Below are 56,292 nucleotides of genomic sequence, written 5' to 3' on the forward strand. Positions count from 1 at the left end.
TAAGATCTTCCTCATGAGGTATTGTCTGGCATCTTCCGAATTGTCTCAAAACTCGGCAGGGTGCGTAAGGTTGAATGCTCTTAAGCCCCATCAGTAAGAAATGAGTTTTAGCCGCCGACATATATAGGATCTCATCAACGGGCAACCATCCCAACGTCCATTGTATTTGGCTGGCAGTAAGAGCTTGAAAGAACGAGGTCCACGCCAGGACTCCTTTGGGAAAAATGATCTCTTTGGTTCTCGTGTAAGATTCTTCTATGCGGGTCTTTTCCGGGGAACCATGGCTCAAAATCTCGGAATGATGGCAGAGGTGCTCGGTCATCCATATCTGTAGGAGCAAGTTACAACCTTCGAAGAAATTTCCCCCAGCTTTACAAGCTGTGAGAGCTCGAAAGATGTCGGATACCACCATAGGCGCGAGAGTACTGTCACTTTGTGTGAGTAAAGTGCTGACGACCCCAGATATCTTCAAATCAATGTTTCCATCTTTCCTTGGAAATACCAGAAGGCCCAGGAATATTATCATGAACGCTACCCGTCTGTGCTCGTCCCACTTCTGACGAACTCCTTTGCTGCACAGTTTGTTGATTGGATTATTGAATCCCCCCTCGTGACCGTACCTATCATATATGAAGCATGAAGTACAGAATCCGGCTGCTAGATCCGGGTTGTGGACTGTTCTAGGTATTTTCAATGAATCCAGGAACCGATGTACCGTGACGACTCTCGGGGCGACCAAGTATTTTTCCCTCAATGGAAGTTCAGTATTCCCGATGTATCCGGCCATTTCTTCCAAAGTCGGAGTGAGTTCAAAATCAGAGAAATGGAAAACATTGTGCGCTGGGTCCCAATAGGTAACCAAAGCTCTTATGATATCTCCCCGAGGCTGGATTTCCAATAAACCCACAAGACCTTTCAGATATTTCTTAACCTCTTTTTGTCCTTCAACACCTAGATCATTCCACCATAACCGTAACTTGACAGGGATTTTGGTCATTATTGAAAAATGTTCATTTCGCATCGTACTCATCCTGCACATTTATTAAGGTGATTTTAACAAAACGAACTGACTCAATTTTTTTTTTTTTTTTTTTTACAGAGGGGATCGAGTTTTAAACACGGCCTTTAAACATTTCGGGGGCGAAGATTTTAAGGCTGTGTGGGTCTACTGGATAAAAATGCTAAACAAGACCCAAATGTGGCTATTTATGCAAAGTCAGCCTTCCGGCGTCCCTTTCGGGAACATTCGGCTATTTATGACAAAACAGCGTCACCCGATTTATTTACGACTCTTTAAAAATTTGACACATTTTTTTTATTTATTTATTGATTTTTGGCTATTTAGAAAAATGGGGTTGAACCCGACGAGGGTTGCCTACGTATCTCACATCCGGTGAGAATCAAACCGGCGTAGTTCGGGCATATCATGAATAGAGAAAATCAAATAAACCTAGAAATCAAGAATAAGTATTTTTTTTATTTTTGAAAAAAAGATAAAGACTAAAGAAAATATTTTTTTTTAGGCAATATTTGGACTATTAGTTTGAATTTATAAAAGGGGTACTACAAAAGAAACAACACATTTTTGAATTATGATTTTTTTTTTACTTTTAAATAAATACCTTCTTTTTTTTGATTTTGGATATGAAAAAAAATAAAAAAAATTTGTATATATTTTTTTTTAATAATTCAAACTAAGAAGACAAATTTTTGTTTTTATTCTTTTTTTTTTAGAAAAATTCCGGCGAGGTTTTGACAATACTTGAACATTGGTTTTATTTTTCCAAAATAAGTAATTATCTCCCTACGCTGCTATTTTCCCTTTTTAGAAACCGGTCAGCATGCGGAACCGAAACAAATAAATGCACAAAACAAATAGGATGCAGCAGGGTGGTCTTTTTCATTTCAGGTTGCTTGTCCTAGACGGGCCCAACCCCTGTGTTGAGCCCCCTAAGTCAGATGCAACATGATGCAAATAAGCGTTCCTACTAGGGATCCGGCATGAAGTCAAGTTATTCTAGGTTCGTAACCTGGGTATTTGTTCTAGACTGTGTACCCGAGCGGACAACTCGAGTCGAGGAGGGGGCTACGTACTGGGGACCCGCGAGATCGTCCGGCTTTGTAACTTGTCCGACCTCTTTCTTATTTCAGGTATTGACACTAACAGAATAGGGAGTCTCGACCAGCGAGCTTCTCCCCGGAGGTAAGAAGAGAAGGGTTTCAGCAGAGTTTATATACAGTTCAGATAATATCAAAGCGGTAAAAACAACATTTGGCACATTATGCAAAAACATGTAATAAAGATCAGATAATAAAGCCAAATATAACAATTATTCTAAGCTCGAATTCTTGAACCCTGAACCAGTGGTTCTGGGTTAATTTTCCCCAACAGAGTCGCCAGAGCTGTCACACCTCCTTTTTGCGCGCCCGCCCCGAAGGGTTAAATGCGCGTGTGGAGTTTTTCCAATTTAAGTGACAATATTTGAAATGGGATTATTTATTTAATTCAGAGTCGCCACTTGGGAAAGGTTTGGCTTTTGGTGTCCCAAGTCACCGGTTTATCTTGAATCCCAAATCGAGGAAATTTTCGACTTTTCCAAATGAAGTCTGCGAACCAGAAATTCTAAGTAAGGAATTCTGTTGACCCGAGGGAAGGTGTTAGGCACCCTCGAATCCCGTGGTTCTAGCACGGTCGCTTAAATTGTTATAATGGCTAAATATCTGATTTAAATACATGTTATGACTTACGTGCTTTTATTAAGTTTAAACCGCTTTTATCATTATCACTTATTTTTATAGAATTGCAACATCGTGAAAATGCATCTCGAACCACGTCACAATCAATGCGCCCGTGATCGTCAACACATTTGGACTTCGTTGAGATTTGGATTTGGGTCACATCAATGTGCACCCGAATTTAAAAATATGGTTTAATTAAGCCGCGCCTAAAGAGTCTAACGTGTTATTATTTTTGTGGAAGGCCATGAAATTCGCTAAACAGCCTATCCTGGACTCTAAATAATTATTATGGTTATTTATTGAGGGCCACGCAATTTTGCATTTTTGTTTGGCGAGGCTCGCCTCTATTTTAGAAAAGGATATCCTAAAGTGGCTACATTTCTAACTATGTTCAATCTAAAATAGAAGAAAGAAGATACATGTCAATTCAAGTATATGCTTTGGGCCTAAATCTTATCAATTTCTGATTAGTTATTTGTAAAGTAAAAGACGTCCTACTTTTATGAGAAATGTTCTACTTTGATAAAGAAATTACGTGACAAATGCTATGCTCATATCCAAAACATCTCTTGAATTGAATTCAAACTAGACTCATTTAGGCTAGGTTAAGGGAATTAACCCACTAAGCATTATTATCACTGGGGGTTCGAACGCGCTCCTATATACTGCCTAGCGGGTTTTGACGAAAGAAACTAAAATAAAACAGAACATCATTGTGTAAGGTGGAAGTATCCTATCCTATGCATATCATTATAGCTAAAACAAGAATCTGATCAGTCACTGTGTCAAATATTTGTACATCCTACGTACCACACCATTACTTAACCCATATCAACAAACAACTATAAACTAAGATACAAGAGGCTAAAACTCAGCTTAAGCATTAACTAACTGGCATTTTTACTATTGAATTATACACTGATCAATTCATACGAAAGGAGCAATAGACCACGAGCATTACAGACAAACATTTAAACTTCTTGGAATTCCTTTCATTTCATGCTTTCGAACGGTTACAGTTTACACCCACATAGGATTTGAAATGTGTACCTGGAATGCTGAAATGCAAAGAGGAAGAAGAGAATGACAGGGAAAGGTCAGCAGCAGCAGGAAACCAAATAACAGCAGCAGCAGCAGGTAACCAAATAGAAACAAAATCCCAGTGCAAGATGCAGTTATAGCCAATGGGCAGAGGCAACAAAAATGACAGCAACAAGCAGAGAAGTGGGCTCAGGATTCAAACGGTCCAACTCCAAAAGAAGGCAAACCAATAAGAACCAAAACAAAAGAAACCTAGCTGATACTTGAGGGGAAATCAGCACTTATTTGAAACAGGTTAAACAAACTGGGAATCGAACAATTAGCAGGAAGAAAAGACAGTTTCTGCTTTCTGTATATCCACCCTCTATCTCCTTTCTTTCCAAAATCTAAAACCAATCTTCAGTTTTGAAATTATACTGAAGTTATTAAAAGAAATCTTTTCCAGTTCCTGTTTTCAGAATTTGAACTCTCAGATGTTCCCTCTCAGTGTCTCTCTCTATCTTTGTATGCTCTGTCTGTATGTATATATATCTGTATGTATTTCAACTCTCTCTTTCAAAAATTCCTCACAGTGTGTGTATTTTTCTTCTCTCCAATCTTCCCAGTTCTCTGACCTCTAATCCTCTCTTTATAAGCCTTCACATTACCCCTTTTAACAGCCTGTTTAGACTATCACCATACCCCTCCCATGTGCCTTCCATTTTCAGTTCCACTTTAGCTAATTAAGTATTAACCCCATCATTCCCCTGGCAGGCTTAAGCTTTCCCATTTTATTAACTAAAAGCAAGCATGGGCAGCAGGATGTAGTCTGACAGCACATGCTGCCAAAACATTTTTAAATCCAAAGCCCTTTTATGCAGGAAACAGGCTGTGCACAATGCACATGCTGTGCACAAGTGCACATGCCATCAACTCAGATTTCAATTAACAATCTACCCTCAGATTCAAATATAGCAACTATAAGTGAACCTACTTGATCCTTACTTTGATTCAAACAAAGTTGCAGCAAGCAACAGGTGCAATCGTTAACATTTGAACTACTGAAATTAATTGACGACATTTGTCGACTCGACTATACTAGTTATAACTCATACAGTCGTAACCAAAAATCAAACATTTAACAGTATCGACAAGGTTCGCATTACACTGACTGAGCAGAATTGTGCTTCGAGGAATCAGTTAATCAGTACAAATTTGGAATTCAACTAATTGCTCAACAAATACATACATACACACTATCAGGACAAGTAGAAAAGGACACTTAATCAAACAACAAGGGTTCAGGCAAAGTAGACAGGACACAATTAATAGAAACTCAAAACAAAACAGACTTCAACAATCACGAACAACTTTTAAAACAAATCACACGGACTAAAACAAGTAAAGGAAAGAAAACAAACTCACCTTAAAACTCGAAAAATCAAAAGTTTTGAACTCGGATTTGGACAGACCTTTCTTATGGCTGAACGGACTTTAATCGAAGTGTTTCTCAGATGAGAAACACCTCGATTAAGGTCCATTAGGCCTTAATTTCTTTGGCTCGAACAAAACACGGACCAGTGATGAAGAATCACAAAGTTCCAAAACTCAGATCTGGGATTCATGCTTCCCTGATCAGATTCGGACCAAACCAAGTATGGTTTGGTCACGAGGGGGGTCTGGGGAGTGTCTGGTGTGAAGCTGGGGTTAAACGGTGTAGATCGAGTTTTGACTCGAATCTTCAAATGAAGATTCGAGGACCTAGAGGATGATTCGAACTAAACGGTCAACAGGTCTATGTTCAGGGTGGTGAGGGGGTTCTATGGTGTTCAGGGCGAGGTCACCGGCGTTCATGCCGCCGGTTTTCATGGTGGAGGATACAGGGGCGGCTCTAGGGTTTGATGGTGATGAGGTTGAAGACGGGAGCTGGGGTATCAGATGGGGGGGGGGGCAGGGTAAGGTTATAGGCTTATATATGGAATAGGTGGGTTGATCTCGGCCGTCGGATCAACTGAAATCAATGGCTTGGATCTAAAGGCCTAGGGGAAACAGTGTCGTTTCAACTAAAGGGGGTTTGGGTTGGTCCGGGTGGAAACGGGTCGGGTTCTGTTCGTGGGTATGGGAAATGTGATCTTGGCCGTTGATCAATCTGAGATCAACGGCCTGGATCACACTGGATTAAAACGGCGTCGTTTGGACACCCTGGGTATCAGGTTGGACTGGACCGGGCAGGCCTGGTTTGGGCATTGTTTGTTTGGGCCAATTTTAATAAATTGGCCCAATCCGGAAGAAGAAGAGAGATTTCTTTTTTCTTTTATTATTTTTATTTCTTTTTCTTATTTATTTTAAAAACAAAACTAAGCAAAAAAAATCAAATTAAAATTAAATACACACTCAATACAATTATTTGCACACACACTAAAATATTTCAAAATAGGTAAAATCAAACAAAAATAAAATCACGGACGAGGATGCCTATTTATGATTTTCTGTTTAACGACCGGATTACGGTTCGAATTATGCATGACACACACATTTTTTGTATTTTGTTTTAATAAAGTAAAAATGGGCAAAAATCGTAAATAACCAACAAAGTGCCAGGTAAAAATCCCAAACTTGTACAGCAGGGCCAATTATTATTATTTTTTATTTCTCTTGGAGCGATTGTCGTGCGAAACAAAAATCACGTGCTCACATATATTTAAAATGGTAAACAGTCCACATGGCAGGTGACTGGGCCCATATATTTATCACCTTTTATTTGTTCCAGAAATCAAGAGATACAATCCCAACCTTAACTGGTATATCATGAGAATAAGCAGCACAAGAGAATTCTTGAAGAATCTTATGTTCTTCAATATATGCCAATGTAATTCTCAATTAATTTTTTTCGCATCATAATTGAACCGGGATGGTCAACCGGTTATGCCAACTATTACTTGTTTTAGTAAACCTGTAGTTTACTTGTGGCATACGATTCAAGCATCATGCTTATATTTGTGTAGTACAAATAGAAATAAAATCGGGTAACCTTTCATATTTACCCGGTATGATTATAGGGAAGATATTCAATCTTCCTTTCATTTAATGTCGCAATATGACTACCACTTTGACTTATACATTTGAAACTCAAAAAGTTTCTTTTGAGACTTTACATATCAATGTCATGAATAATTTTATTCATCCGAATAGTAACAAATTAGTTTTTCCGGAGCTCTTAACAACTTTTGTACTATAAGATCTTTTATCATACTATTCATATGGTAAATTTCCCCTTCACTGAGAAAATTATATCATAATAAATTGTCATGGTCAAAATTATCATAAGCAAAATCATTTCTCAAATGGCAATTGATTTGATAGTGTTACGTTGAAAATGTGATCGTCGAAATGTGTATGGTTGAGGTCTTTAATACATCTTATTAACGTGTTATGAAATATAACTCAAAATAACAATATGGAACAAGAAAATAAAAGCAATTTAGTAAAACATGAACAAGAAATGGAGATAGAGAGAAGGAAGAGATTTTCTTCTTCAATTGTGTGTTTGGTAGTGTATGTCTTATATTTAAGAAAAAACCGACAAATAACCGAAAAAACCGAAAAACCGGCATAAATCGAATCGAGAAAAAACCGACATAATTGGTTTGGTTTGGTTCTAATATTTGAAAAACCGACTTACTTAGTTTGGTTTCTTCTTAGGGAAAAACCGAACCATGAACACCCCTACTAATTAGTATGACCATTTTTTTATGCAAGTGCAAAGACCCAAAAGGAAAAAATATTCATCCAAGTAAAAAATATTAAACGCGGCAAGACAAATTGAAGATAGTTAGCATACAAATAAGCATAAGACAACTTATATAACATATCTTTGGTTACCATGACATGCATCATATCAACAATTAACTACTACTATGATTTTCACATATAGAACTTCAAAAATTTCATTCCATTCATGTGATATAAAAGATGTAATATTGATATGTGCTTATGCAATACATGTGTAGTACAAAGATGTGTGCATACGAGATATTAGAGGAATGACAAGTATAAGACAATCATATCTTCTTACGTTTCATTATTTACCATATGTAGTTTCTCGTTATACCTAACCATGTGATGATATGTATGACTTCTAATTGTAATCTTTTCGGATGTAGGAAATTTTTTGTAGATATATATATACAATTGGTTAGAGACTCGTGCTGATAACGTGTTATGAAATATAATTCAAAGTAGCAATATGGAACAAGGAAATAAAAGCAATTCAGTAAAACATGAATAAGAAATGGAGATAGAGAGAAGGAAGAGATTTTTTTCTTTAATTGTATGCATTTTTCTATCTATTACAAGGCCTTTATATATGTATAAAAAGTGAAGAAAATATGTCATTGAACATACAAAATATGTCATTAAGCATTTGAGATGAAGATCATGGAAGAAGAGTAGACATCTACCATAATGTGATATTTATCATAACACAGAAAGAAATGTGGAGTTTTAGTGGGTGTTTGACATGAGAATTGTAAAAAAAGTGAAATCTTTTTTCAAGTGAAAATAGTATTTTAAAATTAGAGTTGTGTTTGGACATGAATATGATTTTGGGTTGTTTTTAAATTTTTGTGAGTGATCTGAGTAAAAATTTTGAAAAACAGTTTTTTGAGTTTTTAAAATTTTCGAAAAATTCCGAAATTCATCTTCCAAGTGAAAACTAACAAAATTATGGCCAAACACTGATTTCAAAAAAGTGAAAAAAATTCGAAAAAAAAAGTAAATTCCAAACAGACTCTTAGTTAAGACAATTCAAAATTTCAGAAAAATATTCTAGCAGTTCAAACTTCAGGGAAAAAGCAAGCAAAGGGATGAAGAAGGGATCTTTACGCATATAGCCGCCCGATTTTATTATTTACTTTCTCTAGCCGGTAACATAGATTATATCTGATTATACACATATTATATATAGATTATATATAAATTATAGTATTTTACGGTTATTTTTAGTTTAATTAATGCTGCAATTTAGACTAACTAATAAAATTGGTTATTCTTCAACTACATTAAAACAGGTGGTTAATATTTAAAACAGACCAAAAAGTGGCCAATTAGCCCAATTATCTCTAAAATTCGCACGTTCTGGCCCAATTTGGACTTTCTACTTAATGCTGGTTCAGTAGTCGGGGGGAATTTCCTCCGCTACATGCTGCTTCAGTAGTGAGTCAGCCTAAAAAAAAATCTGTGAAGTTACCTGGGCTCGGACTCAAGTAAAAATATGAAAACTCACATTTCTTGCTCTCTTTTAACACAAATTGCATAATGTTTGGTAAAAGGTTCTATTCTCTTGTGCCAATCTTTTAACAGTGTTTTTTGATGTTTAAATGTCAATAAATTGTGAATTTGACTTGTTAAGTCGGATCAAGTGTTCAAAACACCACTACAAATGTTAAAAAGGAAGAAGAAAATGCTACAACATCACCTTTATTGCTACTACTTGAAAAGATTTTCATCAATTTTGTAGGAAGTAGACCAAGAGTCCTAAACCTAAATTGTTTAGGATTTGGTCCAAATCATTTGGAAACAAGTTTTCTAGTTTCTGGTTAAATCAAGTTGGGTACTACTATTATAATATGAAAGCTATTATCTATTTTCTTCTTTTTGAGATTATGGGATTATGAGCAAATGAAATCAAATTCGCAAGAGGAAATTAGGAAAGATGTTCATCTTTTTTTGCGGCGAAATACCGCTGTAACTGTAAGCTCACTTCTTACTTTCGTATGCACTCTCTTTTGTATTTCTCTTTGTAATGAGTCAAAAAATTGAAGTATTTTGTTGTTGATAACCTGTAAAGAAGAAATATTATTGTGCAGTTATAAATTTCTAGTCTTTTTCTGAAGAAAAAAGAGCTTCTAATCATTTTACCAAAACTCTCTGTTTAGGGAACTTTAACCTTTATTTTGTAATGTACTTTTTTTAACCATTTTGATATGAGGAGAGTTGCAACTAATAATTGAGTTCTTTTTGAAAAATAAATTCATCTTGTCCTGTTTAGCGCAGAAAATTAATTAATTTGGCTCTCGATAAGCAAAAGTGCCAAATAAATTGGGTCTGTGAGAGTAATTGTTAGTGAGTGCAGTGTAATACTCTCCCCACCCAATTTCCCTTTTCTCAATGTGATACTAGTTGATTAATTGATACTATTTGTTAACTGATTTTGTGTTTAAAACTATATTTGTGTGGCCTTTTTGAGATTACATTTCAACGATGTTTAACTTGAGGAGTTGGATTAATTACATTTCCATGATGTTCTATGATGTCATTATCATTGGATATAAGTGGGATAAGTAGGGTATTTAGATAACTTTTTTTTTGTTTGGTTAAACCTTAGTTTGACATAAAAGACAAACTTTAGTATTGCAATAAAATAAGTCCAAATAAAGGAGAATGGATATATAGGATTTGAGCCGAGGGTCTTCAGAAACAGCCTTTGTACCTCCACAGGGTAGATGTAAGGTCTGTGTACACATTACCCTCCCCAGATTCCAGTTGTGGGATTATACTGGGTATGTTGTTGTTGTTGTTGAATATATAGGATTTATGTAGCTGACTGCTACTAGTTTGAAATTGAGGTGCGGTGGATTGATTAATTTATCAAGTGGATACGAGTCACTTGTAGGGTAAACAATGGAACTAGAAATAGTTGCTTTGTACCAACAATCTTAAAAATATTGTATTGGTATTTCCATGTCTTTGTTATCAAAGGTGCGTTTAAACCTTGAAGCGAGGCTCAAAACATGTTGAGCGCTTCGCTTTGCTTAGCGAGCGCTTTAGTGGTGTCATCGTGGCTCTAAGGCATACAATATCATTTTATCGTAAATTTTCTTCAATTTCTTTGTCCATATATTTGGTATTCATGCTTATAGATATTAATCATGGACTACATATACATATTTGTAGTTTTTATCCATTTGCGCCTTTCTTAATTAAATCTCACATTTTTTTGTGCTTTGCATTAAAAGCCCCAATAGACCTTAGAGCTTTTTTGCGCTTTTCTCCTTTGATAACATTGTTCTAGACTTATCTGCTCTTACCACATAGCTGATCAATGTTGTGGACATCCTTTAGATGTTGTATTGCTCATTTTCTTTCTTGGCCTTGGTTTCGGAAACTAATAACATTGTTGTATACTCTTTTAGGGGGAAGATATGCTAATGAATTTGAATCAAATAGTGCTGTAGAAATCACAACATTCATTAAACTGAGCATGAGATCTTACAAGACAAATTATTTAGTATTGGAATGATATAAGTCCAAATAGAGTAGATTGGATCCACAGGTTTCGTGTAGCTAATTGAGGTATAATCGATTAATTGATTTATTAAGTGGATACAAGTCACTTGTAATGTGAGCAAGGGAATCATAAGTGAATATTTTTGTTTCTGACAGTTTCAAGAGATTATTTTGGTATATCCATGTTCAAGTTGTTGCTGGACGTGAACTTATCTGCTATGCGCACATCGCTTATTGGTGTTGTGCCTTTAGCTGCTGTATTGGTCATTTTTTCTGTTTTGGCCATTGATCTCTGACACTTTTACCATTGCCAGATACTCTTCTGCCGCTGCTTCATGTTCTCTTATATCTTTTTGTCATTCATCATTTTTATGCTATCATATGGTTTAATCCTCTACTTTTTTTTAAAATGCTGCTAATTGTAGGTGTAGAGTAAAAGAAAGTTCATTAGAGTGATTTAATGTCTTTGATTGCACGGTATGAATGGATATTTCGGCTGAAGTTTCATTATTTTCTCTACAGGTCATTGGGATTAGCAGGATAAAACTATTTTTTGTTGACTTGAATAACTTAGTAACACCTGGCACTATTTTGAAACGGGTACATAAGCATTATGAGAACAACATTATTGAGAAATAAGAGTATTAACATTTATTGGAAATATTACAGCAGTCTCTGCTCTCCCAAGGTGAATGTAAATGAGACATTTTCCTCATAATATTACGCTCGTTTAGCAGCTCTAACCAATACTTTGATGAATCCACTCAGTCCGACTACCCTCCTCCTCCTGATCCTATACCGAATAGACCCTTAAGAGCTGATTCCCGAAGGCCCTTCAATCCATCCCAAAGACAACGCCCCAGCAGCAGTAACCCCACCCATTCTACAGCTTTTAGAAGACCTGGTGAGAATAATGAAAATCAAATCAAGTCCCAGGATAGCCAAGATTTTCTGAAAAGGTTTCAGCTTGGATTTGATCATAAAGATGAAAATCCAAACACCAATCCTGCGCTCCAACCCAAAGGTGAAAGGGGTGACACTCCTGCTTCCGAGTCAGCTCCAGCTCCACCAGAAGATGTAGATGAGATATTCAAGAAAATGAAAGAAACTGGCCTAATACCCAACGTTGTAGCTATGCTTGATAGGCTTTGCAAGGACGGCTTGGTCCAGGAGGCCATGAAGCTCTTTGGCCTGATGCGTGAAAAAGGTACCATACCTGAAGTTGTTATCTACACTGCTGTTGTAGAAGGATTTTGTAAAGCCCACAAATATGATGATGCTGTGAGAATTTTTCGGAAGATGCAAGGCAATGGCATTATTCCGAATGCTTTTAGTTACAGTATCTTAATCCGGGGGCTCTGTCAGGGCAGGAGATTAGAGGACGCCCTCGAGTTTTGCTTGGAGATGTTGGAGGCTGGACATTCCCCCAACCTGATGACCTTTGTAGGTTTGGTCGATGGGTATTGCAAAGAGAAGGGTCTAGAAGATGCCCAAAGCGTGATTAAAGCGGTGAGGCAAAAGGGTTTTATCCTTGATGAGAAAGCTGGTTTGGGAGGCAATACTGGGGAAGAAAGCTTCACAGAGGCAATCTCTCTTTTAAGGTGTTTTCTGTTTTTTCAATCGATATATGTAGTAGTTCAATGAACATTGTCATGTTGGCCTAGGGAAGATTGTTGCAGCTTTCTTCTGCATAGCTGGAGTTGTAGAAACAAAAGAGGTCAGGAAATGTAAGTATACTAGAGCCAAAGCTTAATTTGAGACTTGAAGCCATCCAACAAATGGAAACTCACCAATGCGTCTCCTTGTTTTTCGAGCAGGTTGGTTAAACCATGTCCTTACATAGTTTTGCCAATGCTTCTTAAAGTGCCCGTTGGGGATAACATTTTTATGCTTCATGGTTTACCTGTGTACGCCGATGATATGGAATGAAGTTACTAACAATTGAAAAGTCTAGGAAATTTATCATGAGAACAAATAAACACTAATGTAACATGAAAAAGAAACATAATTTTGGCAATTAAAGAAGTAGGTCTATGTGATTCAAAAATATTAGAGGCTGCCCTAGGGGACGAGAAAGCATATGAGAAGATTATTATCCAAACAACAAGAAATAACTGAGGAAAAATAGGGTAAGCATTTTAAGAATTTAGATTTGAACATGTAAAGGCTCAGGGGACTAGTTTAACATTATCTAAAGTAATATTTAAGAAGCAATATCAATAGTTATAATTCAAACATGAAATATCTCAATAAGTTTAAGAGTTATGTGATCTCATAACATAAATATGGAAACGTTCAGGGAAACATAAATTGCTGAGCATTTCTTGTCTTACATTTTATCCATACAGAGCTTACGCACATACAACAGCGGTAGACATGTAATTTTTTAGCCTCCCCGAGATTTTATATTTTTTAGCATTTAAATATTTAGTTTAGGTCTAATATCGAAATTTTAACTAGTTTTGACTCTTTTACTTTATTTTATCACAAAAATTGAAAAAATACAAAAATTATTTTATTTTTTTCTATTTAATTAAGGTATTAAGTATTTTTAGAAAAATATTATTTTTAACCCACTTTTATTTTTAGTATAATCTTCGAAAATATCAATATATATAACTTCATGTCATAATGTAGTTTGTTTTAATTAATTAAGAATAATTTCATAATTTTATAATTATTATTTTAGGAATTAATATTCTTAGTTTAGTAGAGTTAAAAGGTCACTTTTTAAAGGTAAATTTGGCCCAATTCAAACCCAGCCCCGTAATCCAAGCCCACCCTAATAACCATGTCTAACCTAAGGAACAAAGGGGTTTTCTTCTTCAGACCTCTCCTCTTCAAAGCAGCATCCAGAGACGACCCTTTACCAACCAAAGATCCCATTCCAGCCGCTGCTGCTTCTTCACCTCACACCAAACGACCACAGCCACCACCAGCCCTCAACCAGCGACTTTTCTTCTTCTTCTTCAACCCGTTTCCACCCTCTCCATTTCGAACCTAGACCAGCCGTCCACCACCCAAACGAAGCTCCTCTCTTAAGCGATTTCCGACCGTTACTGCTGCTGCCGGATTTCATCACCGGCGGCAAGCTACTCTTGAATCTCCTAAGACAAGAAATGAATCCCTCCTCTCATTTTCGGAACCTTCAGCCGCAACACACACCCATATAAACAGATACACACACAAAGAACGCCGGAAATCAGCCGCGCACCAGATTTTCAAGCTTCGTCGATCCTTTCACTCATCCGAGCTTCTACTGGCTTCTCCTTTTCTCTCGATACCTACTGCTGCTACTGCCTTAGCACACGTTGGTGGTGCATCAGCAGCTGCAACGTTGGGCCAACAGAGTTGAGATCGTAGTCTGAGGTATTTGATATTAAAAATTCATTCGCATTTGATATTTGTTAAGTTTGAATGAGACATCACTGTTTTCCTTGCCACTATGCTTGTTTTCGAATCTGCTGAATTAGTTCATTTGTTGAATTCTCTAATGAGACATGACTGTTCATTTGTTCGAAGCTGCTTGTTTCGTAATGTTGCTTGAAAACGGTTCTTTGAATTTTAAGGAACAAAAACACAAGTAAATATGAACTGCGTACTCAACCGTATCTAACATTTCCCTTTATCTCCACCCATATATGACATTGTACAGCACCATAGAAAAGAAACAATATCAATAAAAGATGGCATTCCTGGAGCAAAATGAACCAAGAATGCACAGAACTTTGGTGGATTTACTGAGAGAACCTAAAAGAGCAGATCTTTAAAGGCTTACGAGATGGGGCAGTTCAACTAGATTAGCTTTAGAATGACTACTGACTAGTAGGCCAAACGAAACCAACCAACTACATAGGTCAACCAAAATGCTCTTGTACAAGTGTATATACATTCCAACATGTTCTATTTTCACCTATGGTATCTTCTAGGTGTTCTAGCACAAATTTCTTAATGGTCTTTTTTATGTAGTTTTGCTTCTAGATAGGCTTATCATTATAATTCACATACCGAGGCATTTGCTTGCATTCAAGAATTATTCTTGAGATATCCCTTGGTATTCATTATAAACAAGTTGCTATTCACAATCCAAGTTTCAATAGTCGCAAAGCTACATAAATTCAGCTTTCAAAAACTTGTAATTAGATATGCAAAACGTATAGTCCTGCTTTGAGTTCTACATATGCCTGATTAAAATCCCAAAATAAAAAATCATCCTCCAACTGAACTCAAATTTTCATAAATACCTAATTTGAACACTTACTATGATTCACAAGCTCATCGGTCTGCTAACTGAGCTTATATCTAACTAGGCAGGTGACCACTTAAATTAAAATATCATCTTGCATAAATATGTACCTCAGAAATAACAAACAGATAAATAATTGTATATCAATATTCCATACTTTCAATTTATTGAATAATATTAATATCTACTCAATATGTAAGATGGAACAAAGTTTATTCAAGCATTTGATGCAATGATTTCATATAAAACTCAGTTGAAAGCTAACTTCATTTACACTTCACTGAAAGATTTGCACAAACAATTTAATAACGAGAAATAAAATGAAGAAATATACGTATAATTAAATATTTGGGACTTTGAAGGCAAAAATTGAAACTAACTTGAAACGAGCTGAGCTAGGGTTTTTCTTTGAGGCTTTGGAACCAGAAGGTAGGAATAGAGGTTTGTTTTTAAGTGGAACCCTAGATGAAAGACTTTTCTTGAGCTTCAATAGGCCCAGTATTCTTTAGGACGATTGGAGAATCTAGGCTGGCTCATAAAAGATTGGAAGGATTAATTCGGAAGATATTAGAAAATAGACACTTTTGGAACTGCTAATCAAGCTTTAATCAGCATTTCAAAACCATTCAACTTTTATTATTTTTTAACACGGAAAAAAAATTTTGGCTGCTAAAAAACTCCAGAAAGAAATGTTGGAATTTTAAAATTATCTCTAAAATTCGCTTAAAGAAAGAAATATCTTCATCTTTGTGACTCATTAGAGCGAGAAATATAGAGAAAGCAAAAGAAAGAAAGAAGTGAGCTTAAAGACACAGACTTACAGCTGAATTTCGCCGCAGAAAGAGGTTACGATGAAACTTCAGTTGAAATAAACATTCATACCATGCATTCAAAGACACTAAAGCACTTTCTTTTACTTTTTACCTACAAAGATAAGTGTTTCAAAAAAATGGATAGAGGATTTACTACATGTAATGATAGTATAAAATCGAAGATGTCGACAATAACACAATACAATAGCATGTGAAGCAACAACGGAAGAGTATACAACAATGTTATTAGTTTCCGAAACCAAGGCCAAGAAAGAAAATGAGCAATACAACATCTAAAGGATGTCCACAACATTGATCAGCTATGTGGTAAGAGCAGATAAGTCTAGAACAATGTTATCAAAGGAGAAAAGCGCAAAAAAGCTCTAAGGTCTATTGGGGCTTTTAATGCAAAGCACAAAAAAATGTGAGATTTAATTAAGAAAGGTGCAAGTGGATAAAAACTACAAATATGTATATGTAGTCCATGATTAATATCTATAAGCATGAATACCAAATATATGGACAAAGAAATTGAAGAAAATCTATGATAAAATGATATTGTATGCCTAGAGCCATGATGACATCACTGAAGCGCTCGCTAAGCAAAGCGAAGCGCTCAACATATTTTGAGCCTCGCTTCAAGGTTTAAGGGCACCTTTGATAACAAAGACATGGAAATACCAATACAATATCTTTAAGACTGTTGGTACAAAGCAATTACTTCTAGTTCCATTGTTTACCCTACAAGTGACTCGTATCCACTTAATAAATCAATCAATCCACTACACCCAATTTCAAACTAGTAGCAGTCAGCTACATAAATTCTATATATCCAACAACAACAACATACCCAGTATAATCCCACAACTGGAATTTGGGGAGGGTAATGTGTACACAGACTCTACCTCTACCCTGTGGAGGTAGAAAGACTGTTTCTGAAGACCCTCGGCTCAAATCCTATGTATCCATTCTCCTTTATTTGGACTTATTTTATTGCAATACTAAAGTTTGTCTTTTATGTCAATCTAAGGTTTAACAACAACAACTACAAACCTAGTTTGGTCCCAACACAAACTAAGGTTTAACCAAACAAAAGAAAAAGTTCTCTAAATACCCTACTTATCCAACAACTCAATTTAAACATCATTGAAATGTAATTTCAAAAAGGCCACACAAATATAGCTTTAAACACAAAATCAGTTAACAAATATCAATTAATCAACTACTATTACATTGAGAAAAGGGGAATTGGGTGGGGAGACTATTACACTGTACTCACTAACAGTTACTTTCACAGTCCCAATTTGTTTGACACTTTTGCTTATAGAGAGCCAAATTAATTAATTTTCTGAGCTAAATAGGACAAGATTAATTTATTTTTCAAAAAGAACTCAATTATTAGTTGTAATTCTCCTCATATCAAAATGGTTAAAAAAAATTACATTACAAAATTAAGGTTAAAGTTCACTTACGTGAATCTCTAAAAGCCAAAAGAACCAAACAATTCAGGATAAGATAACAACAATGTTGAATTTGTAAAATGAATGCTCCTAGTAGTTAGAAATATCAAGTATCACGTTCCCTAAATAGAGAGATTAGGTCAAATGATTTAAAATTTATAACTGCACAGTAATATTTCTTCTTTACGAGTTATCAACAACAAAATACTTCCATTTTTTGACTCATTACAAAGAGAAATATAAAGATAGAGCATATGAAAGTAAGAAGGCAGCTTACAGTTACAATGGTATTTCGCCGCAGAAAGATGTTCCGAGGACATTCGCCAATAGAGGAACTGACTGCTGAAGCAGCATTACGTACAAAGTCTAAATTGGGCCCGAATATGCGAATTTTAGAGATAATTGGGTTGGTTGGCTACTTTTTGATCCTGTTTTAAATAATAACCACCTGTTGAACTTGAAAAATAACCAAAAGGAGACTAAACAATGGCCAACCAGCCCAATTATCTATACATATAGCCGCCTGGTTTTATTATTTACTTTTTCTAGCCGGTAAACATAGATTATATATGATTATACATATATTGTACATAGATTATATATAAATTATATATTTTCCGGTTATTTTTAGTTTAATTAATTGAATGGGCTGCTATTTAGGTTAATTTTGTAACTAAGAATTGGTTATTTTTCAACTACATTTCTAATATTTAAAACGGGACCAAAAAGTGGTCAACCAGCCCAATTATCTCTAAAATTCGCACATTCTGGCCCAATTTAGACTTTGTACGTAATGCTGCTTCAGTAGTCGGTTCCTCCATCGGTGAATTTTCTCCGAACATCTTTCTGCGGCAAAATACCGCTGTAACTGTAAGCTGACTTCTTACTTTCATATGTTTTCCCTTTGTATTTCTCTTTGTAATGAGTCAAAAAATTGAAGTATTTTGTTGTTGATAACCCGTCAAGAAGAAATATTATTGTGCAGTTATAAATTTCTAGTCTTTTTCTGAAGAAAAAAGAGCTTCTAATCATTTTACCAAAACTCTCTGTTTAGGGAACTTTAACCTTTATTTTGTAATGTACTTTTAGAATTTATTTTACGAATTCAAGATTGTTGTTTTCTTATCCTAAATTGTTTGGCTTTTCGAGATTCAACCTAAGTGAACTTTAACCTTTATTTTGAATGTAATTTTTTAGCCATTTTGATAAGAGGAACATTGCAACTAATAATTGAGTTTGAATCTTTTTGAAAAATAAATTAATCTTATCCCGTTTAGCTCAGAAAATTAGTTAATTTGGCTATCGATAAGCAAAGGTGCGGGACAAATTGGGACTGAGAAAGTAATTGTTAGTGAGTGCAGTGTAATATTCTCCCCACCCAACTCCCCATTTTCAATGTAATACTAGTTGATTAATTGATATTTGTTCACTGATTTTGCGTTTAAAGCTATCATTATGTGGCCTTTTTAATTTGAGTTGTTGGATTTTTGTTGTCATTATCATTGGATATAAGTGGGGTATTAGAGAATTTTTTTTTTGTTTAGATAAACCTTTGTTTGACTTAAAAGACAAACTTTAGTATTGGAATAAAGTAAGCCAAATAAGGGAGAATGGATATGTAAGATTTATGTAGCCAACTGCTACTAGTTGGAATTGAAGTGTGGTGGGTTTATTGATTTATCAAGTGGATACAGGTCAGTTACAGGTTAAACAATGGAACTAGAAGTAATTGCTTTGTCACCAACCGTCTTAAAGGGATTATATTGGTATTTCCATGTCTTTTCTGGAGTTCTCTGCTCTTGGCATGCTGTTGATCGACATTGTGCCTTTAGATGTTGTATTGCTCATTTTTTCTGTCTTGACCTTGATTTCTGACACTTTTATAACATTGTTGTATACTTTTCTGTTGCTGCTTCTCATGCTCTAGTATTTTGTTATCGTAGACATCGGCTTTTTTGTACTATCATACATGTAGTTAATCCTCTATCCGTTTTTTGAAACACTTCTCTTTGTAGGTGATAAGTAAAAGAAAGTGCATATGAGTGCTTTTGTGTTTTTGATTGCATGGTATGAATGTTTATTTCAACTGAAGTTTCATTCGTTGGTCTACTGACATGAGTTTTTGTCTGGAATAGCAGGATAAAGCTATCTTTTGCTGCATTGAAGAACTAAGTAACACTGGGCGCTATTCTGAAGCAAGTACATAAGCATTATGAGAACAACTTTATTGAGGCAGAAGGGTATCAACATTTATTGGAAATATTACAGCAATCTCTGCTGTCCTAAGGTGAATGTAAATGAGATACTTTCCTCAACAAAATTACGCTCGTTTAGCAGCTCTAACAAATACTCTGATGAATCCACTCAGTCCAGCTACCCTCCTCCACCTGATCCTATACCGAATAGGCCCTTAAGAGCTGATCCTAGAAGGCCCTTCAATCCATCGCAAAGGCAGCGCCCCGGCAGCAGCAACCCCACCCATTCTACAACTTTTAGAAAACCTGGTGAGAATAATGAAAATCAAATCAAGTCCCAGGATAGCCAAGACTTTCTGAAAAGGTTTCAGCTTGGATTTGATCGTAAAGATGAAAATACAAACACCAATCCTGCACTTCACCCCGAAGGTGAAAGGAGTGACGCTCCTGCTTCCGAGGCACCTCCAGCTCCACCAGAAGATTCAGATGAGATATTCAAGAAAATGAAAGAAACTGGCCTAATACCCAATGCTGTAGCTATGCTAGATGGGCTTTGCAAGGACGGCTTGGTCCAGGAGGCCATGAAGCTCTTTGGCCTGATGCGTGAAAAGGGTGCCATACCTGAAGTTGTTATCTACACTGCTGTGGTAGAAGGCTTTTGTAAAGCCCACAAATATGATGATGCTGTGAGGATCTTCCGGAAAATGCAAGGCAATGGCATAATTCCAAATGCTTTTAGTTACGGTATCTTAATCCGCGGGCTCTGTCAGGGCAAGAGATTAGAGGACGCCCTCGAGTTTTGCTTGGAGATGTTGGAGGCTGGACATTCCCCCAACCTGATGACCTTTGTAGGTTTGGTCGATGGGTATTGCAAAGAGAAGAGTCTGGAAGATGCCCAAAGCATGATTAAAGCGGTGAGGCAGAAGGGTTTTACCCTTGATGAGAAAGCTGTTAGGGAATATTTGGACAAGAAAGGGCCATTCTTGCCACTGGTTTGGGAGGCAATACTGGGGAAGAAAGCTTCACAGAGGCAATCTCTCTTTTAAGGTGTTTTCTGTTTTTTTTCAATTGAAATATTCTAGAGTTCGATCAATATATGTAGTAGCTCTATGAGTATTATCATGTTATTCAAATACTTAGTTTTGTAGTGCCTATTTAGATGGTTGCCGAGTCTAAGAGCTTTGTATAAAACAGGTCCTTGCATGAACTTGTTTAGTTATGAATATTGGTTCAAGTTTGTGCCATGTTCTTGTGGTTGCGTTAGTGGCTTTTGATGGCAGGTTATTCTGAGTTTAAGTTTGTGAGTTTCCACATGATCAAAATCCCAGAGGTTGAGTTTTTTTCCTCATAGATCTGCAAGAAGCATGTTAAATTACTGAGAGTGAATAGGTCTAAGAATGTTCCCATTAAGGAGGTGAAGTCAGGTATGCAGAGATAAAACTTGTTGCATTTTCTCTGGCAACCTGTTGTTGCATCTTGCTTTTGTTTTATATTTAAGAAAATTTTGATTAAACATTTGGTATTTGGCCGTGTTTTCTTTTTAGGACCACCTGTTTGCTTAACTTCACACGACCAGGAAGACGCAAGTAAAATGGCTTATTACTCTTCATTTTGAAGCACTCTAGTAAACGATCAATGTACTTCTCTTGTGATGTTCACAATTTTCTATATGCTCTAGCTCGAACAATTTTCACGAGGATAATTTGTCTTGTTGAACCCAAATCTCTCGTGTCAAATGACTTGTATCTTTTATTTAGTAGTGTATTACTCTTGCATCTACCTTATTATATCTATAAGCTTTCTCAGTGTGACTAGTGGATCAATGTTTGTGCAAGTCAGAACAGAGCAATGAAAACAAAAGAAGCTGGTATGATGGAAGATAGTTCTCAGGACCCCAAGGTGAGAATCAAATTGTGGATGCTAAATATCTGACGAAAAAAGGAGCACTGGCAGCATAAATTACAAAATAGAGATAGTAGAATTTGGTTATCAGAAAATAGAGACAGTACAATAAAACAAAATGAAAGTTATAAAGATTTTATTAATAATTGTAGATAAACTTCATTGATATACGTTGGGGTGTCAATAGATATTTAAAAATTGATCAAACCGATTTTTAGGTTTCTTTTAATAAAATCGTAGATTTTTATACAAATCTGTAACTGTACCGTTAATTAGTGTAGTTTTTTTGTTTTATTGAAAATAAATCAAAAAATACCAAACTATACGAATAAATTTACATGTGGAAAATATATTTATATATTAAGTTTTAAAATAATAAAGCATTAAATATTTCCTTGGGACGGAGTTATGAGAATTGAGAACAATTACAAGCCAATAAGTAATTAAACTCAAAATCAGAAGTCTCAAATCTATTATGCTACTACTATTGAAATTAAATTATTTCAGCATATTCACTAGAAAGACGCAAAGTATTATAGCGATATGAGTAACAAATTACAATATATTGCATATCGTATAATTTAGATTTATCTTTTTGAATATTTAATCTTCTATAAACTTTGTTCTTGAATTCTAACTTGGTTAGTATCTTTCCACTCGTGTGATTTATTTTTTTGTATCTTTGCTAAGTTTCTTTTACGTCGTTGTAGAATAGTTGATGAATCTATACTCTGGTCATCTTTCATATTTTCTTAATTCACTACCCTTTTAACAATAAATATATCTAGAGAGTTTGCTAAGTCCTATAAAAGTACGTATGTTGTTGCATTCCACTAGTGACTTATAAGACATTGAAAAAATACCGAAAATTAACTATCGTTCCGATACCGAAGAGAAATCGAGATGGTTGAGACGGTTTTAGAAAGTCTAAGCAGAATAACCGAAAAATTAGTATGATACAAATTTTATAAAATAACCGACCGAACCGAACAATTGACACCCCTAGATACAAGTAGGAGCAACAATTGATGATATATATATATATATATATATATATATATACACACACACACACATATTGGTATATATAGTATTAAATAAATAAATATTTTACTTTTATTTGTATAATTTTCTCAATATTGGTACAAATATATATTAAGTATTGAGGGAGAGAAAAAGAAAAAAGGGCAAAGAAAGCAGAAGCAAAGACAGAGGCCAAGGATAACATCCTCCATCCAGAGTTGTCATCCATGAGAAGAGAAAGTTGGAGGAAATTGAGTTTAAGAATAGAGGATGGCATCCAGACCACATACAAGACCAAGAATGACATCCCCATGTTGGTGTTGTAGACCAAGAATCGTATCCCTAATACGAGGATGGCATCCTTGAAGTTTATAGTTTTCTTTTCCTATAAAAAGAGGCATGACTTTCAATAGAAAAGGGGGCAACGAGAGAGAAAGAAGTTATTTTAGTTTACAATTTTGGCATATCTTTAAGTTTTGAAAGAATATTTTCTTTTCTGAAATAGTAAGAATTTTAACCTTCTTAACTTTCCCTATTTTTCTCCATGGAGTAATTTTCTTTCCGTTGAAATAGATGGAGAAGCTTAATATATTATTTGAATGGAAATTTCGATCTTTTTATTATTCTTGAGTGAGAGTACATATTTGCTAATTTTTACATCAAGAGTAATGAATATATATTAGTCAACTTTATCATATCCACATATTAAATGTTATAATATTCCTTATATTAATCTTTGCCATCAAAAGAAGCAAGAATTAAACAGGGATAGTTACGGCTAGATATGTTCGTGTGATAATTTGAAGTAATCATATTTAGTTACTTAAAATTCTTTGTCTTGATTTATTGAGTTTTCATTCGAAAGAAGAAAAATCAGTTAGCCAAGTTAGAGGACTAAAGCTAATCGAAAGAGGCTTTATGTTTAAATGATGTACTCATTTAAGATAAGATATTTTTTATGTCAATACTACGAGTTTTTTGTTTTATTATGCAAATCGAAAAAGGCGAAATTAAATAAAAGACATGTGGTAGAAATATTATTTTTTAATCGAAAGAGGCAATTAATGTGTGGCATAGAAAATAAAACTTTCTAAAACTCAATTATAATCTTATATCAGGTGGATGCACAAAATCTTAACTCCTTTAACTTACAAAATCAAAAACAATTGTTCTTGTTTTCAAGTAGTTTATAAATTCAACCCTTTTCACCGAATAGACTCTCTTAAAGAGTAGGCTGGATAAAACAAATATATAGCATAGATTCTCCGATCTCTGTGGACGATATCATAAACTATACTATAATTTGATAAGTATGAGCGAGAAAATCACATACGCCTAGAGCTCGTCAATTGAACAATGAGAAAAAGTATTGGTAGATTGAATTAGAAAAAATGATGCAAGCATCAACTCTATGCATTACTAATACTTTGTTTGGTATATTTTTTCAACATGTGTATAACTAATATCCTATGTATAAGTAATGCATAAAAAACTATGGCATTAGTAATACCAACCTATTAATGCACGCATTAGTATCGATAAAGACAAAATTGTCCTTATAGCACCTTAAATCTAGAGAATATAAATGGTATTTTTGTAAACAACTATTTTTCTTACAAATTATGCAATACATCATAATTTTAATACACCACACCAAACAGTAAATAAGAAATAACATCTGCATAACTAATGCTTGCATACTAACCCGTGCATTACTAATACACCGCATTATGCATTATTCTTATACTCCTACCAGACGACCACTAAGTACGTTGGGGAGCTCCAGAGAGTGTTGTTCTTTCAGATGTGATGTCCTCAGGTGCTGGAGGTGCATACGAGGATCCAACAGTTAGTTGATATTGTTAAAATACACTCCCTTCCGTTTTATATTAGATGAAGTAGTTTGACTCGACACGAAATTTAAAAAAAAAAAGAGAAGATTTTTGAAGCTTGTGGTTTTAAAAACTTTTGTTTGGCTATTAAAGCTTCTCATTAAAGGTAAATGGGTAAAATAAAAGAGTTTAAAGTTGAATTATTTCCAAATTTAGAAATGTGTCATTTATTTTGGAACAGACTAAAAAGGAAAGTACCACATCTAATATAAAACTAAGGGAGTACAATATATCCCTAACTTGTAGGTAACGACAAAATTTAAGTGAAATAATATTTTAAAAATTAGAATTGTGTTTGGACATGAACACAATTTGGAACTATTTTGAATTATTGTGAATGAATTGAAGTGAAAATTTTGAAAAATAACTTTTTGGAATTCGTCCATTCTTTTAAACAAAATGGGACTAATGAATACATAACTTCATACGCAAAACAATGGTTACAAAAATCTCAAAATCAGTTCAAAGGCATGGAACATTAATTAATGAAAAGTACAATATAGTCAAAGGCAAGCCAACTGAGCGGGAGAAGTTTTATTTTGTGTCTCATACAACTAACACTAGTTGTATAAGGCTCCTTTTTATCTCAAAAATTTAAGGACCCCAATCTTACACTTCTGGGTCTACAAAAATCTGGGTCCACAAAACTATGAGACAAAAAGCAGCCTCATACAAGTTGTATGAGACACGAAATAAAATTTTCCGCTTACTGGCAAGTACCCAATTTTACTGATCAAACGTCCATAGTTGTGATGTTGAAAACTGAAGTCACTTTACTTTTGGTTTATAATAGGAATTTTTACCTCTTATAGCAAAGGTTAACACCTTATTTATTTTAAATAAATACCATTTAATAAAATTATATTGTATGGATATATTTTAAGGTTTATAGCAAAATATTTAATTTTGGTTACCTCCTAGTCCTAAACCACTAAATATGTTAATCAGTTACACTATTTCTTTCTCTCTCTACTTTGATACATTCCATTCTCTTCCTCATCCCATTAAAATTTCTGCTCTCCTCCTTCTAACACACAACGACAACAAACCCTAACCCACACAAAACAAGCGCAAACCATCATTCTTTTTCGCTAAGTATTTAGAGATCATTATAAGAGAGATATCGTGCAGCACCGGTCAAAGATAAAAGGAAAGGATGGTAATTAAGGTTTGTTGTTGAGCAAAGACGACAGAGTTTGAAGCTGACAGCCTTGATTTTCTGTTAATATATTTCAATGTATTTTCAACGAATCACGTGTATTTTCATGTATTTTATTTTTTCCATTGTAATTCAATATATCTCACTGTATTTTATTATATTTCAATGTATCCTGTTATATTCTATGTATTCATATGTTTTTTTAATTAATATAATTTATGTATTCATATGTATTATATAATATCTTTGAAAATTGTTATGTTTTGGGGGTTTTGTTCCAGTTGTAATCCCATGTTTCACGCCATGAATACAGGCAAATAAACTTCTTGATTCACACCTATTTTTGCTACTATATTCATGAATACAACAACTTAAATACATCAAATACATCATAAAACCACAAAAAAGTAAATATAATCCGTAATATAGCAAATAGTATCTACAGATGACTAATTATTACTAAAAAATAATACTTTATGAAAATTTCTCTTTACAATAAGGAAAAAGACTAGTTTTTCCATTTCAAAGTGATGGCCAAATAGAATTAGTGACTATGTGACTCTTTGGATTAGGTAACAAAAAGAAATTAACAGTCTTATTAAAGCCAATATTCCGTCTTTTTCAATTTACGCAACATAATTTTCCTAATTAGTCTACTCAATAAAGAATGATTCGATTTTATATTTAAAAAAATTGATTTCACTGAATTTAGTTTAAATTAAAAGTCTTTTACAATCACAAAAAAGTGTTGAAAAATGAAACAAATCCAATCATAGAGCCTGTTTGAATAAGTTTATTTTATATAAAATTTAAGTCAAAATAGCTTTTAACCCATAACTTAGGAATTGTAATTTTTTTTGATTTTGCCTTATTTGTATCATTTTAATTTAAAACAAGTGCTTAAAAACACTTTTTTTACTTTATCCAAACACTACAAAATTATAAGCACTTAAAACAAGCCAATCAAAGCAGGCTCATAGTCTCTTAGAAGTTCTTTTTGTTGAAACACTGGTAAAAATATTATTCTTGTCCTTGTTGGCACAATTTTTGGTCGATTTTAAAATGTTGTCCAAGTTTAATTAAAAGAACTTTAAACACTAAATTAATAGTTGTCCCCATTTTTGTTTAAAACAAATATAAATCCTAAAGAATTTTGAAACTTTACTTAGAGAGCAAGATTTCGTTTACAATTTCCAAAACTATCACATGCTTTTTGGGTAAGTTGTTCAATTTAAGAAAATACTAGATTCGGATTTAATATGAATTTGCTTTAAATAGGGATATTTTAGATTTAAAAATCGGCAATGCTTGAATAGAATATTTTTATTCAAATTCCTAAATAGTCATATTTTAAAGGAGTAGCATAGCTTCAAGTCCTGCATACCTTAATGGAAAAAAATATGCTGACAAGTACTGCATAAATGAATGACAATGTAGTTCTCATGGCCAATCCCATGTCTGCTACCCAAGGCGATAGGATATGGGATTGCTCCCCTTCGGATACCAAAAGGACAGGAGACAGAAAAGCCTCCACTGTCCTATTGAATGATCATTACACTTTGGGTCATACAAGTACACCAAAAATTTGCCCCAATTCAAAATCAAATCATCACAAACTATATGCACAATATTCAAAATGTTAACAACAACAAAACTATAGTGACAGGACAGTTATATTAATCTTCTATAAAAAATAGGGAAAAACATTAATTAATGATGATTGGCCTCAGAATTGCAGAATTGACAGCAAGGCCTTGAGGGCCATTCAGTCCCGAAAGATGGTGTTCTTTATAATTCATCTCCTCACAGGCCAAATATAATCTATAATTATTAATTAATAAAATGAATTTGAATAATGTATTTCTCATGGCCAATCCCAAGTAGCAATAGCAGAGACTCTGCTCTACAAGGCGATAGGATATGAGATCGCTCCTCTTTGGACAAAAAACAGGATTCTTCCTTTCCCCACAAGGGAGAAAACAAGCCTCAACTGCTAACGCCAACAAAGAGGGCTTGTTCTATGATGATATTTACACACTTTGGGTTATGCGAATATTAAAATAACTCGCCCCAATTATACAGTGTACCATCAGAATAACAGATACTATCCTTGTTGAAATTTGTGTGACAAAATCTGATTAATATAACATAATATTTGTATGACTTAACTATTTCAAAACAATATGAAAAAAATCAAAAATAAATCATTAAAAGTGTAAAGTGAATGTGAGATGAAATTAGTAGACAAGAACCATTAGGAACCCATCTGTGGATTCATCTCAGCGGTTGTCTGGCCGCCGCTGATTAATTCAGCTTTCCCTTTATGCACTGTCGCTTAAGAACCGCACTATTTCATAAATTTAGCGAAGCCCTTTATTAAAGCCAGTGCAATTACATACTAAATTTTGGCTATCTTTGAAAGGAATATTGCAAAAATAAATTGCAGCACTATAGCTTACAGAAAAGGGCGGCCATTGATTTGGGAGAGCAGAATCGGCTACGAAGCAAAACCCTAGATGAATGATGGAAGTTTAGAGGAGAGGGAAGAGAAGGTTTTATAGATGGGGTTCGGTGGATAGGTCTAGCGGCTGCCTTAAAATGGGCTTGTTTTGTTAGATGTGGGCCGGTTTTTCAATTTTAGCCTAATTTGGGGAAATGATATTGTATAATTGTTTTTAAAATAATAGTCAAAAAATATATACTAGTATTTTTTTATAAATATATCTTTTTATATCTTATATAAAAAAATATAAATTTAATATATTTTTCTGACTACCAAATATAAATTTTTTTAGCCGCAAATTAAAAGTGATCTTTGCGGCTGAAATTTGTCACAAAGTGTTTAAAAGAGAAACTATTCAGTTTAGTCTTTAAGAGCAAAAATGCCATATTATAATCTATCTATATCTATATCTATCTATCTATACTATATTAAAAACACGAAGGTCCTTAGCGAAATATCGTTCGCTTTTTTTACCCTTTAAAAATAGATTTCACATTGGATAAAATAGTCATTTAATTAATTTCCTAATATTTAGAACTCTAAAATTGGCTAAGATTTTGATTATTAAATCTTTCCTTATTTGTGATAGGTACGTAGTCCTAAATTTTAGGACTTTAATATTAATTAGTATTTTACCATACATATATTTTTTTCCTTGTTTAAACTCCATATATAACGTAACTATAATTATTTTCATATTACTTTTAGTGGATGTAGATTCTATAGAAAAAAGAGTAAACTAACGTGTGTTTTAATGAAATTAAAGTAATTAATAGATCATGCAACGTTATGCCTAATATTTAAAAGGCATTTAGGATTTTAAATAAGTATTATAACTTTCCCACATTTAGTTTTCGTATAAGTTGTAAAAATATCAACTACAACATTTTGAAATAATACCAAGAAAGCTTTATCATGAATAAAATGTGCAAATATACATGTAAAATAAAGGTTAATACTTTAAAAGATATCACTTTCTTGCACCTAATTATTTTTGTTAAATCTTTATCTTGGACTTGAAAGCCAATTAATATTTTAATTATCTTACATAAATTTATTTTATTTGAATAATGTAACATAATTATAATTCCTTTCATGCTATTATATGTGAACTATAATAGTTCATACTATTATATTTGAACTACTTTTCTCTCCAAACAATATTTTTCTATTTAGTAATTTTTTTGTATAATATCTTTAAAAATTATGCTTAATAATTAAATTAAAATACTAAGATATTATTTAAAAATATAAAAGAGAGAGAGAGGGAGAGACTAGAAAAGTATTTGGTAACACTAATAATTCTGCAAACACAAATATCCAAAAGTAAACTATCAGATCGATTTTTTATCCCTTAACACAGAATTTATAGTAAATAAAATTATAATTACAGTTAAATATTTAAAATTTGGGTAAACTAATATTAAGAATTTGAATCAATAAAAATAAATTATTTTCGTTAATGTTGATAGCAAATAATTTGAATTAACTAATTAACAAAATAATTCTATCCAATTCCTTTCTAAATTCATCATATTAGTTAAAAAAAATTCAAGTGAAAAAACTCTTAAGATACATAAACCTGTTTCAATAAAAAGAGCATTCGTGGTAAAAGCAATCAGAAAATAAAATATAATCGGTGATAATATAGTATTAAGAGTTAATTAAAATAATTCAAACTTGAAGCAATAAGGATGAAATAATAGTTTCTCATTTTGCATTTGTTACAACAAATGACAGTTCCCTATATTTTCTGAATTGTCGTTAGAGATTTTTTTTTTTTTTTTGTGATCTTGACCGTTAACACTCATTAGATTTCTCTTCAGTCATGATAAATATTAGAATTCTTCTTTTTTTATATGTTTTTATCGTGTTTGTATATCTTGGATATATTGAATACAATTATTATGCTAATGTAATAATATTAATTTTTAGTATTAAAAAGTATTGCATTTGTTTTAGTGTGAACTATTATCTTTTTTAATAATTTATGCTTTATTTATTTATTTAATTATTTATTGATGAGCGCGAGGTACACGTACAACGCACGTACAAAAAAACTAGTACTTTATTAAAAACACGAAGGCTCTATCAAAATATCGTTCTCCCTTTCTACATTCGTAAGTGTATTATACGTTGGATATAATTATAATAATTATTTTTTGGGGGAAAAACAAATTGTTGTCTACTTGGATTCAATTTTTTTATACAAGTTTTCCTTATTTATGTTTAGAATTTTATGCTACTAATTAGGATTCATTATACGTTTAAGATTTTGTTGGCAATTAGCTTTTATTAATGTGTCTTTCTTTATTTAGATTTAGGTTCTTTTCTATGTTTAGATATCGGTTCACCAATTTTTTCCGGGAAAATTATGAAACTATTTTTTTTTAGGTCTATTAACGTTGTGTTTTTCATTGCTTATGTTTAGGATTCTTTAGCTTTACCAAAATTGCCGTAGCCTATAGAAGAAAATTAGGTATAGGATTCAACGGAATATCACTGTAGGTTTAGGATTTTTTTTACTTACTAATTTTTATGAACGTGCGTTGCACAACATGTAGACGTTTATTCAATTTTTTTATATACACGAAAAGAATTATATTAAAACAACTGATATGGAAAACGCAACAATCATGTAAATACGAAAAATTAATCTTATTACATTATCATAATACTTGGAAAAAATAATTGGACGTCATCTCTGAAACCTTAAAAGTATCATACTAATCTTAAAAAACATCATCTGAAACTGAAAAAAATCATTAATTTAGTTAAGTTAGTTAGATATATAATATTTGTACTTGTATTTTTTAGAAATTTGCAATGTGATCGTATCTTGCCTACGGCTTTAACATGCTTCTATTTGACCTGCATAATATGAATAGTATATTTGTATTGGTCAAAATCTGATCGCTACGTCAAGCTAATCGACATCCCGTCCAAGCGGCAAGACAGCGAAAGATAACATGGTTTATTCTGTATCATGTGCTCACGATATCCGTCGAGTCGGAAGAAACAACGTTCAGGGGACGACCAAGGCAGACATAGTGTGAAAAAACGTCAAACCAAGTACATAGCAAAAATTTCCAAACTATATACAGTGGGGTTTACATTCGGAGAAGGGGAGGGGGCTTTTCATTTTCTCTCTCTCTCTCTTTTTCTCTCCTCTGTAATCTCCATAGTAAAAAGAAGAACGAAGCAATCTCCGAGAGAATATGTAAAATGGTCTCCTCTATTGATTAATAGGAACCACAATGGAAAGTTTCAATAAGATTGGTTACCTCTATTTCATCTTGTGCATCATGTTTCCCAACTAGTTTACTAATCTGGAATTTATTATGTTTAACTAAGATTTACCCATTTATTCTCTTTAATTGATTTATTCAAAAAGGTTTTAATATCTTTTGAGTCAAACAATTTAGAGCCGTTTGTGGGGATTTCTTACTGAAATTTCCTAGTCTCTTCCAAAACAAAAACCGGAAACACGATTACCCACCAAAAAGAGCGTTAAGGCAAAGCCCAACCCACGCAGGGCAAAAGCGCAACATAGAAGGGGAAAGAGAGATAAATACAGTCACCGAATTCAGAAATCATCGCCCCATCAACCATGGAAACGCTAGGCAAATCGAGCAACGTTATAAACCAACCCTCTTTCACTGGCTCATCGAATCGGGGTAAGAAGAATATCATGTTGACTCACCCTCTACTCTTTGCTTAAACAGGAATACAAGCGCCGCGTAGGCGAGCGAGCAAAGAAACATCTCAACCGGAAAGAGTGGGAAGCTGTTACAAAGCAACCGAAGTGTCGCCTACCAACGACATCTCCGGACCGGAAAGCAATAAATTTTTAGACAAGGAAACTCCAATGTACACACGAAACGAACGTGAGCAAAACAACAACATTTCATACCCTCCGACATTACTCTCCGATACAAACAAAATCAAGCGAACTGGGACTCACCCAGGAAGCGCAGAGGTCGAGCAGAACTGGGACTCCCCCAAAGGATACTCGATTCTCCAAAAACTGGGAACAACGACGGGTTAATATTTCGATAAAAGTTCGAAATAACACCCTTAAAGGCCAAGGGTCTTTGCCAAAAAGAAGAGTCCGACCTCGATTAGACAACGACGGGTTAATTTTTCGACAAAAGTTCAAAATAACACCCTTAAAGGCAAAGGGCCTTCGCCAAAAAGAAGAGTCCAACCTTGATCAGACAAGGACGAGTTAATATTTCGACAAAAGTTCGAAATAACACCCTTAAAGGCCAAGGGCCTTCGCCAAAAAGAAGAGTCTGACCTTAATCAGACAACGACGGGTTAATATTTCGGCAAAAGCTCAAAATAACACCCTTAAAAGCCAAGGTCCTTCGCCAAAAAGAAGAGTCTGACCTCGAGCGGACAACGACGGGTTAATATTTCGGCAAAAGATTGAAATAACACCTTTAAAGGCCAATGACCTTCGCCAAAAAAGAAGAGTTCGACCTCGATCGGACAACGACGGGTTAATATTTCGGCAAAAGCTCGAAATAACACCCTTAAAGGCCAAGGGCCTTCACCAAAAAAGAAGAGTCCAACCTCGAGCAGACAACGACGGGTTAATACTTCGACAAAAGCTCGAAATAATACCCTTAAAGGCCAAAGGCCTTCGCCAAAAAAGAAGAGTCCGACCTTGATCGGACAATGACGGGTTAATATTTCGGCAAAAGTTCAAAATAACACCTTTAAAGGCCAAGAGCCTTCGCCAAAAAGAAGAGTCCAACCTCGATCGGACAACGACGGGTTGATATTTCGGCAAAAGCTCGAAATAAACCCTTAAAGGCCAAGGGCCTTCGCCAAAAAAGAAGAGTCCAACCTCGATCGAACAACGACGGATTGATATTTCGGCAAAAGTTCGAAATAACACCCTTAAAGGCCAAGAGACTTTGCCAAAAAGAAGAGTCTGACCTCAATCGGACAATGGCGAGTTAATATTTCGGCAAAAGTTCGAAATAACACCCTTAAAGGCCAAGAACCTTCGCCAAAAAGAAGAGTCCGACCTCGATCGAACATTGACGGGTTAGTATTTCGGCAAAAGTTCGAAATAACACCCTTATAGGCCGAGGGCCTTCGCCAAAAAGAAGAGTCCGACCTCGATCAAATAACGACGAGTTAATATTTCGGCACAAGTTCAAAATTACACCCTTAAAGGCCAAGGGCCTTCGCCAAAAAGAAGAGTCCGACCTCGATCGGACAACGACGAGTTAATATTTCAGCAAAAACTCGAAATAATACCCTTAAAGGCTAAGGGCCTTCGCTAAAAAGAAGAGTCTGACCTCGATCAAACAACGATGGTTTAATATTTCGGCAAAAGTTCGAAATAACACCCTTATAGGCCAATGGCCTTAGCCAAAAAGAAGAGTCCGACCTCGATCAGACAACGACAGGTTAATATTTCGGCAAGAGCTCGAAATAACACCCTTAAAGGCCAAGGACCTTCGCCAAAAATAAGAGTCTAACCTCGATCGGATAACGACGGGTTAATATTTCGACAAAAGTTCAAAATAACACCCTTAAAGGCCAAGGGCCTTCACCAAAAAGAAGAGTCCAACCTCGATCGGACAACGACGGGTTAATATTTCGGTAAAAGCTCGAAATAACGCCCTTAAAGGCCAAGGGCCTTCGCCAAAAAAGAAGAGTCCCACCTCGATCGGACAACGACGGGCTAATATTTCGATAAAAGTTTGAAATAAAACCCTTAAAGGCCAAGGGTCTTCACCAAAAAAGAAGAGTCCAACCTCGATCGGACAACGACGGGTTAATATTTCGAAAAAAGTTCGAAATAACACCCTTAAAGGCCAAAAGCCATCGTCGAGGAGAAAGTTTGAAATATTCCCAAGGCCAAGGGCCGTCAAAAATAGAAAGGGAAAGAAAGACTAGGACTTACAATGTGATAACGCCTCGATATAACCCCAAAAGTAACACCCCTACAGCTAAGGTTGTTTTATAAAGGAAAAGAAGAAGAAAAGTTCGATACCATTCGAGCTACGACGGGGTAGCATCTCAACACATTCGAAAGCACCATCCCGCCAACGAAATTTGTCATCAAGATCCAATTCAATCCGACTGGCATTAAAGTCCCAAAGAATTAGGGAACTCGTTATGCGAGAATCTACTTCGCACCGAAGTCATGAAAAACAAAAATAGAGAAAAAGTACAAAGCATATAACAATGAAAAATTCCTCTTTATACAAAGTCACTGCACAAACAATCGCAGATTACATACGGCTTGAAGCAATAGTCTAAAAAGGGGGAGAAAAACAACGACAACGAACAAAAAAAGGGGGGGAGGCAAAAAACAGATAAAGACAGCAATTCCTTCACTCGGTGTCATCATCGCCACCATCTTCACCATCATCTCCAAGGATTCGTCCCTTGCCATTCGCGCCCTCATCAGCTTCCAGTGTCGTGGAGTCATACCCACAATTAACACGAGCCTTTCGTGCCTTCGCCGGTGCTCCTTCATATGCGGCCTCGGTAACATTGCCCGCTCCCACAAATTCTTGTATGTATCCCGCTGGGCTTCAACATGAACCCAAAGCTCGTGTAAGTGGCGGGAATGACGGCGGAGGAAGACTCAATTTGAGGCAATAGTTTCTCCTTTTAGGCCTCCAGAGCAGTGACCCGATATCCCAAGATCGATGCTTCCCGGTCAATCTCACCAATGCGTTCCTCAAGCCTCACCTCCTTTAGCGTGGTCGTCGCCCTTTCCGATTTCTGCTCGGATTGGAGAACGCGGATAATGTTCTCCAGGGCAACCTCCCTTGCCAAAGTCGAAGACCAGGTACCCTCGATGCTCTCTAACCCGACAACCTTTCTCTCCAACTCATCCAATTTTCCCACCCACTCTGCACTCATCGCCTTGACCTTGATAAGATTCTGATTCATTTCAGACTGTATCGACCCCAGCTTCCCCTGAAGATACTCACACTCTGCAGCAACCCCTTTGCCCAACTCAAGCTCTTCGTCCTTTGCACGAAGTTTCTCCTCGAGTGTGATCTTACTACGAATAGCCTGCATCAATTCATAATCCCCTTTCTCCAACTCCTCGTCAAGAGACCGATCACCAGGGTTTGCCTTCAGCCGCCCGTGCATCTCACGACACTTGTTGCGATAGCGCTGATACTTCTCCAACATCTTTAAGAAAATCTTGGCCCAAATGTCGGCCCAGCGAACACTCTCTATTTCCACCATGTACGTTTGAAAAATGAGAAGATGGGTTAAGACCATATCCCCAGGAAAAACGAGAGAAATATGAAAGAAAAAGCGTAACGTACTCTCAAGACCATAGCGGCCACTTCATGCGACAAATCAATATCGGGAACGTTCCGAAGGGCCGCATTCTCAGTAGTAGAGCACAAAATGTCGAACTGCGGCACCAGATCCTCCATGTCCCCATGAGATTAATATCCGATGAGATCTTAAGAATACGGGACGGGCCTCCCTCATGAACCATCGAGTAGGTAAGACCCTCTTCAAACATCCTAACATCATCAGGGTCGAGGTTCGACTCGGATTCTTAGTCATCGACCATGATGCCCTTTCCTCTTTCGTCAGCCGAGGAGGAAACACGACCATGTATGGAGGACAAAGGCCCATCTGAAACCACAACGGTGGCCTCTGAAATCTGGCTGCCCATCATGGCAGGTTGCTGATCAACGACAGTGGCAGGAATCTCTATCGACGGGGCAGATACAATGGCTGATTCTATCTCCACATGTGGAGTGGTACCAACCCCTGCCCAGATCCTGTCGAGGGAGAATCTTCTTCCAGAAGTATTATAGTTGGAGGAGTTGTCCCGAATTCCATCCGTCGCCTCTTGGACGACCCCTCTTCTTCCTAAGCATGGGGAGATTCACCCGTCAGACGAGCGGCACGAGTCGGAACCTCAGTCTGAGAAATGTCCTTCGCAGGAATAACCACAGCCGTAGATTCAACTAAAGTAGCCCTCGATGAAGACCGAGTAGTAGACGTTGTAGTAGGGCGAGCAGACTATGCAGGATGACAGAAAGCTAATGGAGGAGCCTCGCTCTCCGCACTCTCCCTGACATCGACAAACAGCACGTAAGAAACCAAGTAAAAAGAGAGAAAAAATAGCATACAGAAATGACATCTCACCTGTAAGGGGCCCGCATCCATATTTTTCATAAAAGGCTGACCATGTGCAAACCCCCGCCGTATGAGGAAGGATGACACTCACCTACTCGTGGATACCTTCGACAGATAGAGGGGGCAGTTTCGCAGCTGCAGGAATATAACAAGGTTTAGTACTGTAACAGAAAATGGTCGGGCATCTCTCCGACTAAAAAGATAGAAACTTACATGCAAAGTTCCACTTCTCGGGGAATCCCGTTGGATCCTCCATAAGGTGCTCGATCCACACGTAGAAATAATTCTCATAGAAATGACGGTTAGCCCTGTCATCCATCTTCACCACCAGACTCTTCGATCCCTGATGGCGCATGTGAATCATCGTTCCGCGAATGATCTGAGGGCGAATATATTGAGCATGTGCTCAAAAGTGGTCTCACGATCGGCGAGCTCCGCAAACTTGAGCAACATAAGGAACAATTTATACATGTACGACAAAAGTTGAGCGGCGCATACCTTTTAAAAATGGCAGAAATCTATCACCAGGAGAGAGAGAGGAAGTGTGTACCCAATAAGAAAGGGGTAGGCGTAGAATACGCAATACCCGGGGCTGTCAAAATGGACTATGTTGTCCCCTACCGCCGACCGCATTTCAACGTAACAAGGAATTCCCCACCTTGCTTTCAATTCTGCGATTTCCTCCTCTTTTATAACAGGGGGGACAAGTTCCGACTCCTCCCTAGAGGGACTACAGAAGTCGGTCCATGCCTTCACAGGATGAGGCAAGATCTCGGCTACGGACGGGACCTCCTCATCTTTTACACTTCTACTCCTCCGGTTGCTAGAGCATCATTTTCCGGCGCCAGAATTGTGACAGGGAGGTTAGCACGAGAAAAATCACCAGCCATTGTGTTGAATTGGTAAAGTAAAAAGACAAAGAAAAGGAAGGATGAAAGTTTTCAGTCAATTGGGGACAAGTAAAATTTGAAGTATTAGGAAGAAAGTATATTCGCAAAATTCTTTCAAGCAAAAGGAAAAGGAGTGTGTCAATCGAATAAGGTGTTCCTTCTATTTATAAAAGACATAAATTCCCCAAGCACGAAACCCAAGAGTCGTCAATCGAATCTGATAGGGCACGAAACGTTTCAATTTCCTAGGAACGTGTGTCATAAGGGCAGCAACCATGAACAACGTTTCATCCCCAAATGACGTTTCAGTTCTGAAATAGCCGCAACGGTCCAAGGATATCGAAAGAACGCCGTCACCTCACTTGAACCTAAGGATCCTAACCAAGGGGTAGGTAGTCAGATTTCTCTCAAATTTGTAACAATCATAATCCGTCTGCCTAGTCCAACAGGGGACGACCTCGACAGACGGAGGGACTAACTGTATTGGTCAAAATCTAACCGCTACGTCAAGCTGACCGATATCACGTCCAAGCGGCAAGGTATCAAAAGACAACACGGTTTATTCCATATCATGTGCTCACGATATCCGTCGAGTCGGAAGAAACAACATTCAAGGGACGACCAAGGCAGACATAGTGTGAAAGAGTGTCAGACCAAGTACATAACAAAAATTCCCTAACTATATATAGTGGGGTAAAACCTTCGGAGAATGGGGCTTTTCATTTTCTCTCTCTCTCTCCCTTTTTCTCTCCTCTGTAATCTCCATAGTAAAAAGAAAAACGAAGCAATCTCCAAGAGAATATGTAAAATGGTCTCCTCTATTGATTAATGGGAGCCACAATGGAAAGTTTCAATAAGATTGGTTACCTCTATTTCATTTTGTGCATCATTTTTCCCAACTAGTTTACTGATCTGGAATTTATTATGTTTAACTAAGATTTACTCCTTCATTCTCTTGAATTGATTTATTCAAAAAGGTTCCAATATCTTTTGAGTCAAAACAAACCTTGATAATTGCCCAGTTGCCTCGTCAATTTTCTGTAAGACGCATGCCCAATTTTTATCATAATGATTTATCTTTACATGTGAACGACTGAACATAACTCGTGCAAGGTTGATTTTGAAACCGAAAATAGATGGAGTACTTATGTTTGCATATTTTGACCATAGGTCGAAATTAGATAGCTAAAGTCCACCATTTAGCATAAATACCCGTACAATGAAAATACCATTATACTAATATTATGCACATACCGCTACATACCATAAAGTACCTAAACATTTCTCAGCATCCCTTAAAGCCATCTTTAAAAGTAATAGTACTAGTAACGTTAAAGTTTGTTGCGTCTTTGGAGCTTCGATAATAGGGAGGAACGCTAACAACAACAATAGATTTCCAAAATATTAACTCAAAACCAAAACCAATAGAATTGGATTGAAATCAAATTCCCGAAAATATAACTTATGCAATTTAACTATATGTTTGCTTATATATATATATATATATATATATATATATATAGTTTATATGTATTTTGGTCTGAAGTCTCACTTATTCTTTTGCTTGGTTCGTCCTTACAACAAATTGCAACACACTGAACCAAGGATATGTAAGATCTTCCTTACACTATTAGAAATTTGGAAATTAGCGACCAAACTTTTGCAACCAAAATTGGTATGTCCAGATAAGCGATCAAAGTTGGTCGGTAAAGTGGTCAACATGTTGACTGAGCTGGTCAGACTTGTGTAGTCAAAGAAAATTTCACATTAACGACCAACTTTGGTCGGTAATGTGGGATCCAGTTATAAAATTTTAATAGTTATATTATTATTTAAAGTGTTTTATAAAATATAAAGAAATCTTATTTAAAATTACCAGCCAAAGATGGTCGGTTAAGACAGGGGAAGCATTTACCGACCAACTTTGGTTGCTTTTTTTTAATATCTGGAAAATAACCGACCAACTTTGATCGGTTATTAGGTCAACATTGGTCAAAACTTAAATCGCTTTTATATTTACTATCTAAATAATATAAATGTAATCCATTAATACTTTTGTAATACAAGGGATGAATACACTAACATATATATAACATGTTATATATGTAGTTAAAGTAGTACAACGAAGCGTGTTATATATATATATAAAAGACGTTTTATTTTTAATATTCAATGATGCATCTAAGTAAGTTATAAGTCGATGAATCAATTTACAAACAGATATATTTGATGATAAATTATATATACTAATTAGGATCTTCATAAGTCTATCAATCCCTAAAAGAACCCGACCCTTATCTATATAAATATAGATATAGGTTAGACGTTTTGTTTTTAATATTCAACGATGCATCTAAGTAAGTTATAAGTCGATGAATCAATTTCAAAACAGATATATTTGATGATAAATTATATATACTAATTAGGATCTTCACAAGTGTGACGACTCGACCGGTTGTTTTAAGAATTTACACCCCGATCCCCTATTAACTGCTTTTCCCCTATTTGTTTCTGCTATTGTGAGTTGCCAGGAGGAATTATTTAGAATTTCGGAGAGTTTTGGGACACTTAGTCCCTAAATGAGAGCTTAAGTTTTGGAAATTTGACCGTAGTGTGAATATGGACTTGGAATGGAATTTTGATGGTTCTGTTAGCTCCGTTGGGTGATTTCAGGTTTAGGAGCGTGTTCAGATTGTGTTTTGGTGGTCCGTAGCTAATTTAGGTTTGAAATGCCGAAAGTTGAATTTTTGAAGTTTCCGGTTCGATAATGAAATTTTGATCCGAGGATCGGAATGGAATTTTGGAAGTTGGAGTATCTCCGTAGTGTTGAATGTGACGTGTGTGCAAAATTTCAGGTCATTCAGACGAGGTTTGACAGGTTTTTTGATCGAAAGCATATTTTGAGAGTTATTGGAGTTCTTAGGCTTGAATCTGATGCTAATTGGTTGATTCGATGTTGTTTGAGGTGTTGTGGAGATTTTCATAAGTTTGGATAGTGGTATATGACTTGTCTGTGTTTTTGGTTGAGGTCCGGGGGGCCTCGGGGTGATTTCGGGTGGTTAACAGGAAGTTTGAAAGTTGGAGTTTGCAGCTGAAGTCTTTGGGCTGCTGTCATAACCGCATCTGCGGTTGAGAGGCCGCAGATGCGACTCCCGCAGATACGGAGTCAAGCCGCAGAAGTGGCCAAGAGGAATGCAAGTAGGAACCGCAGAAGAGGATGTGTTACCACACCTGCGTGACCACAGATGCGACATATGGGTCGCAGGTGCGGAAAAGGAATTTTAAGTGAGAACCGCAGAAGCGGTATCACATATGCGAAAATTGAGCCGCAGATGCGAATTTGATGGGCAAAAAAATCAAAATTCGAGGGTTTAGTTTCAAAAAAGTCAGAAATTGATTTAGAGCTCGGGAGATGGCGGTTTTGGGAGGAATTTGAAGAGGAAATCAGTGGATTTGGGCCATTTGGAGTCAAGTACTTGTGGCAAGAGCGTGATTTCGGGTTGATTTTGAGCAGGTTCGAGGTAAGTGGCTTGCCTAACCTTGTGTGGGGGACATTCCCCTTAGAATTGGTAGTGTGATAATTGAAATGCCTTGTACGTGAGGTGACGAGTGCGTACTTGTGCTAATTGTTGAAAATCCGGTTTTCACTAAAGTAACTTTAATTGTGTTTTTCCTTTCCTGCTTATACTACTTGAAATTTAAGTATGCTGTTAGCTTAGAGAAGCATGTCTAATTGGCTTAATTGCTTTATTTGCTTAAACTGCTTTATTTGTATTATGTGAAACATGCTAGGTTAGAATTACCTGTTTTACCTTGGTATGAAGTTGAGTTTAATTGAGTATTCCCTATGTTATTGCTGTGTGTTTTACTTTGAGACTACAGGACGGTATCCCGGGAGATCCCCTGTACGTATTTTGATTTGAACTGAAGTGCTAGATATCGAGAGATCCCCAGCACGTGTATTGAGGATACCAAGAGATCCCCCGCACATATATTGAGGATACCGAGAGATCCTCGGGATACCAAGAGATCCCTAGTACATATTGAGGATACCAAGAGATCCTCGGGATACCAAGAGATCCCTAGTATATATTGAGGATACCAAGAGATCCTCGGGATACCAAGAGATCCCTGGCATACATTGAGGGTACTAAGAGATTCTCGGGATATTGAGAGATCCCCAGTTATTTTCTTTGTGAAGAGTGGTATTCCTTGTGATTGTTTTGTCTCTGTTTCAGTTGTTATCCTTATTATCCTGTAGAAATTCTTACTGTTAGCTTTCAACTGTATTGCTTCATCTTATACTATTATACCTTATATTTCATTTAATCTCAGTAGGGCCCTGACCTTCCTCGTCACTACCCGACCGAGGTTAGGCTTGACACTTATTGAGTACTGCTGTGGTGTACTCATGCACTTTCTGCGCATGTTTCTCATGTACAGATCCATGTACCTCCACTCAGACTTATCACGCTTGAGACGAGGTGCTTGTAGAGACTCCGAGGTATATCTTCCGCGTCCGCAGACCGAAGAGTCCCTTTCTACTCTCTCTTTTTGTATTAGCCCTTCTATACTTTCGTTTCTTTGATAGATATTGTGGAGTTAGATGCTTGTAGATATTTAGCAGCTTGTGATCATGGGATTCCGGGTTTTGGGAAATGTTGTTAGTTTCGAGAGTTGTTATTGTGTATGTCGAGCGACATTTAAAATACTGTTTTATTTCACTATTTCGGTTTTATCTATTTCTTCCGCAATTTTGTTTATTTTTCGCATTGCTAGGCTTACCTAGTCGTAGAGACTAGGTGCCGTCACGATGGTTCATGGAGGGCGAACCGGGGTCGTGACAACAAGTCTATCAATCCCTAAAAGAACCCGAGCGACCAAACTTTTGCAACCAAAATTGGTCTGTCCAGATAAGCGACCAAAGTTGGTCGGTAAAGGGGAGAAAAAAATATTTTATATTTATTTTAAATAAATTACCAACCAAAGTTGGTCGGTAAAGTGGTCAACAGGTTGACCGAGCTGGTCAGACTTGTGTAGTCAAAGAAAATTTTATATTACCGACCAACTTTGGTCGGTCGTGTGGGACCCTGTTATAAAATTTTAATAGTTATATTATTATTTAAAGTATTTTATAAAATATAAAGAATTCTTACTTAAAATTACCAACCAAAGTTGGTCGGTTAAGACAGGGGAAGCATTTACCGATTAACTTTGGTCGCTTTTTTTTGAATTTCTGGATAATTAGCGACCAAAGTTGGTCTCTTTTCAGGTCAACATTGGTCAAAATTAAAAATCACTTTTGTATTTACTATCTAAATAATATAAATGTAATCCGTTAACACTTTTGTAATACAAGGGATGAATATACTAAAATATACTCTAACATACTATATATGTAGTTAAGTAGTACAACGAAGCATGCGTGTGTATATATAGGTGAGACATTTAATTTTTAATATTCAACGATGCATCTAAGTAAGTTATAAGTCGATGAATCAATTTACAAACAGATATATTTGATGATAAATTATATATACTAATTAGGATTTTCATAAGTCTATCAATCCTTAAAATAACCCGACCATTATCTATATAGGTATAGATATAGGTCAGACGTTTTGTTTTTAATATTCAACGATGCATCTAAGTAAGTTATAAGTCGATGAATCAATTTTCAAACAGATATATTTTATGATAAATTATATATACTAATTAGGATCTTCACAAGTCTATCAATCCCTAAAAGAACCCGACCCTTTCGGTATATAGATATAGATATAGGTCAGACGTTTTGTTTTAAATATTCAACGATGCATCTGAGTAAGTTATAAGTTGATGAATCAATTTCCAAATAGATATATTTGATGATAAATTATATATACTAATTAGGATCTTCACAAGTCTATCAATCCCTAAAAGACCCCGACCCTTTGGCCTATATCGATTAATCTATGTCATTCATTATTAATGATGAATGATTAATCCATTAACTCTGTTATAATACAAATAATGAATACAGTAACATATACTATAACATGCTATATATGTAGTTAAAGTAGCACAACGAAGTGTGTGTGTTATATATACACACACACTAACATATACTATAACAAGCTATATATATAGTTAAAGTATTACAATGAAGTGTGTTTTTTTTTTGTGTGTGTGTGTATATACACACTTTGATAGCCGTATATATATATATAAGAACATGAAGCACTAGGAACACAGGGTCGGGTTCTTTTAGGGATTGATAGACTTGTAAATTGATTCATCGACTTATATCTTATTTAGATGCATCGATGTATATTAAAAACAAAACGTCTCGACCTATATCGATTAATATAAAAAACAAAATGTCTCGACCTAAAATAGAATAATATTATATTGGTTTATCAATTGATTAATTATTCGTACGTACGTAGTAATGTATAAGATTGATCATCAATTACAATATAGTTTGTCATGACCCGGATTTTCACCCTCAGGAGTCGTGATGGCACCTACTAGGGAAAGTTAGGCAAACCAATCATTTCAACTATTTACCTTTTTCCCATTTTTTTAATTTTTTAACAGTTATGAATCAACATTATATAAACAGCAGAATTAAATAAGCGGAAGAACAAAATATAACAATTTAAATATTACCAATACAATTCCTTAAACATAGACTACCCAGAACTGGTGTCACAATTTCACAGACTGTCTAGGACTGCTACAAATAAGGGTCCGAAAGATAGATACAATGTTGTCTCTGAAATACATAAAAGAAACAGAATGAAAGGATAGAAGGATTGTGAGCACGTGATTTTTGTTTTTCGCACGACAATTGCTCCAAAAAGAAATAAAAAAATATAATTGGCCCTGCTGTACAAATTTTGGTTTCCTGTGCGGCACCTTGTTGATTTATTTGTGACTTCGGCCCATTTTTATTTATTTACTTTATTAAAACAAAATTCAAAAAATATATGTGTCCTGCATAATTCGAACCGTAATCCGGTCGTTGAATAGAAAATCACGAATGGGCATCTTCGTCCGTGATTTTATTTTGTTTAACTTTACCTGTTTTGAAATATGTTAGTGTGTGTGCAAATAATTGTATTGAGTGTGTGTTTAATTTTAATTTGATTTTTTGGCTTAGTTTTGTTTTAAAATAAATAAGAAAAAAAAGAAAAAAATATATATTGAAAGGACCCCTTCCCTCCCGGACTTGGGCCAATTTTAACAAAATTGGCCCAAACAAACAGCCCAAAACCCAGGCCTGCCCGGTCCAACACCACCTGATGCCCAGGGAATCCAAACGACGTCGTTTTGGTACAGGTTGATCTGGGCCGTTGATCTCAAATTGATCAACGGCCAAGATCAATTCCTCATAACCCACCAATAAACCCGACCCGTCTCACCCGGACCGACCCCAACCCTTTACCCTTGAAACGACACCGTTCCACTTAAGCTATCAGATCCAGACCGTAGATCTAGATTGATCTAACGGTCGAGATCAGCCGCCTATTCCATATATAAGCCTATAACCTTACCCTGCCCCCCATCAGATACCCCAGCTCCCGTCTTCAACCTCATCCCCATCAAACCCTAGAGCCGCCCCTGTATCCTCCACCATGAAAACCGGCGGCATGGACGCCGGTGACCTTCCCCTTAACACCCTAGAACCCCCTTGCCATCCTGAGCATGAATCCATTAACCCTGTAGTTCGAATCCCTCCCCACCTTCTCGAATCTTCATTTGAAGGTTCGAGTCGAAACTCGATCTACACGGTTCAACCCTAGCTTCACACCAGATACTCCCCAGACCCCCCTCGTGACCAAACCATACTTGGTTTGGTCCGAATCTGATCAGGGAAGCCTGAATCCCAGATCTAAGTTTGAAAGGTTTTGTGTCCTTCGTCACTGGTTCATACCGGTTCAACCGAAGAGATTAAGGTCTAATGGACTTCAATCAAAGTGTTTCTCATCTGAGAAACACTTCGATTAAAGTCCATTCAGCCTTAAGAAAGTTTGTCCAAATCCAAGTTCAAACTGTTAAACTTTTCAAGTTTTAAGGTAAGTCTGCTTTCTTTTCCTTTATTTGTTTTTAGTCCGTATGATTTGTTTTAAAAGACTGTTCATATTTGTTTTAATTTTTATCAACTTTTGTTTGTCCACTTTGTTTGAACATCTGTGTTTGTCTGAATCCCTCTCCTCCTATTCTGATACGACATGCGTATTGGTTGTATTCCAATTTGTACTGACTAACTGATTCCTCGAAGTACCATTCTATTTTAATCAGTATAAGTCGAGTCATGTGTCCCATACTTCTGAATGTCTGATTTTCGGCTACGATTGTGTACGTTAATGCTAATATAGTCGAGTCGACATGAGTCGTCAATTAGTTTCAACTGTCTGAGCATAGCAAATCGATTTGCTTCTGTCGAACATTTTTTGAATCAATTGAGAAACAATTTTGTTTACTTATAGCTGTTGATTTAGATCAGTAATGTAAAAGGGATGTTTGGTTTAAATGCTGAATTGGAGGGCATGTGCACTCTTGCACAACATTTGCATTGTTGCACCTCATGTGCATTGGTGCACCTCATGTGCTTTGTGCACAACCTGTGGCCTGCATAAAGGTCCTTGTTTAATTTTAAAATGGTTTGACAGCAGATGCTGTCAACATATCCTACTGCCCATACTTGCTTTTAGTTAAATAAAATGGAAAAGCTAAATCTGCCAGGGAATGATGGGGTTTTTTATACCTAATTAACTAAAGTGGAACTGAAAAAGTTTAAAGGCACATGGGAGGGGTATGGTAATAGTCTGAACAGGCTGTTTAAAAGGGATAGTGTTGAGGCCTATAAGAGGGGCAGGTGAGGAGTTTAAGAGGGACGGGGATTTTTCTGAAGGGAGGAGAGACAAAAAAGGGGACTGACTTTTGAAGGTTTAAAAAGAAAAACACACTATGAAGAGTTTAGGGAGGAGAGCTGGAAATACATACAAATAGATACACATAGACAGAGAGAGTTGAAGGGATAGAGGGGATACAACCAACAATCAGAAGCTTTTTCCTCCTATTATTACTGGATTTCAGTTGTTCAACTTGTTTCAAATCAATTTTGATTCTTTGAAATTCCAGTTGTGTCTATTAGTCGAGTGTTTTCATTGGTTTACTACTGGTCTGGTCTGTTTGGATTTCTGTTTCTATTCCACTGGGTGTTGCTGCTATTTGGCTATTACTTTCTATTGGCCATATTTGCATCTCTGCCCTCGAGCCTGTTTCTTGCTGTATTGTTTTGCCTGCTGCTATTCTGCCCTGTTGCTGTTGGTGCTGTTACTGCTGCTGCATTTGTTCATTGTTACTCTACTGATTGCCCTTTTTCTTCAATTGCAAATATTCCCAGGTACACAACCTTTGAACCTTGTATTGTTGAAAGTTTGAAGTTGAAGCAGAAATAAAGAAATGAACACCATTTTATGTTATAGCATTGGTGTAAAAAGATAGTTCGAATGTTGGTTGGGCCTGTATTCTTACTGTGAACTGCAAATATTCTGTATAAACTAGCATACGTTCTGTTTAAGATGAACTGTTAGATAGCATGGCTCAATAGTAATGACAGTATGACATAGACAACATGTTTTGATTTAGTATACATTCAGTTCAGTATAACACTTGTTTGATTTAGTATGACTGTATAACATAGAGTCATGGTAAGCATTGTATGTATTTTGCCTAGACCACTGAATTGACAAAACTGTGATACTGGGTCCGGGATAAATGTATCCCCAAACAAACTCCCATACAGTCACACTAAGAGTATGGCTATGAATGACAATTCTCTTGTCAGTTTATTCGTTCCAATACAGGTTCGATACTGGGTTTCGGTACAGATTTCTATTTCGAAATGATGTAATGATTGCTGAGAAAAACTAATAATCATTTTTGAGTTCAATTAGTAGTAATTTTTCCTAATAAAACAGCCGATTTCTTTTATCAATTTCAAATAGGTTAGAGTGTTAAGAATAGAACTTGGAGGTCGTTAAACATAACTCAATATATGTTGTTAGTTTGTTTGCAATCTCACTTAGCGAATCAATAAGCATATTCACTTGTTGAAGACAAAGCATGCCATAGCTCTCATCTCATGAACAATCAATCAGGTAATCAAACAAGTTTAGGTTCGGCAAACATAATAAGGATTCAGTCCGTATTTGTCTAAACCAGCAAAATTCGGCATCATCCTTCTCTTTAAAGATGAATGTAGTAAAAATGTAGTCCTTGTAGGGTACCCTTCTAAAATAATGAGACGAGCCTCGCCGAATCAAAAGGCAAATTGCGGGGCCCTCAATAATTGGTCATAATAAATACTTAGAATTTGGGACGGGCTGTTTAGTGAATTCCACTGCCCTCCCCGAAGACAATAACGCGTTAGATTCTCTAGGCGCGACTTAATCAAATTACATTTTTAAATTCGAGTGCGCATTTATGTGACCCAAATTCAAATCTCAACGGAGTCGAAATGTGTTAACAACTACGGGTGCATTGATTGTGACGTGGTTCGAGATACATTTTCACGACGTTGCAATTCTATAAAAAATAAAAAATGATAATAATAAAAGCGGTTAAAACTCAATAAAAGCACATAAGTCACAACATATATTTAAATCAGATATTTAGCCATTATAACAACTTAAGCGACCGTGCTAGAACCACGGGATTCGAGGGTGCCTAACACCTTCCCTCGGGTCAACAGAATTCCTTACTCAGAATTTCTGGTTCGCAGACTTCATTTGGAAAAGTCGAAAATTTCCTCGATTTGGGATTCAAGATAAACCGGTGACTTGGGACACCAAAAGCCAAACCTTTCCCAAGTGGCGACTCTGAATTAAATAAATAATCCCATTTCGAATATTGTCACTTAAATTGGAAAAACTCCACCCGCGCATTTTAACCCTTCGGGGCGAGGCGCGCAAAAAGGAGGTGTGACAGCTCTGGCGACTCCACTGGGGAAAAACCCAGAACCACTGGTTCAGGGTTCAAGAATTCGAGCTTAGAATAATTGTTATATTTGGCTTTATTATCTGATCTTTATTACATATTTTTGCATAACGTGCTAAATGTTGTCTTTTACCGCTTTGATATTATCTGAACTGTATATAAACTGTACCGAAACCTTCTCTCTTCACCTCCGGGGAGAAGCTCGCTGGTCGAGACTCCCTATTCTGTTAGTGTCAATACCCGAAATAAGAAAGAGGACGAATAAGTTACGAAGCCGGACGGCCTTTTGGTTCTCGGTAAGTTGCCCCTCCTCGACTCGAGTTGTCCGCTCGGGTACACAGTCTAGAACAAATACCAAGGTTTAAACCTAGTATAACTCGACTTCATGCCGGATCCCTAGTAGGAACGCTTATTTGCATCATGTTGCATTTGACTTAGGGGACTCAACACAGGGGTTGGGTCCGACTAGGACAAGCAACCAGAAATGAAAAGGCCACCCTGCTGCATCTTATTTGTTTTGCGCATTTATTTGCTTCGGTTCCGCATGTTGATCGGTTTCTAAAAAAAAAATAAAAAAAAAATAGCAGCGTAGGGAGATAATTACTTATTTTGGAAAAATAAAACCAATGTCCAAGTAGTGTCGAAACCTCGTCGGAATTTTTCTAAAAAAAAAAGAATAAAACCAAAAGTTGCCTTTTAGTCTGATTAAAAAAAAACATATAAAAATTTGTTTCATTTCTTTTAAGAAAAAAGAGGGTATGTATTTCAAAAAAAATGGAAAACTCATAATTCAAAAAAAATGTGTTGTTTCTTTTGTAATACCCTTTTATAAATTCGGACTAATTGTCCAAATATTGCAAAAAAAAAAAACAAAAAATTTAGTATTTATCTTTCTCCAAAAACAATAAAAATGCTTATTCTTGATTACTAGGTTTATTTGATTTTCTCTATTCGCGATATGACCAAACTACGCCGGTTTGATTCTCGCACGGGGTGAGATACGTAGGCAACCCTCGGCGGGTCCAACCTCCCATTTTCAAAAAATCTAGATAATTTTAATTTTTTGAGTCTAATAAAGTTTATCGCCTTAAATAAATGTGCAGGATGAGCACGATACAAAATGAATCGTTTTCAATAATGACCAAGATCCCTTTTGAGTTGCGATTATGGTGGAACGACTTAGGCAAAGAAGGGCAAGGCAAAGTGAGGAAATATCTGAAAAATCTCCCAGATTTACTAGACATTCAGCCTCGGGGTGATATTATCAGATCATTGGTCACTTACTGGGACTCGGCGCACAATGTATTCCATTTTTCAGACTTCGAACTCACCCCGACGCTGGAGGAAATAGCGGGATACATTGGGGGTGATGAAGCTCGGTTAAGGTTCAAGTACTTGATTGCACCTAGAGCCGTCACGGTACACCGATTTTTGGACTTTCTGAAAATACCCTGAACATTTCACCATCCAGATCTTGCCAAAGGCTTCTGCAGTCTCCATCTCATGTATGCTAGATACGGTCATGAGGGTGGGTTCAATAAGCCAGATTTCAAACTATGTAGTAAAGGCAACCGGCAAAAATGGGACGAACACAGGCAATTGGCTTTCATGATGGCTTTCTTAGGTCTTATAGTGTTCCCAAGGAAGGACGACAACATCGATCTAAGAATAACTAGGGTTGTCAGTACTTTGCTTACCCAAGATAAAAGTACTCTGGCGCCTATGATTATGGCTGACATTTTCCAGGCTCTCACTGTTTGTCGAGCCAGGGGTGACTTCTTCGAAGGATGTAACCTACTGTTGCAAGTATGGATGACCGATCATTTATGTATTCATAGGTCAAATCTGTATTTTAGCATCTTCTGCCTGTTTTTTTTCATCAAGATGATTTTCAGTCTATTTTGAGTCTAGGTTCATTTTCCAAGTTTGCCTTTTCTTTCGCAGAATGTAGCTTGTAATAGAACATTTCAACAATGAAGAGGTTGTTTCTTTTACGTCCATTTGTGTTTTTCGAACTACGTAATGATCTGATTCACGTAGGCATCGTGATACGTAGGCAATCCTCATCGGATCCGGTCGCGTTTCTTTTACTACAAAAATAAAAAAGGATATATATGTATATATATATATAATAAATAAAATAAAAGGAAAACAAAAGAGAAAAGAAAAGAAAAAAAAGGGGGAAAAACTAGTAAGAGAAAAAATGCCGGAATGACTCATGCTATCGTAGCAAACATATAGTAATCCACTTAACTGTATAGGTGCATCATGCCCAACGTGAGATTAACTATCTATTATTTGCTGCAGAATTAACCGTGCGTTTGTCATTAAGCATTTTTCCCAGAGTTTTTGAAAAGACGGTTGGTTTGGTGAAAGTCTGGCCTCGCACTCATACTTCACGAGATCAAGGAAAGGTGTTCAACTACCTATTGTTAGGACCAGAAGCAGTACTCACACTTACTTCACCAGGTCAAAAGGAAGTGTGGAAATGTCTTCGGAAATTCCATTGCAAACAGTCCCCGTCTCTGAGGAGAGCTCAATCTCAGCCGTCCTCACACCTGAATCCGCAACTGCGAAGGAAAATAGGATCCTACGGCTCCGCATGTTGGAAATGCTGGATGACTGGAACAATGGGAAAGAGCCGCCAAGTGTCGTCCCCGGATTCCCTGAACTATTCTCCAGGTCAAGTGGGACTTCTAATGTTCCCATAAATTACCCTGCTACCCCATTTGGGTACCCAGCCACCTCCGCCTTCTCTGCAGGATCACCGTCTGAGCCTCATCCCCGAATGTCGGCCAATGATGCAAGCATGAACATCTTTACTGCATCGCCTTGCCCAGCTACGGCACAGCCTGCCACGTACAAGCCAAGCCTTGACTCATCCTCTTTTACATTCCAAGCACCGTCGTTCTCAATGGAACCAAATAGGTTCGCTACCAGTACTAATCCTCTACCGCCTCAGTGCGAGCTTGTACCAGGGCAGGATCAGAACCCCAGAGTTGTAGAACAAAACGAAATGGCCAAAAGGATGAGAAGCCTTGAGCAAAGTCTGAAGAATATGCAAGGATTGAGCGGGCAAAAGAGCGTCTCTTACGCCGACCTATGCATGTTTCCTCACATACACCTGCCAACGGGTTTCAAGACCCCCAAGTTTGAGAAGTACGATGGGCACGGTGACCCCATTGCACATCTTAAGAAATACTGCAACCAATTGCGGGGAGCCGGCGGAAAAGAAGAACTGCTAATGGCATACTTTGGGGAAAGTTTAGTAGGGATAGCTTCAGAATGGTATATGGATCAGGAAATGTCCCGATGGCATATATGGGATGATCTCGCCAGAGATTTTGTAAAACAATTCCAGTATAACATCGACATTGCGCCAGACCGAAACTCTCTTTCAAATTTGAAGAAAAAGCCTTCAGAAAGCTTTAGAGAGTATGCTATTAAGTGGCGTGAACAGGCGTCGAGAGTGAAGCCTCCCATGGATGAAGTGGAAATGGTCACTACCTTTCTCCAGGCTCAAGAGTCTGACTATTTCCATAACATGATGTCGGCCATGGGTAAGCCATTCGCGGAAGCGATCAAGATTGGAGAGATGGTGGAGAACGGTTTGAAAACGGGAAGGATTTTGAGTCAAGCAGCCATAAGGGCAACCTCCCAGGCCGTCCAAAGTGGGTCTGGAGGAACAACAAGGGGGAAGAAGAAAGAAGAAACGACTATGGCAGCCTCTGAAGCAAGGGAGTATCGTCATCCCAGGCCCCATTTTCCGGGAAGAGCCCCACAACACTATTACCCCCATTCAAATTCGGCATATGCTCATCAACCTTATATGGTCATGAATGCCCAACCTTATAACCATCCGCCACAACAAGCCAACCGAGGCCCAGCTCCACCTCCCAGAAATCAGCCTCACTACCGCAACCACTATAACCCACAACCCCCACAGAATAACTACCGCCCCCAAGAGCCACCTTGACGGCGGACTTTCACGCCCATCGGTGAGCCATACTCAACTTTGTTCCCAAAGTTGGTCCAGTTGGGTATCTTGCAACCCATCCCACAAACAAGGCAAAACCCGACATCTCCTTCTTACAAAGCCGAAGTCAGATGCGCCTATCGTTCAGGGGCCTAGGGACATGATACAAACGACTGCTGGTCATTGAAAAGAGTGGTCGAAAATTTGATAGAGCAGGGGAAAATAGTGCTAAGGGACAAGGAGATCCCGAATGTAACAAACAACCCATTGCCCGCTCACAATAATGGGCCGTTGATCGGCATGATTTGTGAAGACAAAGAGTTCGACCCTGCTTTGAAAGCCATAATTGCCATTGTCGACACGGGGAAGAGGCCTGAAATAGACCAAAAATCAGAAAAAGGGGAGGAGGCCAAGGTCGCAGAGAGCAAGTCTGAAAAGAAGGTGGAAAAGAAAGTGGTACCAGCAAAGGGCGGAGTTCTTTACGTACCGCGAGGTCAAACTGAGAAGACGCAGAGATCCGGGATCAAAAAGACAAAACCTATGTATGTGCCAAAAGGGGCCTATGTGGTCCGGGGACGATTCAACCACCTCGGCTGAATGAGCCAGTGGTTATCGGATGCGTGCCACAAAAGCCAATGACCAACCCGACCACAGTGCCGTGGAATTATCAAAAGACCTTGGTGATGTACAAAGGAAAAGAGGTCGTGGGAGAACTTCCAGAAAATACTTTCATTAGAGGGTACTCAAATACCCAAGAACTGAACCACGCCACACAAAGGCGCTTTCCTCCAAAGAAGCCTGTGAGTGTTGAAGAGGCGGAAGTGTTCTTCCAACAAATGAAGATGCCGGATTACGAAGTGATAGATCAGCTGCGCAAGCACCCTGAGCAGGTGTCCATGCTATCATTATTGACAAGGTCGGCCGAGCATCAAAAGATCTTACTAAAGACCCTGAATGAGGCATATGTGCCGGTTGAAACCTCGGTTGAACAATTAGAGCGGATGACAGAAAGATTCTTCGCCGTCAACCAAATCTCCTTCAGCAAGAAAGATCTACCCCCGGAAGGAGCAGCACACAACAAGGCTTTGCATTTAACAGTCAAATGCGAGGACTACTATGTCAAGCGAGTAATGTTGTATGGAGGTTCAGGCGTTGACATTTGCCCGCTCTCCACGCTACAGAGAATGGAAATTGGGACCGGAAGAATCCGACCCAACGATGTCTGCGTAAGAGCTTTCGATGGTATCAAGAGAGACACCATGGGAGAAATAGACCTGCTGCTGGTCATAGGACCAGTCGAATTTCGAGTCACTTTCCAAGTGATCGACATGGACACATCTTACAATTTCCTCCTTGGCAGGCCTTGGATCCATGCGGCAGGAGCCGTGCCTTCTACTCTTCACCAGATGGTGAAGTTCGAGTATGAAGACCAAGAGATCGTGGTCCATGGGGAAGAGGAACATGCCATTTATCGGGACCCATCCATCCCGTATCTTGAACCAAGAGAAGGGAGCGAGCATACGGTCTATCAAGCTTTCGAGGTGGTATTGGCAGAGCAGCACGAAGAGGGAGTACCTTGCCCCCAGCCTTTCTTGTCTAACGCTTCGGTTATGGTGGCCAAAGAGATGATCCGACACGGATTTAGGCCAGGGAAGGGGCTTGGACGAACCCTTCAGGGAATGACGGAACCCATTACTTTACCAGTCATCAAGAAACCTTTTGGACTAGGTTTCAAACCTACTCCAGCGGACGAAAAATGGGCAAAGAAAAGGAGAAATGAGGGCTGGAAGTTGCCTCAACCACTGCCGGATTTACATGCGACTTTCGTCAGGCCAAGGTACGCTGAAGAAGAAGATGATGAGGTCTTCACAGCTGAGGAAATCGAGGAAATATGTGGGGCAATGAGGGAAATGCTCTACGAGGTCCACATGGTTCAACCAGGCGAAGGCACGAGCACTGCTGAGATGATGTACATGGGGCCAAACGCCAAACTCCAAAACTGGGAAATCACGCCATTCCCAACTAGACGGAAGTCCGGGTAGACCTGTCCTGCCACCTTTCCTGTATCACAAGTTATCTCCGGGACATGGCTTGAACGTTTTCTTCTTTTCAATTGTTGTTCCTAGTTGTAAACGTTGTTGTCTTCCAATTTTCCAAAGAAAATATACAAAAAAAAATCATCATTGCTTTCCTATTATTTCTTTGTTCTGATTTTTATTAGTTTTCCTTTCATCTTCCTTTTCAGTCCTAATAATGCGGCTTTAAATATGACATGCTCGCGGACTTCACGCCCAGATCATAATGAGCTATTTAACTGCGAATTAATGAACCCAGAACCAAAATATGATGCGGAAGAGGCTTTTAGGGAGATAAACCGAGAGTTGGAATATTTTGAGAATAAACCTAAGCCGAATCTAAATGACACTGAACCGGTAAATTTAGGAACCCCAGAAGAAATCCGGGAGACCAAGATAAGCATTCACACGGACAAGAAAATGAGAGAGGCGATAATTCAACTTCTTTTCGAATTCAAAGACGTGTTTGCTTGGTCATATGATGACATGCCGGGACTAGGTGTCGATCTAGTGGTTCACAAATTGCCGATTCATCCTGATTGTCCTCCGGTTCAACAAAAGCAACGAAAGTTCAAAACCGAGGTCAGTGACAAAATTAAAGAGGAGATCACCAAGCAACTGAAAACAGGAGTGATCCGGGTAGTCCAATATACAACATGGTTGGCGAATGTGGTTCCAGTACCGAAAAAGGACGGGAAAACTCGGGTATGTGTAGATTACCGAGATCTGAACAGAGCAAGTCCCAAAGATAATTTCCCGCTGCCCAATATCCACATCCTCGTTGATAATTGTGCCAAACACGAGATACAGTCTTTTGTAGATTGTTATGCTGGGTATCATCAGGTACTGATGGATGAAGAGGACGCCGAGAAAACCGCTTTCACCACGCCTTGGGGCACCTACTGTTATCGGGTCATGCCATTTGGTCTAAAGAATGCTGGGGCTACTTACATGAGGGCCATGACCGCCATTTTCCATGACATGATGCATCAGGAAATAGAGGTGTACGTGGACGATGTAATAGTCAAGTCCAGGACGCAGGATAATCACATCCAAGACTTGAGGAAATTCTTCGAGAGGCTAAGGAAGTATGACTTGAAGCTAAATCCAGCCAAATGCGCTTTCGGAGTTCTGTTGGGTAAACTTTTGGGTTTCATCGTAAGCAGGAGAGGTATCGAGCTAGATCCGACTAAGATAAAATCTATCAAAGATCTACCTCCCCCGAGAACGAAGAAAGACGTGATGAGTCTTTTGGGCAGGCTGAACTACATCAGTCGGTTTATTGCCCAGCTGACAAGCACGTGTGAGCCCATATTCAAGTTGTTAAGAAAAGATGCGGCGATTAAGTGGACAACGGAGTGTCAAGAAGCCTTTGATAAAGTCAAAGAGTACCTTTCGAATCCCCTAGTCTTGGTCCCTCCAGAACCAAGGAGGCCACTTTTCTTGTATCTGACAGTCTTGGAGAACTCTTTTGGCTGCGTCCTCGGGCAACACGACGTAACCGGGAAAAGGGAGCAGGCGATCTACTACCTGAGCAAGAAATTCACCAGCTACGAGGCCAAATACACTCTGTTGGAAAAGACATGCTGCGCTCTCACATGGGTTGCTCAAAAGCTGAGGCATTATCTCCAAGCCCACACTACATTCCTCATAAGCAGGTTGGATCCCTTGAAATATATATTTCAGAAACCAATGCCTACTGGGAGACTGGCTAAATGGCAAATCTTGCTTACGGAATTCGACATAGTTTATGTCACTCGCACGGCAATGAAAGCCCAGGCGTTAGCAGATCATTTGGCCGAAAACCCGGTCGATGAGGAATACCAGCCATTAGATACTTACTTTCCAGATGAAGAGGTAAACACCGTAGAAGTGATCTCGGAGGAAGCTCATGTTTGGAAGATGTTCTTTGACGGAGCCGTGAACGCCAAGGGTATAGGGATTGGGGCAATTTTGATCTCACCTGCCGGTCAGCA

The 56,292-nt window shown here is 37.1% G+C and overlaps 1 protein-coding gene, 1 non-coding gene and 2 pseudogenes across 4 annotated transcripts; 2 read left to right on the top strand and 2 right to left on the bottom strand.

Moving 5' to 3' along the window:
* The first annotated feature begins 8,959 nt into the window (after positions 1 to 8,959).
* LOC107807785 (uncharacterized) lies at positions 8,960 to 12,856 on the top strand (annotated as a pseudogene).
* Positions 12,857 to 13,814: 958 nt separating this feature from the next.
* On the top strand, positions 13,815 to 21,003 carry LOC107807786 (uncharacterized). Of its 3 annotated transcripts, XM_075239856.1 has the most exons (3): positions 13,815 to 14,415; positions 19,703 to 19,851; positions 19,933 to 21,003. In XM_075239856.1, exons 2-3 carry the CDS (start codon positions 19,777 to 19,779, stop codon positions 20,803 to 20,805), a joined length of 948 nt encoding a protein of 315 aa, XP_075095957.1. In that variant the 5' UTR covers positions 13,815 to 14,415; positions 19,703 to 19,776; the 3' UTR covers positions 20,806 to 21,003. The 3 variants fall into 3 exon arrangements, with proteins under 3 accessions (XP_075095957.1, XP_016487711.1, XP_016487710.1); XM_016632225.2 differs by having other exon boundaries at positions 13,822 to 14,415; positions 19,700 to 21,003; XM_016632224.2 differs by having other exon boundaries at positions 13,824 to 14,415; positions 19,703 to 21,003.
* A 6,453-nt stretch (positions 21,004 to 27,456) lies between these two features.
* On the bottom strand, positions 27,457 to 27,548 carry LOC142175030 (small nucleolar RNA SNORD96 family). The gene has a single exon (XR_012704220.1). It is a non-coding gene; the product is annotated as a small nucleolar RNA SNORD96 family (small nucleolar RNA).
* Positions 27,549 to 27,957: 409 nt separating this feature from the next.
* Positions 27,958 to 28,126, bottom strand: LOC142175017 (small nucleolar RNA snoR143; annotated as a pseudogene).
* Between the last annotated feature and the right edge of the window lie 28,166 nt (positions 28,127 to 56,292).

Source organism: Nicotiana tabacum, chromosome 20 (genome assembly GCF_000715075.1).
Source record: "Nicotiana tabacum cultivar K326 chromosome 20, ASM71507v2, whole genome shotgun sequence".
NCBI classification, from domain to species: Eukaryota; Viridiplantae; Streptophyta; class Magnoliopsida; order Solanales; family Solanaceae; genus Nicotiana; species Nicotiana tabacum.

Bases quoted from the DNA above. Each gene is read 5' to 3' on its own strand.
- LOC107807786 (XM_016632225.2), top strand. From the start codon at position 19,777: ATGAGAACAACTTTATTGAGGCAGAAGGGTATCAACATTTATTGGAAA.